This window comes from Gopherus flavomarginatus, chromosome 12 (genome assembly GCF_025201925.1).
Source record: "Gopherus flavomarginatus isolate rGopFla2 chromosome 12, rGopFla2.mat.asm, whole genome shotgun sequence".
In the NCBI taxonomy this organism is placed as follows: domain Eukaryota; kingdom Metazoa; phylum Chordata; order Testudines; family Testudinidae; genus Gopherus; species Gopherus flavomarginatus.
In genome coordinates, this window is record NC_066628.1 from 30,594,505 (window position 1) to 30,657,849 (window position 63,345).

At 51.7% G+C, this 63,345-nt stretch overlaps 1 protein-coding gene across 6 annotated transcripts; it reads right to left on the reverse strand.

The window, feature by feature from the left end:
- Positions 1-2,305: 2,305 nt before the first annotated feature.
- Positions 2,306-59,824, reverse strand: ARHGAP44 (Rho GTPase activating protein 44). 6 transcript variants are annotated; one of them, XM_050919269.1, is made up of 17 exons: positions 59,711-59,824; positions 50,192-50,260; positions 49,940-50,021; positions 46,573-46,700; positions 33,103-33,214; positions 31,115-31,196; positions 30,091-30,171; positions 27,069-27,182; positions 25,856-25,947; positions 24,773-24,953; positions 22,069-22,086; positions 20,739-20,960; positions 17,483-17,923; positions 16,207-16,355; positions 12,398-12,775; positions 10,918-10,969; positions 5,783-5,876 (listed from the first exon to the last, which is right to left on the reverse strand). In XM_050919269.1, exons 1-16 carry the CDS (start codon positions 59,744-59,746, stop codon positions 10,962-10,964), a joined length of 2,193 nt encoding a protein of 730 aa, XP_050775226.1. In that variant the 5' UTR covers positions 59,747-59,824; the 3' UTR covers positions 5,783-5,876; positions 10,918-10,961. The 6 variants fall into 6 exon arrangements, with proteins under 6 accessions (XP_050775227.1, XP_050775224.1, XP_050775225.1 ...); XM_050919270.1 differs by lacking the exon at positions 10,918-10,969 and having other exon boundaries at positions 2,306-5,876; positions 12,722-12,775; XM_050919267.1 differs by lacking the exon at positions 10,918-10,969 and having other exon boundaries at positions 2,306-5,876.
- Between the last annotated feature and the right edge of the window lie 3,521 nt (positions 59,825-63,345).

Consider the following 63,345-nt stretch of genomic DNA (forward strand, 5'->3'; position numbering starts at 1 on the left):
GTGGTGGTGGTATGGGCCACTGGGCTCAAAGGACTTGCCTTTGGCGAAGCTCAAATACCGCCAGGGCTTAGCTCTCCCCCTCTGGTTTTCAGTTCCATGAATGGGGTGGGGCGACAAGGTGGTTGTATCTCCCAAACTCCCAGTGACACCAAAGGAGACCATGCAGATCTGTAACTCTCCCTCTTCTTCCTTACATGCAATGAAATAGTTAACAATGCTGCCATTCAAATGAGCATCATGGGGCATCTAGGTTAACTCCCCACACCACTGCAGGGGGCAGTTCAGGCTCTCAGCAGATCCTGGAAGACATCACTGCATCAGAGACCTTTGGTGTGGCCTGATCCCCATTTAACAGGTGGGAAAGTGAGACACAGAGATGGCAGAGGGACTCCCCAAGGTTAGGGAGATGGGTAGAGCCTGGAAGGGAACCCAGCTCTTTTAACTAAGTCTCAGTCCAGTGCCTTATGCACTAGCCCAGACTTCTCGGGGTTCTTGTCTGTGCAACATTTGTCAGAAAAACACAGGAGTTCCCCTTCCAATAAACTGTACAGAACGTGGACCGTTTTCATTCTGTATTTGTAGAGCACCGAGCTCAGTGGGGCCCTGGTCCATGACCAGGCTCTGAGGAGCAACCAGAGTACAGATAATAAACAGTAATAATAATTTAGCTCTTACTAAGGATCCAGATCAGATATAAAATCCCTACCGCCCTGTAACACTGCCAGCCCAGATAGTATTTCTTTACATTGCAGGCTCTGGAAAATAAATGGAGAACTTTGAACAACAAAGTATTGGGTCTGGAAGAGAGATCAGAGATAGAGAACGTTCATTGTTTTACCTGGTTTTATTATTGGGAGACGGTTTCAAAGTGAAGTCTGACCCACTTTTGCTAACAGAAGAGGCCATTTGTCTAGGGCTAAAGCATCATTGAGCCAGCCAGGCAATGAAGAGAGAGATGGCAGACAGGCTGGGTTGTGTTTCACTCCAGGACTGATTGGGATCGGATTAAAAACCAGGCGAGAGTCCGTGCCCTAAATCAGCAGATCAAACGCTCACAGGTTTGGTGAAGGAAACACACGAGAGTTTGCCTTTGAGAGGAGCAATTTGGGAGCTAAACAGCTTCATTTCTTTGTTTCTGGGTCAATTTTGGGTGCTGTTAGAAGTTACTGGTTAGGATGAAGAAGAAATGTGTTTGTGTCTAAGGCACTGATCCTGCAAACATTTATGGATGCGCTTAACTTTGGAATCCCTGGGACGACTCAGCTGAGCAAAGTTATGCCTCCCTGCAAGTATCTGGAGGCCTGGAGCCTGAAGCCGTGGTCTCCTTCTGCACCCGCCGAGCTTAGCTACACAATTCATGCCCTGATTCAGGAACGCATGTAAGGCTTAAACCAAGTGAATGATTTATCTGCTGACCTTAGTGAGTGTGGACATGAGTGTGCTCCACTGAAACCAAGGGGGCGGGGGTTTCCATTGAATTGCATGGGGGCAAATCAGACCCTGAAATAAGCCTGTGCTGCTTTTGACCCCATTAGCCCTCCAGAACCAGCTCAGTTACAGGAAAGGAGGCTGGGGCCAGATTCTCCATGTACATCAGCAAAACTGAGTTTCAATCGGTTCCATCTGTGCAAACCCACACAAGGCAGGGTCCTCCCCCGAGCCCAGGTCCCAGCTCAAGCTTCTACACCATAATTGTATTGCCCTGCAACTCAAGTCAGCTGACCCGGGCCTTGCAGTGCCTGAGGATCTAATTTGACTTTGCAGGGCTTTTACTACTGGGGATGATTCACAGATTTCAAGGCCAGAAGGGACTACTGTGCCAGGGAGTCTGACCTCCATTGGACTGTGTTAGAAGAGCGAAGCACCAAGGGCCGGCGCTACCATTTAGGCAGCCTAGGCAATCACCTAGGGCACCAGAATCAATGGTGGGCGCTGTTTTGCTGGAGGGGGCGGCAGGCGGCTCCGGTGGAGCTGCCGCAGGGATGCCTGCGGAGGGTCCGGTGCTCTGCGGCTCCGGTGGAGCTGCTGCAGTCGTGCCTGTGGACGGTCGGCTGCTCGCGCGGCTCCAGTGGACCTCCCGCAGGCACGACTGCGGCAGCTCCACCGGAGCCACGGAGCACCGGACCCTCTGCAGGCACCACTGCGGCAGCTCCACCGGAGCCGCGGGACCAGCGCGCGGGGCGGCGAAATTGCCATCTGCTTAGGGCGCTCAAACCCCTAGCGCTGGTCCTGGAAGCACCCACTATTAGATATTTGTTCCCCATGTAGATACTTATAGACTGTAATCAAGTCACCCCTTACCTTTCTCTTTGTTAAGCTAAATAGATCAAGCTCCTTAGTCTATCACTATAAGGCAGGTTTTCTAGTCCTTTAGTCATTCTCATGGCTCCTCTCTGATCTCTCTCCAACTTAAGAACATCCTTCCTGAATTGTGGGCACCAGAACTGGACACAGGATTCCCGCAGCGGTCGCACTAGCGTCAAATACAGAGGTGAAATAACCTCTCTACTCCTATGTGAGACACTCTTAGGGTGACCAGATGTCCCAATTTTATCAGGACACTCCTGATTTTGGGGTCTTTTTCTTATATAGGCTCCTATTACCCCCCCATTCCCATCCTGATTTTTCACACTTGCTGTCCAGTAACCCTAGACACTCTTGTTTATGCATCCTAGGATCACAGTAGCTCTTCTGGTCACAGCATCATACTAGCTCAGCTGATTATCTACCATGACCCCCAAATCTTTTTCAGAGTCCCGGCTTCCCAGGACAGAGTCCCCCATCCTGTTGGTATGGCCTCCATTCTTTGTTCCTAGATGAACACATTTACATTTAGAGGTATTAAAACACACATTGTTTGCTTAAGCTCAGCCTATCAAATGATCCTCATTGCTTTGGATCAATGACCTGTCCTCTTCATTACTGACCACTCCCCCAATTTTTGTCACAACTGCAAACTTTATTAGTTATGATTTTAAGTTTTCTTCCAGGTCATTCATAAAAATACTACAGGGCCAAGAACAAAGCCCTGCAAGACCCCACTGGAAACAGACGCACTCAGAGCTAACTCTGCTTATACTTACATTTTGGGACCTATCACTTAGCCAACTTTTAATGCAGTTAACGGGGGCCATGTAAATTTTATATCATTCTAGTTTTTAATCAAAAATGTCCTGTGGTACCCAGTCAAATGCCTCTCAGAAGAGTAAGTATAATACATCAACACTATTACCTTTATCAACCAAACTTGTAATCTCATTAACAAAAATAAATCAAAATAGTTTGAGAGGATTTGGTTTCCATGTTGTACAAGAAGGAAAGAGGCCAGCTTGACTTTCAGCTCTCAGGCTGAGTTTGCAGGGCTGGCTGGTAGGAAAGCCCAGCGTTTTACTTGCCAACTGCACAGATTTGCTCTAGGGAAACAGAAAAAAAAGTCACCCTGGACCCTCCATGCTGTTTTTGCAGTGTGGCCTTGCAAAGAAGTGCACATTTGGGGGGGAGGGAAGGGGGTGTTTCTCCACTTCTCTATTTGAAGTGGAACAGGCCTAATGGATGTCATCTTTCTTTTCTGTAAGCGTTTGCTCAGATTAAGCTCTGCCCTGGCCAATGTTCTTGTGAGAACTCCCCACCAAAGACATCCAGCTGAGCCACCAACACAAGCCTGGGTGTCCTCTTGACAGGTGCTGGAGTCTCCATGAATTCCACTACAGACTTCGCTATCACGACTGATTTTACAGAGAAGACACCCAGACACCATGGTGATGGGCTGCAGCATAAACCCCTGAGAATGGCAAGGTTTTTTCACTGATGAATCTTCACCACTGACCCTTCTACAACCTCACCTCCCCCTCTCCTTGGCAAAGAGGCACAGCGAGACCTGGATTGGAGGCTACATATACGGGTTCAGCAAACATCATCAGTTGATTCTATTTTAATGAGAACACCCTTCAAGGAGAGTTGGGGGCAGGGTGGTGTGGGGAGTCAAGCGTGCGGCTTCTTTCAAGAAGCTGCTCGGGGTGTTGATATTTCAGGTCAGAGTGTGAGACACAAACCAGCAAGTCCTTCTGGAGGAACTGCTGCAAATACATGACATTCACTGTGTTTGAGGAGAAGAACCCCCGTTTTACCAACAATTTGACAGCAATTTGCACATTTATTTCAGGTGATTTAGCACTACATCCCTGCCCCTCCCTCCCCCCTGTGTCCCCATTACAGTCTGGGTGATGAGTTGCACTTATGACCTGTGCAGAAAGCTGTAACATCTTAACTTGCAAATACGGCTGTGAGAGAATATTTCTTTATACATTTATACTTATCCGGGGACGCTAAGCATTTCAATTTACATTGTACATTGGTACACCAGTTCAGATGGAATGGCTCAAATAAAACAAATATATATAGATCTATTTTATATATACAAATATATAATATATATATATATCTATGCAGACAGATATATATATATATATATCTTTCAAAAGGATAAAAGGTTAAATTTGTCTTTGCATGCACCACCAAAACCTCTGCTCCACACCACCCAAACAAAAGAGCTAACTAAGGCTCAGCGCTGAGTAAACTCTTATCAGGTGCCTGGTAACATGTCCCTGTAGTCAGTTTTGCCCTCTCCTTGCAGACTGTGATGCAGGAATATGTGACTCTTGGTGGGGAGAGATGAGGGAGTTGCGCTGGTGAGCAGTGAGCTGGAAAGGCAAGGTCACCCGGGCCACATCTCACTTTCTAAAGCACAGGTAGGGGGACACAACATGAGCACATTATTGCTATTCAAAGCATGGCCTTGCTCTCCAGCACAAAGTGGCGCCGTTCACGCCGACGGGGCCCACGCCTCCCTTGCCAATCGCAGGCGTGTCCATGCCGCTCCCAACTGCCTGCCGTGGTCCCAAGAGGAACAGTCACACCTGGTTCCTCGCCAAATCCCCAGCTGCGGCTCAGACAGGGAGTCATTTCCGGCCAATAACAAGGAGTCAAGCCAACAAAGAAACAAGGGAAGGAGAAAAAGCCAGGGTGAGGTATTTGGGAATGATGAGACATGGTTCAGATCCCATTGGGGCAAACACTCTCCTGGAGACCACCCTGCAGGTGTTACCCTAAAGCAGTCAGTTTGGCAGACAGTCTGGAAAACAACAGGCTTATAAGGGTTAGAGACAACATCTCTCCTATAACAGCCTTCCTGCAGGGGACGGAGACAGCATGGGCATTGACAGCACAGCAGTGCAGCTGGAAAAGCAATGGGCCACCGGGCAAGGATTTCACCAGCTGCCAGGCAAGGGGACGCTGGTGGAACCCAACGAGCGGAACCCTTGCCTGGCAGCCTGGTGCCACTGGGCACCGTTACTGCAGTGACCACCCTGCTGAAGAGCAATGGGGAATGTGTGTTTACGGTGTGGGGAGGGGGGTTGGGGTTATTTTTGGAACAGGGCTGAAAGCTTGAAAGGGGGATACTTAGGCACCAAGTCAAAAGGCAAAGTTTGGATAAGGCGAAACAAACCGATGGAAATAAGTAACCAAAACTGCCCCAGAAATGCATTTTGCCATGGAGATAGGCTGTCCCTGTTTGCTACAAGTCACACATGTCCATCCAGCCAGCTCACACTGGTAGCTGGAGAATGGAGCCCCCACTGAGAGCAAGCCCTGCCAGGGCAAGGTCTCCGGACCGTAGTGGTTATGGGATCACATGTATGTACAAGAGAGTCAATGGGGGAAGGGGACACTATGTCATAGGGCGGTGCTTTCCGATTCTTCCTCTTCCGAATCGACTTTCCCTGCCGCAGAATGTCTCTGGGTTTGTTCCAGCGGATCTTGGTGGAGTGCAGGATCAACCTCGACGTGTATAGAAGGGACATCAAAGGGGACGAGATCTGCAATCGGGCACAGAAAGGCAGAGGTAAGAGGCTGCTCCGGGCGAACCCGCGCTAAGACGGACAGATGAGATCAGCAAAAAGCAACTTGGGAGGCGCTGCTTTTTCCTAGCGGCAAAAACGTTTCTCAGGCTAATACGTTGTTAATGTCAGAGCACAGGGATGTCATAATAAAGTCTAGGTTTGCACCTTCTATCGTTTTCACTTCCTCTCCTGAAGCTTGAGTGTCTCCGTTGCAGCAGCCAGCCTCTCTCTTATTCTTGTCACTATCCCCATGGGCCTGCTAGGACTCAGCACAAATGCCGAGCCCAGAGTCTTTCCAAAACACGGGGCAGAAACTGGCACCTTCTACTGACCCCTTTTGTTTCGGGCCCTTACACTTTGCAGACTCGCCTTAGCCCCTTTCAATCTTTCCCCATCGCAGATAGCAGAGTGGAAAACGCTATGGAGCCATCTAGCCTACCCCCCGTATGGGAATACAGGATTGGTCCCGAGAGGATACTCTCTGTTGCTTAGTCTAGTTGTGAATGTCTCCAGAGCAGGGACTTTGACAGTAGATCTCACACTCAAAGAGCTACTACCTCTCATGTACTCACGGCTATTTCCTAAACTCCACTTCATTTTCCTTTTCAAACCTGCCAGTATTCAGCCCCCTCCATCTTTTCTCCTAGAGCACGAGAGATTGCTTGGCGGACGGGGGGGAAGACATGAAAGGATATTAAACTCACTCGCCCAAATACGCAGCTACCTCATTAGCTGGGTCCTTTCCAGCTGCCAAGTGCAAATGCCACAATTACCACACTAGCCAGGGTTGCTAGGTTTCTAATTAGCCGCCAAGGCCAGCCCCACCCATGCATTCTCCCTTTTCCTGAATCATAGGGAAATGAGTGACATATGAGGCCTGTGTCTCATTTGAGGGCGGGACGCGCGTAGGCGAGTGGCCGGACAGGTACATGGACTGCCCACAGCGTGCAGCATTGGACTGGCCTTTGGGGCAAGGTCAAGGGCCAACAATTCAGGTTTCAAATATAGTAAGTTACTCTGCCTTGGCGGGAGGGTCTTCTGGGACTTCCCCCTCCCCATTTTCCCCCTTTGCCCCCTCAAGCAGCCTGTGTTGAGCCAATCTGCTCTTCTAGCTGCACCGATGGAAGAAGCAGCTAGGGAGATATGGGTGGGGAGGGTGCTGCATCCACGGCACTGCAGCTCCTTGCAGCCCAGGGAACGAGGAGCACAGCTCAGGCCTCCACACTGCTCCCACCCCTAGATGGGCAGAGCGAGCTGGCTGCATCATGCCACATGGATTTCCACAGATCGGCAGCAGGCCCAGAGCCCGGTGGGTTCCAGCTCTGGACACTTGTGTGGTGGCTGTGTCTGTCTCTCTCACACACACACACACACTCTCTCTCTCTCTCAAACACAGACCTTCACACTCACTTCCCAACACAGACTTGTATTATTGTGGTTGTTACTTCTTTCCAAGTGTGTTATTTTAGCTTTTTGACTGGTCTGTGCATTTCATCGTTTTATTTCTCTCTTACGCTTACATTGAATTCTTTGAGTAGTGAGTTCTAAAATGCCCACGCTCTCCTGGCTGGAGTAATTATCCTTACGGTAACTTTTTGAAAATATACATCCTAGCTAGGTTTTTTGTTTCTACTGGTGGTGCACATGCGCACGTACCTCAATATTGGTGCACATAACAAAATTAAGCCTGCACATGGATGGAAAAAATTAGAGGGAACATTGCTAGTAACCCTTCGAATGCTGGCCAGGTGGGCGGCACTTCATACCTTCAGGAGAGGGTTGGGAGGGGCGGGGGGTTGAGGTCAGAAGAAGGCAGAGCTGGACAAGGGCCTCCTGGGTACAGTCAGTCCTGGTCCAACTTGCCTCTCCATGGCTGGCAATTCTCCCCCTGCGCTCGGGCTCTGTGCTGCTCTGAGTCCCACTTCATACCAAGAGGAAGGCAAGGTGAGTCACCTCAGTGGAAACAGCCAGGGACAGGCACAGCCTGCCATGGCTCTGGGCTGATGGTGAATCAGGCAGGCAAATGGGGGGCAGGCGGCTCTTCACCTGTGCATGGGAGGGACGCTTTTGGACCTAGGAGCGGCTTATGCTCCAATAAGTCTGTTCGTCTATAAGGTGCCACAGGACTCTATCGCTTATTGGAGAAACAGGCACTGGGTTTTCTGAGCTCCTGCCCCTCAGCCTGGAGCCCTGAGGAGCAAACTCAAGTCCTGGAGTTAGAAGGTTAAAAAAGAAACCCTACGCAATACATAGGCCTGGGTGCAGCTGGAGATCCGTTGGACAGAGCACTCCCAGCCCTGCGAAAGCACCTGCCTGGGGAAGAGCAGAGTACCCCAGCTGAGATTTGCTGTGTGGGCCTGAGAGCAGAGTTTGGCCTACGGGGGGTATGACTGGCAGATGTCATGGGCACAGTCTGTGCTCTCACACCCGTACAGCTTGCTTCGGAGATGTGTGGCCTAGAGAGACGGGACGGTGGGACAGCGCCCGCACCCCCTCTCGCCTCCTCCAACACTTTATATGAAGGTTTAGGCTCATTTTACACCAGGGGTAAAATTCTGCTCTTGCCTACACCAGGGCAACACTGCTGACTTCCCTGAGCTTGCACCACCAGAAATTTGCCTCCAGATTTTTATATTCCTTTTCCACCGTCACTGATCCATTATTCCTAATGACCACACAAGTGCCCCTTCCCAACTGGAACAAGCTTGCCTCTCGCAGCCTTAAACATGAGAGTGGGCTCACATTTTCAGGAGCGCAGCTAACGCCTCTTGTGGGCATCAGCATTCTCCAAAACCTGCAGCGTGGATGTGTAAACCAGGTAGACGTGTTTAGAACCACAGAGCTGTAAGGCTAGCAGGAACCTCGAGAGGTCACCTACCCAGCCCCCTGCGCTAAGGCTGGGTCATTTGCCCATGGGTGTCTGAGATGATCTCCCCTGATGCCAAACGAGCAGCTGCAGATATTGGACCATTTTGCATCTGGCCAGTGGGACTAGGTGTACAGCTGGCTCACACGGTGTGAGGGGCTCTATATTTTAGCTGCTCTGGATAGGGTTACCAGGTGTCCGGTTTTCAACTGGAAAGGGGACCTGGCAGTGTCCGGTCAGATGAACTGACCTGACACCAAAAGTCTGGTTACCGCGGTGGCGGGGGGAAGGTGCTGGGTCATCAACCTGTGCCAGCCGCTGCTCGGCCGGGGCTGCCTCCTTCCTGTATCTCTTGGGCAGGCTCTGCATCACGCTGCAGCTCCTGTTCTAGCCCCAGAACAGAGGGAGCCCACCTGCGGGGTGAGGGTGGGGGGAGGAAGGTGGAAAGGATTGCAATGAGGAAGGGGAAGGGGAATGAGTGGGGGCGGGGTCTCAAGGGAAGAGGCAGAGCAAGGGTGGGGCCTGGGAGAAGAGGTGGAGCAGGGCAGCGCCTCAGGGGGTAGGGAAGGGGGCTCCAGTTTTCAGACATGAAGCAGTTTTAGTTTTTGAAATAAGGAGGCCTAACTGTCATGTGTATTTGAAACAAGCTCACTGCTAGCCAGCGTTGTGAGACTGTTTCTATCGGATAACGTTTTGCAGCATGTAATGGAAGATACTGAGGAAACCCCTGCTGGAAAAAAAACCAGGGAAGATCATAGCAAACCAGGGTGTGCTGTCATAACGACAGTCTGTGAAGTGGCTAGTTAGGGTTTTTGTGCCCGTTTCCATTTAAGTTAGCTAACAGCCATGCAAATGTCAGTCCAGAGATGCTCTAGTAATGCTTGGGCTTGCCCATGGCTGGACCCTGGGGCAAACTACTAATATCTGAGCCCTGGAACAAGTGTTTGTAGAGGGACTGGACTAGTATTCACAAACCTGTTCGCAGACTTGAGCAAAATAGTGATCACTTTACTAGTGTGGAGACAGGAACAAAAATTCCAGCCTTGACAGCCCCTTAGGGCTTGTGTTCAGAGCAGCGTCGGCTATACTCAAGTTGGCTTAGCTCTAGTGAGAGCAGCCACACCCTGGAGCTGCCCCGGGTGGCTGGACTAGTAGCATAGAATAGTTTTGTTCCCTCTGCGTTACTAGCTCGAGCATCTCCGCATCCCCCGACAGGCCAGCTAGCTTGAGTCCAAAGCACGCCTAGGTGGAGCGAGAGATTTTTGGCCAGTTAGATTTAACACTCGAGTTACAGCTGGTGCTAACACCGCAGCGGAGAACAGCCTGTGGATGCACACTCGTCCAGTTCACACGCCATCAGAACGTGTAGTGCATCTGCTGGTGCACCGCGGAGGCCCACCGACGTGCTGGTCCTGTGGGTTCCACTGCAGGGCAGGTGGAGTTCCACTGGTGTGGCACTGCAGTGACATGCAGTGGCTGTTTTTATCAACTGGGCTGCTCAGCCTAACAGTCCCATACCACATGCCTAGCATGCAGGCCTCATTTGTCACCTGTGACATTAGGCTCTTAACGCTACAGTGCATTTGCATGATGCTATTCGTTCATTTTATCGGCGCGCATTTCCAGAGTGCTCCTGGTCAGAGTAAATAAGCACCACCTAGTGATGCTAAATATCCCCAGAAAACATACCAACGGCATCAATACCCAATCAAGGCAATTAAGAACGGCAATATCATGACATCCCTTCTGAAAAACAATACATGAAATGGAAGAGGGAGAAATTATTCATACAGGTCAGTTCTAAGCCATGGTTGGGAGGGGAAGAAAGGGAAGGGGAAGGTCAGGAGCTAGTCATGGGATTGTTTTCATTGACTGATTTCAATATACAAAGGGGGCGGGAACAAAGGCCAGCGGTTCCAGGAAGCAAAAGAAACAAGTTTACTAATAAGGTAATTATTGGTGAACTTGTGATACGGTCACAGGCCCAAGAAGCCATGCAATTCCGGTTCAGCGAGCCCCATGCAAAGGCCAAAGAGAGCGAGATGGAATTAGTAGTGAATCTGACGCAACAGCCAGCCACTGGTGGCCAGTCTAGTGGGTTAGCTTTTCAAGTGCCAGAGAGAGGAGGTTTGCATGGGAACTCCAGCTTACCCTGAGAATCCCCCTCACACCTATCCAATATTGCATCACTCGCCTCAAACAGCTGCAAGGACACAATCATAGGATTGGGAGAAAGGAAACAAAAATAAGCAGCAACAAGGAGACAAGAACACAACAGAAATACAGTTCAGAGAATTGTGGCTGTCAAGTCGTAAAATAGAACATAGAATACATTACAGTATAAACAGACTAGTTTTCAAAACCTGCATGGAGAGAGAAACCAATCTGCCATTCCTATTTACCATTGCCTGCTCTGCAATCCTGGAGTACTAGGGGGACATTTGTATAATTTCCCTTGTGAATCCTTCCAGCACAACCCAGCAGATCAGGACTGGACCGGCTGGGTCTCAGATGCTGTTCTACAAGTAAAGGAGTCAACAGACATGCAAGTGTATAACTGAAATAGTATCTATCTCATGAACTGTCAAGAGTAGAAAGATCCACTATACATCAGTGGAAAGCCAGGATTCCCAAGTTTCCAACCATGTATAGTATCTGTTTCTAGTCATCATGGGCCACGACATATACCACAAAATGATGACCAGTCCCTCAGAGCGGGCAAAAGGACACCAGATAGGCCTACCTGTTGTCACCGTCCTAAAGTCCCTGGGCCAGTTTGCATTCCACTATATGCTATATTTCCATATCAACACCCTCACCTATTGGAGGTCTCAGGGGACACCTCAAAACATCTGCTAGAGCTGGCGGGGAGGACAGCCCTAAAAAACCAAGGGAACCAATTGTAAGACTTACCAAAGGCTGTTGCGAGGGCTCAATCTGCAGTATGGAGAAGATCCCACCAGATGGGTTATGACAAAAGCCTGCGTGGCTTTGAAATCTATGCTGCAGCCTCAGTGAACAGAATGCCTGAGCCAGCTTTGCAGGCCAGCTAGCACAGGGCCTTTAAATCCAGTTGGTGTCCTGTCTGCTGCACTCCAGGGCAGCACCAAGGGTTCACCAAGGAACCTCAGCTTGAGGGGTGGCTGCCGACACAGCACATGGTAGAAGAGAGCTGTGTTTTCATGCACAGGCGTTTGACTATTTTAATTCTGCCTCATTGCCAGGGCAGGTTTTACCCTCAGTTATTTGCCTTCTAAGCAATCACTCCGCTAAGGAGGCCCAGATTCAGAGGGGGATGCAGAGATTTATGAGTCAAAACTTGTCCCCACCACTCCTTAAAATAAAAGCACCTTAAAGACCGTGCATCTTGGCCCTGGATCCAAACACCCAGGAGCACGTTTCCGTTTGCCCAGCGGTGTCCGATTTTGCACTGACTCCCTCCGCAGTGCCTGCTGCACAGTGGACTCTGGCATCCCCACGCTCATCCCATGATAACACCGACTAATCAGAAAACTGATGCCACCGAGCCTCGTCGGCGTGGCGACAAACTAGCTGACCGTATTCGCCTCTCTCCTTGCCGTACCCTGCAAGGGATCTGATCAAAGCTCTAGGGAGCGAACGGCTTGGTTACCTGTGGACATGCTTTCCCCGGGGGACATGTCATCTAGCAGGGTGTGGTCCATGGACTGCGGGCTAGCGCCGGTCAGGCTGGCTGTGGGAGGCTGTGGCGGTGGCAGCGTGGGCCTCTGCCTTGGCTTAGGGGTGGGTCGAGACTTGGTTAAAGTGCTCGTCAGGGAAGGAGGAGAAGACAGGGAAGGAGCAGCAGCTGGGGAGAGCTGGCCTGAGGCCAGTGAGTAGCCGTGTGGGTAATTCAGTCCATAGGGTGAAGGGGTGCTCGGAGGGGTGGGAGACAGGCTGACGGGGGATGGCTGTCCCGTGGACTGGTCGGACATACCGCCTGACGGGCCGTAGGGCACCTTGGGTGTGATTGGAGCCAGCTTCTTGGAAACTGTGGAAGACAAAGAGAGACAGAGACACCATAAAATGAAGTACAGGTTCAGAGGATCCTTAGCACTTCTTATAACTATTTGATGTCACAACTCCTGCAAGTGAGAAGCTGGGCTCTCTTGCACCCAGGTGCTGTGTACGATTACTCTGCAAATCACACACACAGGGAACCTGGACTAGAACACTCATCCTACAGCGCCAACCCTTCTGGCTGCTCCTAGCCAAGCTAAAGGCATGCACCATCAGCTAGCAGCAGTAGCAGATCCCTTATCTTCTCCATGGATCAGATTGTAGCACCCCTCTTTATTCACACACACAAAGACAGCCTGTTACACTAGAGAAAGATCTCCAAGGGCCAGGCTGGACGCCAGTTACAAAGAATGGTATCTGCTAAAGGTTGCATGCAAAACAGATCCTTACATGTGCAAAGGCACCTGTCCTCCCATAAGCATTCTCAGGAAAACACTTCCCTCGCTATATGAACCAGGGATCCGAGTGGAGAGCTTTGCCCTTCATATCTACTGAGATTTGTGGCTGTCAGAATATTCTTGATTATTTCAAGATGGCACCTGCCTCTCAGATATGGGAGGAGCATAAGGGGCTTGCAGTTAAACAGCCCCTGTGAGATGGAAACTAGCATGTAACAGGGACTGTGGTGGACGTGCCAAACATGGTAGAAGAAGGGATCTCATACAGCCCCCAGTAGGTCTGGATACTCATGAACGTTGAATTAAAGCCCACTCAGGAGCAAAGGGATGCGAACTCCAGCCTGTCTCCCATGCCCCACGGCTACATTTCCCAGCAAAATGACTTTGTGAGGCAGGCCTTGCCAGTGTCTTGCAGGGACTCCTCACTTAATCAAGCAGGCGACATCAGCAGCTCCGAACCATGAACCAACTCCTTGGGTCTCTCCAGTGAGAACTGTGCATCCGCGGACTCACTCCTGCCCTCCATCCAGTCAGCTAGGAGCTTCCTGCACAAGTGTGCAGCCTCCTCAGCTGGTTTCCGAGGTCTGTGGAGATGTGTTTTGGAAGACGGAGGGAAAGTGCGGGATTCACATGGCAGCACTGAGTGCGTTTTCACATGAGGCCACTCTGCCTCTATGTGGCAATGGATGATGCAGGAGAGGGCAGAACTCCAGGAGCTGAAAGCTCCATTGACCAGAGTACAGAGAGTGCTTTTGTTAAGACATATTGGGCAAAATGTTCAAAAGCGCCTAAGTGACTCAGGAGTCTAAGTCCCATTTTCAAAAGTGATTTAGGCACTTTGGCACCCTAGTCTCATTGGAAGGCTCATCACTCCCTGAGTCCGTTTGGAATATCCCACCAGGCACCTAGCTACATCTTTAAGCAGCTAAATACCCTTTAAAACCTGGCCCTCGGGTGCTTTTGAAAATTTTACCTGTTGTCTAATAACCAAAGGTTCAGAGGGGTGGTTTGCACGAGCACTCAGACGTTTGGAGGCTTCTCTGACCCACATTGTAATTATCCCAGTGTCTGGGGTCTGCCCAGACAGGGCACACTGTGGATTTGATGAGAACTGGTGAGATGTCCAGTAATTCCTGCTTCTGGGTCGGAATTCTCAGCAGCTCCTGAGGAGCATCTGTAGCTTTCATTTGAGCAAACAAACGAAGAAGTCTGTGGTTGCAATGAAAACCTTCCACATACAAAGCAAGTGTAACCAACCTAGCCACGTCTTCCTCAGCTCCAGCCGTCAGTGGCGAGCTCATTTCCCTGACATAAAGATGGGGATGATGGGAGATCTCTACAGCATGTAATTTAGCAACAGTCTTCATCAAATCAAGACCCAACATAGTTTTCATATGAGTCTTATCACGGGCCAGATCCCCAGCTGGTGTAAATCAGTGTAACCCTGTTGACTAAATAGAGCTAAACTGATTGACAACAGCTCAGGATCTGTCCCAGACCGAATTATAATTGTCCTTCTGACAGGAGTCTTCAGCCTAGCCAATGCACAAACTTTTGCTGGCATAGCGCTATCAGCTGGTGCATGAGGTGTACGATCCCTGACCAACCGAGCTGTGCCACGCAGTTGCACCAACACAACTGCACTTTTACCCGCAAAACGTGCATGTGTGCGCGTGTGCATGCGTGTTACAGTGTATCCACACTCGGAGTGCTTTCCCTGTATAAATATACTGGCAAAGGGCTTTGTCATAAACAGAGTGTTAAGGGTTAATGTCTCTTATACCTGTAAAGGGTTACAAGCAGGAAACTGGACACTTGATCAGAAGACCAATCAGAAGACAAGATACTTTCAAGTTTGGGTGTGAGTTCTTTGTCCTTTGTTCTTCTCTCAGAGGGTCTGAGAGAGACCAGACATGACTACAGGCTCTCTAAGTTTCTTTTCATATAGTAAGTAAAACAGGTGGTTTAGGCTTTTTAATTGTTTTTACTCTATTTGCAGTTGTGGATCTGGCTGGTTAACTTTTATATGTGTAGTTGCTGGGAATATTTTGATTTGTATTGGTACTGGGGGGAAGTCTCCTTCTGGTATCTGTAAGCTATAGGACCCTGTATATTTACATCTTGAAGTTACAGAGATAATTCTTTACTTTTTCCTTTCTTTTATTAAAAGATTTTTTTTTTTAAGAGAACCTGATTGTTTTTTTCTTCCTTGTTTCCCTTGTGTTATTCCAGGGGATTGGGATAACTCACCAGGACGGGTGGGGGGGAGACGGGAGGGGGAGAGATAGAATCTCTCTTTGTTTTCCTTGAATCTGTTTGCCTCTTTGTGGAAGGGAAGGGAGATGGTTCTCTGTATGGTGATTTAGAGGTTAGATCAGTATCTCTCGGGATAGCCCAGGGAGGGAAATTCTGAGAGGGGGAAAGGTGAAGGGGAATGGTTTATTTCTCCTTGTTTTAAGAACTCAAGGGATCTGGGTTCTTGGGGTCCCCAGGGAAGGTTGGGGAGGTCAGAGTGCCCCAAAACACTATATTTTTGGGTGGTGGCAGCCTATCAGATCTAAGCTGGTAATTAAGCTTAGGGAAATTCATGCTAGTATCTCATTCCTGAACTCAGGTTCAGATTTGAGAAAGAATGCTATGACAGGCTTCTACCGGAGAGCTGGCATTCCTCACCTCCATGCAGGGCCATCACTGGAAGAAATCCAGCACGAGGCAAGCACGGTCCATGCAAATACCAGATGGTCATGCGATTAGTCCTTCTGTGAGCAGGACAGCATGGAGATCCAGGCACATGAAAGCCCACCTTCTCAGGCACCAAGAAAACATACCTTCAAATCCCTGAGTTGGTAATGGCCCCGACGGACAATCTGCACCCATGCACATTCAGAATGCTGTGCTAGAGAGCATGACCCACACCTGGCTGAGTGTTCACAAGGCTTACTACTTTATTACACTCATCACCTTGCACTGGTTACATTAGCCTGCCCTGGGAAGGCACAAATACCTTTGCGCAGTGTGTGAGGGCTTTGCTCCATGGACAGCTGCTGAGTGGGACTGGCCACCTGCTGCACGCTCCCACATGGGGCCACGTGACTGGAGCTTGGGCTGCCTTTCTGCCCAGACACGGGCGACAGCTCCTTGGTTTTTAAAGTACTGCAAAGAAACAAACAGGAACACGTAGGAAAACATGTAAGTCCCTTTGTTTTGAAGCCACCCCATGAACCTCCCTCTGCCCCACAGCCCAGAGTCACTTGGCTTACGCCCCTCGCACTCTGGCCTGTTCTCTGGCATGCAGGCCTCGCTAAGAGCAGGCATTTGCACTGGCAAAGCCAACCCCCCTCCTGATTCTTTGCCTGACAGAAGCTGCTTCTGGAGACGCGCTACACACTGGACTCAAGATGTGCATACGTCTTTTCAAGCAGGCGGAGCACAATGAGAGCATGAAGTGATGCTGCAGCCCTCCTAGCTGCATGGCGTACAGCAGAGACAGAGCAGAACAAAACCCCTTCCCTACCCCCCAAACGGCTCCTCCTCCAGAGGGAGCTCTGTTTGTTAAGAAGTGCTTTAGGAATTATTTGGGGCAGTTCTCTGGCCTATGTGATACCGGAGGCCGGAGAAGCTGATCCCAAAGGACTCTGCTGGTCCTGGAGTCAATGCATCTAAGAACCTGTCATGGGGACTGGTTTGGGTTTTGTTTTGTTTTTTAAAGCTTCCTCCCCAAGTCCATTTCTTAATCCCCAGATATGCCGCTCACTTGCAATGGCCAAGAATTGGACAGAGGGGTCCAGGCCACCCAGCAGCAAAGACCCTTTGGACAAGGCAGCACAGCAAGCGATGTAATGGCTCATCAGGATTCCTTGGGTGAGCAATGGCAAGTCGGCTGGGCCGGGCAGCAGCCATTTACAGCCTGCACTGCAGAGGCGGCTAACTCCACCAGCTCACGAGGGCACCGCTGGGTCAAGGGAGCTGCTCTGAATCAACCTGGTCTGTGACGCTCATTTCACTCTGATTCCTTGCTTTGTAGCTCTGTCACGGGTGGGAGAAGGGCTGGCCCTGCACCCCTGCTCCCTGGGATACGACGGGAAGGTCGCAGCGCCTGGAAGAGCGCTCCGTCCGCCCCCTTCACGAGCTGCCCAGTGCCGACCCATGCAAAGGCAGCTTCCGGGGGCAAGAAGGCTCGGCCTGGGCCACAGGGCCTGTCCCCAGCGGCGGCTGTCACCGCGGTGCACGGTGAGCCGACGGCTCTGAACCCTTTCACCCTCAAACACACAGGTATTTACCTAGTCAGGCTGGCTCCTCTGTCGCTGGCGCAGCCGACCCAGGGGGGAGAGGCTGACATAAGGGAGGGGTAGGGAGCGCCAGGTGGGTCTGGTTTGGCTAAGACAAGTGGGGGTTTGATGGAGGGGATGAAGAGATTAGTTTCGAGAGCATGCGATTCGGTGAGGGAGCTCTGCTTGGGGAGGTGAAGGAAACACGGCTTCGGGTTCGAATTAATGTCAAGCAGCTGAGGGCTGGGAGAGGAGGAGGAGGAGAACGAGGAGCGGGGAGGCAGAGTTTGGCTGTGCCCTGACCACCGGTAGGGTGGTGAGGGGGCCTCGGGCCGAGCCTGGGGGTGGTAATGGCGGAGGTGCTGATAGCAAGGGTAAGGGTGGGGCCTGTCGTCCTCAGGGGAAGGGTAGTGGTAACAGGAGTCCAACCAACTAGACGACACATCATCCGTGCTGCAAAATGTCCAAACAGACAGACAGACAAAAACAAGAGCAGAAGTGTTGGTACAGGGAGGAACCAACCCCGAGCGGCGAGGCTGGCAGAGAAGCAAAGAGGTGTAACAACAACAAGAAAACACTGAGCCCAGAGCCCGCCGCGGGGGTGGGAGGTGGGGAGGGTGGCACTGGGGGGCGGGGGGGCAGAGCAGTGGATCCCAGCCTCCCGGGGTGATGGCATGGGGCTGGGGGCTGAGCTCGCTCACATGGCTCAATGGACTCATCGCGTCACTGAAACCCGCAGAGTCTCTGGCTTTACTCTGGGGAAGTGGAAACCAGAGTCTGGCCCTAAGACTGCAACCTGTGCCTGCCATCACCCTCCGGTGGCCCTAGGGGCTCTGCCACACAAGCCACCTGAGGGCCACAGAAGGCCAGAGTGCTCACAGCTGAATGGAAGGTGGGCCGAGGTGCTTCACGAGGGCATAGCTCTGTGGGGCATCATAACAGGAGGGAAGGGTGGCCCAGGGTGCCAGTCACAAAGCCTGAAGCACCAAGGGCACTGCCTGGGGCTGGGAGCCACTGATCTAGAGAACGGCAAGGCAGGAGTGGCAGAGAGAGGGCCCAAGCCAGAGAGTATAGGTAGAACAACAGGGCACTGTGCCAAAATGCAAGGCCAGGCAAGTGTAAAAGGGTCTGCAGTGGTGACGCCCTGAAGGTTGACACCTAAAACCCCTTTCCAAACTCCTGGACATGCATTCGCCAGGTGAGGGAGAGCCCTCCGCCGGGGTGGGGGGCGGGCGGGCGGGGGAAGAATGGAACATTTTCTAATGACATTGCATGTTTTTCATATTATAGGGGTCTGCTTCTCAGCCCTGCTCCTCACCCTCCACCTGGCCCCTGGATCCACATCCCTCATTTGATCTCCTTGTAGCACAACGCCAGTCTATAACGAAAGGGCATCAGGAGGGAGGCAGGATGTGATGGAAATGGAAAGAGAGCACACAGCAAGATCTCCCACCCACTGGGATGGAAGTGCCCTCCGTGTGCCTCCGGCAGAGGATGGCTCTCAGGGAGGGGAGGGAATAGACTTACATAGTCTTGGGAACTGAGGCTAATGCTGTAACATCTGCATAAAGTTAGGCAGAAAGGACACTGACATGTGAGAAGGGTGTCTAAGCAGGGTCAGGAATAAGAAAACGAACACATTCAGATGATGACAGGATCGGGTGCAATGCACCAGCTGGGAGATACACTGTGACCCAAGACAGGTGAACGCAGATGGTGGAACTGGGGGACGTGGAGCTTGTGAGTCGCGGCTATTCGACACAATGAGAGGAGGTAATGAGCGAGCTGTGGCAGACTCTCGTCTCTGTTACAGCAGTGTACATCCAGAGTAACTCCACTGCAGTGAACGAGGCTGCTCCAGATTTAGATGGGTGTAACGGAGATCAGGCTCTGGTCCTTCACGTGTAAGTGTTAAATAATGTACCAAATAACTGATCGGGGAGAAATGCTGTCAACAGGTGCACAGATCTCAGAGCAAAATCCAGGCCTGGAGTACATGAGCATCTGCACAAGGACAGTTGATTTTTTTGGTGCTTTCAGCCACGGAGTCAGGGTGGCTCATGTTAAAGGATGGGGTTTGTGTGTGCTCTCTACCTAATATCCAGGGCTCATCACAAATCTCTCTGGCACATATGCTGAGCTGGCAGGGCGCTGGGAAGCCCCCTGACATGCAGCACATGAGAAGCTAACTTCCATGCTTGCAGGAAGCACAGCTACGACGGAAGCACAGATCGGAAGAACGAAGGAGTCACATCGGCCCCACTCCCTGCGCACACGGGTAATTGCACCTGACAGCCTCATTTGTTTTCCGGCTGCCTGCCAGGAAGCAGTGTGAGAATCCACCAACACAAAATAAATCCATGGCCTTCTGAGAGATGTACTGGAAGTGAACGTTCATCCTCCCACGGGGAAGGTTCTCGTAAGGAATGGGCTCGGGGAATGACATTTCAGGGCTGGGCACATTTGCAAAGGAGGTTCTGAAACTGGCTGCAAAATTTGCTCATGCACCACAGTCACCCAGCTTTTTTCCAGGCGCACAATCTGCACCCAAGTGTGCAAAGCGGGGGTGGGGGGCAATGGCTAGAAAAGCACAAGTTGCTGGTGTAATTTAGAGTGTGCTTGTGCTTGGCCCACAGTCTAACAGACCCCAAAAGGAGTGCCTCCATCATCTTCCTTCCAGCCAGTGGAATGGGGAGACATGGGTGATTGGTCTGGCCAAGGAGTGCCCATTTATGAGAGACCAGCGGGAATGTCAGGAAGGTCTGAGAAAAATGAAAGGCAGGGCCAATGAAACAGCCAGCTAGGTAGCCCCAACGCTTAGCACTACCTGAAGCAACATGATAACCTGGAGCCTGTCTCCTGCTCTCTCGGCCATGGGAGTGTTCCAAAGGGGACTCCTAGCATCTCTGCACAGCGCCCTCTGTGGGTGAGGTGCATGCACTGCGAGCACAGAATCTTACTAAGATTTGCAGCATGGATAAGGGAGGATTTGCCCTGCACACCCATTCTCTGCTATTGCAAAAACGTCTGTCTTTCCAGCCAGTCTAGAAATGGCATTTTCCAGCACCGCTTTCCCCAACGCTGCTCGGGGATTTTCCTGTTTGCTGGGCAGTCACCATCTGGGATTATTTTGTGCCTGGATTCACACACACCAGAAAGCAGAAGCATGAAATCAAAAGGGCACATGCAGGTGAGCAGAAGCTAAGCGTGTTTACAAAGGCCATGTAAAGCAGCAGCAGCAGCAGCAGTCGCTGCCGCCCGGACTTACCTTGTCTGTTCGGCTCCTGGCTGGAAGCCAAAGCTAGTTGGAGTAGGGGAGGGAGTAGCTGAAATATCAAGAGATTGCTCAGGAATTGGTGACTGAGGAGTAGCAGCGAGATCGGAAGGTGGCGCGGGGGGCTGCATGGCAGGCGGGGTGGAGGACGCTTTTCGAACTACGGTGGTGCCTCTGCGGGCCACCCAAGATGTGTCCATCACCCTGACGCCCATGCTGAGGGGGGGAACAAAAAGACACTCCCTTACCATCTCGGAAGTAAGGTTCAGAGCAAAGAAATAAAGCACAGATTGCAGCAACGGGGTAGAAAAAACATTTCACTACATCCAGTTCAGTAAAGCTTATTCAGATCCTGGCAGCCTTCCTTCCAGAGAGCGCCAGTGCAGCCCACCGGCTACTCGTGAAACACTGGGACACAAGACTGGTGCAGGTCCCTCAGTAGAGGATTGGCCTAACCTGTTTCGGATGAGATCCAGTTCTGGCCCTTTAAAAACTCCTCTTATACTAGGGAACCCACTGTTCTTCGGTGGAATTCAACTTGCAGGACAGCAGGGGTTGTAGAGGGTCAGGACTGTCCCGGAAGAACTTTGTAGATAGGCTCTAAACACGCCTTCATTGCCAGTGGCATTGCCCAGAGGCTCCATTGGTTAGGATCAAAGTTAAGGTTTGGCTATTGGCTCAGGCCCCCTCCCAACTCTGCAGAGAGCAATAGTGTCACCAGAAGAGAGATTGCTACCAAAGTAACAACTCGCCTTAGATCTTGTTTGTTTTGCTCAGAAGCTGCTGTGGCCCATCACAACCTTTGGGGAGGTGAGACAGCTGTGCAAGCAGCACTGTTGTAGTTTGTGGCAAAAGTTTTCACCTACAAAGGTGGCAGCGGGAAATGGCCACCCTGCTGTGAGGTCTTTCCAAACAGCCACAAACTTGAGTGAGCCATTAGAAGCCAAAATGAATGGGAGAGCATTCTGGTAGTGACGCTGTTGCATTCCTCCCAACTGGAGAAGCTTCCTGTTAAATTAGTCCAAGAGAGGAAGTGAGCCCTTGTTTTTCCCCAAAGTTATGAAAGTGCAATGTTCTTTTGAGGCAATTGCACTGATTGGACCAAACTGGGTATGGGCTTACACCCCATCAAACCGATCCACCAGGGGAGAAACCAACTCAGAATTTGCCTCCCTGACATCACTAAATGTCAAAAAAAACCCAGCATTTTGGCTTGCTCAGCAGCAAAGGCTCTAACCTCACTGCCTATTGGAACAGCTCTGCCTTGGTGTTCAGAACACAGGTGGCCTGAAAAGTGTCCAGTGGCTACTAGAGGATACCGTACCTTTGGATTTTCCTAAGGCTGCATGGACAGAAACATACAAGTATTAGTGTAAAAGAAACTAAGGCTAAAAGCTTCCATTGGGTAAAGCGACTATTGTTTGGAAAGGAGTTTAGAGGGCCAAGGTAACACTGTAAGGAGGACAGGTCTTTGAATCCAGGTCATAGCAGGAGGAGGACAAACAGATTGTCAATAGGAAAGGAGGCGCTGGAAGAAACTTCAGAGGATTCTGCAAACACAAGTCGATTTTGCTCAGTGTATGGGAACTTTTGGTAAGTGCAATGTGTGCGGGAAGGAGACGGGGCTCTGTGCAAGTGGGGAGGGAGGGAGAGGAGTTGTTCTTTAAGATGTTTCAGGTTTGATTTTCGTCTCTGGTGGGCGAGACCCTGCACACTGCGGGGCCTGGAGAGCTGAGATTTAGGGATCCCAGACTGCCTGTGGCGGTGGAGAATCCTGACACGTAGGCTGCTGTCATCCAGGCAGACAACAGCCTGGCTGTCAGGTATGGCTGCTGCTAACTCACAACTCCAACGGGCAGCCCCTTGTGCACATTCACCCGCCTCCGTCTCGCTCCTTGAGGGTTCTGGGCCATATTCCCAATCTGATTCCGCATGCGTGCCCTTTCTGCTCCAATTCCACTCACTCTCCTGGGCTTGCGCTGCACCGTGTGCACAGGGAAATGCAAATGTTGCCCAGAGATTTGCAGAGGGACTGAGATGCATGCCAACGGAGCTGGCCTATTCAGCTGTCACACAACTGGGCTGTTTCCCTCACCAGATATGCTAAAGCTGGGATGGTGGCTTGCTAGTGGCTACACTGAGAGATTTGGGGGAGGAGTCGGGACTCCTGGGATCTCTTCCCAGCTCTGTCGCTGACTTGACATGTGACCATGGCCCAACTGACTTTGTGTCATTCATTCTTCTGTAAGGGGGGTGGAGGGGGAGTAAAACACTTGCCCATCCTCACTGGGGAATGTAAGAATTAATTAATTGTTAGGAAGTGCTTAGATATGATCAAGTGCAAAGAATCCCCATCATGGAACATTCACACTGTGATAGCCCCTGGAGACCTACCGGGGAGGTCCATGTACAGACCCATAGCTTCAGGGGGTGGCCCTGACATTTACTTAGTATTCACTATTCCCACACCCCCAGGGGCAATGCCCATCTCCTTCCCAAACCTGAGCCTGCAGTGATTCCCTCAGGCCAGACACGTGGTCTCAGGGCTTGTCTACATCAGAAAGTTGCAGCGCTGGTGAGGGAGTTACAGCGCTGCAACTTAGGAGGTGTACACATCTGCAGGGCACCACCAGCGCTGCAACTCCCTGTTTGCAGCGCTGGCCGTACTCCCGTTTTGTCTCGGGTGTAGAGGATCCAGCGCTGGTGATCCAGCGCTGGTAATCAAGTATAGACACTTACCAGCGCTTTTCTTGACCTCCGTGGAATAAGCAGGTATCCCAGCATACCTGAGGAAGCCTCTGGTAATCAAGCTGGTCTCCTTCCCCGGTTTGCTCTCGCGTTCCCTGAACCCCGAGCAAGCAGGTCTCCTTCCCTGAGGTTTGCTGGGTGGTTCCGGGAACGCGAGAGCAAACCGCGGCGAAGCTGGTCTCCTTTCCCGGTTTGCTCTCTCGTTCCCCGAACCCCCGAACAAGCAGGTCTCCTTCCCTGCGGTTTGCAGGGTGGTTCGGGGAACGCGAGAGCAAACCGCGGTGAAGCTGGTCTCCTTTCCCGGTTTGCTCTCTCGTTCCCCGAACCCCCGAGCAAGCAGGTCTCCTTCCCTGCGGTTTGCAGGGTGTTCGGGGAACGCGAGAGCAAACCGGGAAAGGAGACCAGCTTCGCCGCGGTTTGCTCTCGCGTTCCCCGAACAAGCAGGTCTCCTTCCCTGCGGTTTGCAGGGTGGTTCGGGGAACGCGAGAGCAAACCGCGGCGAAGCTGGTCTCCTTTCCCGGTTTGCTCTCGCGTTCCCCGAACCCCCCTTGAAGCCGCCCAACAGCGCTGCAGTGTGGCCACATCTAACACCACTTGCAGCGCTGGTTGCTGTAAGTGTGGCCACTCTGCAGCGCTGGCCCTATACAGCTGTACTAATACAGCTGTAACAACCAGCGCTGCAAAATTTTAGATGTAGACATGGCCTCAGTGTCACCAGGACGGCCTGGGGGGGGGCTAGGGGCCCTTTGAGGCATGGATTCGGTGTTTCTCTAGGGTTTGCACATCAGTGCATAACATCCTAACAATTCATGGCAGGTCTGCTTCCCTCTGGACCCCCTCTGTTCTCGCTCCAGTGCCTGCAAGCCAGCTCCTTGCAGGACGAGGGCTCGGGCGCACTGTCCATTTAGCTGGCTCGCCAGAGACTCCTTCCCCAACCCTTGGTCTCTGGGTGGAGCTTGTGTGTCCAACATGACTTACCTTAGACTGGGGGGGTGGGTAGGGGTGGGAGAGGGGAAATGGCTCTTCTCCCATCTAAAATGGCTCAAAGGCAGCTGATCGGAGACGGCGGAGGGGTCAGGAGCAGGGGAGGGTGGGAGTGACAAGGCAGCAAGGCATCTGAGCTCACCAGGGCGGAGGTTACATGATACGATGCCCTTGGGCCCCTGTCCCAAGCAGATCTCCCAGCCAAGGCTATGCCAGGCGCGGTCTCCTCTGGCTCACACAACCGTAACGGACTTACACCAAAACCAAACCCCGGCAACAAAGCGAAGAGGCCCTACCCATCCTTTTTGTAAAACTCCAGCATCATGTTGTCCGTGGCCACACTGAGGGGACGCCGGGCCTGGTCGTGCTGCTTGCGGTCCGAGTGGTCCATGTCAGGGGAGGGCATGGAGCTGTAGTTGGCATTGTGGTTGACGTGCATGGGGCTGCCGTAGTTCCCAGTCACATTGAATTCAATGTCTGGTCGGGGAAGTAAGATAGCACAGTGTTGTGCGGGGGCACCTCCTCACATCCAGACCAGGCAGAGCTCTGGGCAGCGAGGGATTACTGCTGTTATTTCTAGTCTGCATCGTGCCTAGGAGCACGGCCATGGGCCAGGACCCATTGTGCCAGGCTCTGTATGGACACAGAACCCTTCCCACTGCCAGCGGCACCAGAGAGCCCCAGGGGAACATGGACGAGGCTTGTGGGCAGCCAGCCACTGACTCCACGAGGGATAGGGACTATAACCCATCAGGTAAGGAGCTGGAGGGGAGAGACGGCTGGAGAGGGCTGGAGGAGCTCTAGCTCCATGGCCGCATCTCATTGGGGGCTGGGCTGGAGTGAAGCCGCCTTGTGCTTTGTCCCGGATTCAGTCTGAGGTAACTTGGCCTTCCGGGGCCACACAGCACAGGGAGGCTTGTGGAGCCAAGCAGGGAGAGTCCCCTCCTCAGCCACCAGAGCTGTGGAGTTGGAGGATGGAGCTGGGGCAGGTGCAGGCCTGGCGGCCCCGCAGCCCAAATCACAGAGTGGACCAGGCGCAGTGACAGTGCACGGCTCTCTGCAAGACCCCAGCATTACCCCGGGGTGAGAGAAGGCCAGCTGCAGGGCCCGCCCCACCCAGCTTCTGGCCCCTCTGCCCAGCAGTGCCAGTGGCCACAGCGGGTTTTATGGCATCAGTGCCTGGTCACCAGAAAGTGGATGTAGAACATCAAGGCCTTTTCCCATTCACAGGCCTCCAAGCTGGTTTGTGGAATGGCTGCTTGTGTCCCCTGCCTCCATTCCCGTCAGGCCCAGTGCTGGCGGGCCGGCTCAATTATGCTCCCTCTCAACGCCGACATCTGCGCAAGCACGCAGCGCCCGGCGGGAGACACACGGCCTACCTCCAGGGAAGAACCAGTCGGCATGCTGGATGAGGGGCTCGATGATCCCCACAATCTGCAGAGACACCGTTGTCATCATCTCCGTGATGTTTCTGCAACACATGGGAGGACAACAACTCAGCACCCGTGATGGCTGGGTGGTTAATAGCATTGATCGAAGCCAACATGTGCCAGGTCTGACGTGGTCCCTCTGCTCTTCTAACGCAGCTCTGCTAATACACCATAGTCCTGACTGGCAATTCCCTTGCTAGTTCAGTGGGACCCTCCAACCAACCTTGTATTACAGACCTGCGCCCTTCCACAGCTCTGCCCATGCCCCTCAGTTCTGCCCTGCAGCCACCTGCTGTTCTAGCCATGGGCTCACCCACAGTTCTGCCCATGCCCCTCAGTCCTGTGACAAGTCGAGGCCCTAACTCACCCATTACGACGATGTTCTCATGTCTATACGATCTTCCACCTCAAAGGAGATGGAATAACTTTCAGGGATCGATTGACACAGTAACTGTGATTCTGCTCCTTCCATTTCTCTCCTTTCACCTCCCTACTTCTGCTTCGGTCCATGCTGCCCCCGACACACGGGGCAGTCTGCTTGTCCTCACAGGCCCAGAACCCCCTCCTCTCCTCACCCCTGGAAACCCATCCCTTCATCCAACCCATGCTTCCTTCCTTCTCAGCATTAACTCTCCCCATTCACTCTCCCTCGGCTGGAATGGCCTCTCATGCCTCACGTTAGCATGTCTTGTCTTTAGACTGTTAAGCTCTATGGGGCAGGGGATGTGTTTTCATCTATGGTCCTAGGGAAGTTTAGAGAAAGCATTTTAAAAACACACCCTATCTAAGTGGCCTGATTTCCAGATGTGCTGAGAGCCCACAGCTCCCACTGACTTCAGCAGGAATTGTGGATGCTCCGCTAAGGAGCCGATGGGGCTGAAGGAGAACAGCAACAGAAGCAGTAACCACCAGTTCACCCGTCTCACCCACCCCCAGAAGCTGCTCTATCCTGCTTTCTCCAGTACTTGTGTGACAACCACCATCTCAGCCAACACGCTGGGGACTGAACTGGGGACCGCCAGAGCCAAAAGCCTGAGCTGCTACAGCTTGAGCTAAAATGTCAAGGGTCCCTAGCAGCGGCTGTAACAGACACGTATCCCCGTGGATTGGGCACTGAGGGGACCCTATTACACACACGCATGCACCAGTGGATTCCGCTTACCCTTCTGCTTGAGGCCAGAGGAGGTTGGGGCCCAGCACTATCGCCACGTTGCTCGGTGTCATTTTGTTAGCATCCTGGTATTCCGTCAGCTTTGCTAGGAATTTGATCAGGTACCTGGCAGAGGTAATCAAAAGGCAGAAGGTGAGGCTGAAGTGTCACCTGGGCCTGTGGGCTGCAGCGCATGTTCCCCACAACTGCTTTCCTCTGCACCCGACATTCACAGCGAAGCCACGCACTGAATGCAGGTTTTTCCCCAAGCCCCAAGCCTCAGGCACCTCAGCCTCTCTCTTTTAAGGCAGCTTACAGGTCAATACTCCAGTGAGTGCCGCACACCACCCTGAGATCAACATCCTTGCACTGCCTACCATCCAGCATCCTCCTTCTGAGAGGCTCAAAACGGCTCTCAGAGAATGCTTCACAATCCAGCTGTGACTTGCCCCAGGTCATCCCTTGAGTCTGGGGCAGAGCTGGGGAGAGAATCCAGGGTCCCAGCTCCCAGCCTCCCTCTCTAACCACCACCAGTTCCCTTGTGTAAGGCTGGGAGACAGTGCTGTGGTTAGCCACAAAGCCAGATTGATTTTCATTGCTAAGACTGTAAAGGGCGACGATCAGATCACGCCAGGGGTCTCAGCACTTGGTAACACAAATGAAATCAAGCAGGAAATCCTATCCCATTCGGGGGCTAACCGCTAAATCCTAGAGTCCGATAAACCCACCCTGCCCAGACAGCAAGCCTCTGGAAGTGCCCTTCCCCCAAGCCTGGGTAACTGGCATGGTGCAACATGCCCCAAAGGCTGGCAGATTCACAGGATGGTGGCTCACAGGAGGGAACGCAAATTCCTGTGTCAAGGGCATGGACATGTCTACAGTCAACAGTCACCTTGTCCTGGCCCAACAACTGCCTGGAGCTCCAGTTTACAGGGTTTTCCCCATTACTCACTGTATCTCCTAGTGTACAGTAAGGCAGGGATTCTCAAAGGGGCCTAAGGGAGTTAGGTGCCCAAAGCCTATTGAAATCCAATGAGAGTTGGGTGCCAGACTCCCTGGAGTCCCCGGTGAAATATCTTACAGCACGGGAGAGAAGGGGCCTCTCTCGCTTTGTGGCAGGTGTCCCCAGTCCTGGTGCCCCTGTGACCTGCAAAGGGCTGCTTGGGCCTGCGGAGCTGGTCTGACCCCCGCATGTGCCGCTAGCTCCGTGGGTACTAGGAGAGGATGGCTCAACCAGTATTAGAGGGCAAGTGGCCCGAAGTGCAGGGTCTGCGGCCAGCGCAGGAGAGCTGGGTGAAGGAGGCCCTGGCATTGTGATCCTGGGCGGACTGAGAGATTGGGCTCCACTGCCCATCCTCCTTCTCCCACAGGCCAGGAAAGGTGAGAGGGGGGCAGGTTGGAGCTAGGCCCCACAGTGGCAAACTGCCTGCCATCCTCCCATGGAAAGTGAGTTTGGTGCTTTTCCACCATGACTAAGTTCAGTTCACAAGCAGGCTGGATGAGGGGGCCAGGGCGAAGAGCGGAACATACGATCCTCCCCCGCCACGGACCTTCGTGCTCATTACTGGGATGTGGCAGGACATGAGCCCTGAGCCCGCTCTGGGAGGGTTCAAGCTCTGACCTACATGGCCAACTTTACTTGAGCCCCACTCCCAACAACGTACAGCTCCACCTCCCTCAGCACCTGAGAGCACAGGGCCTGGAACAGAACCCCTGGGGACCAGACAGGCTGCCTGCCTACTGCAGCAGTGCTCGCTAGGGCAGGTGCTGAAAGCCCCAACTTCAAGGGGAGGTGAGAGCTCAGCCACCTGCAGGGTCGGGCCTGCATCGCTAAGCATGCAGAGATCCCACTGACATTAGTGGGCATTAGGCAGGCGTCTGAGGAGGGAAAAGCCTCCATCCTCCCACTAAGGCCTTGTCTACCCAAAAAAGTGTCACCAGTTTAACTGATGTTGGTTTTCAGAACAATTAGCTACAACAGTGTGAACGGTGGTGTAGATGGGCGACAGCCGCCAGCTTGGCCTGTGTGATGAACTAGGAATGTTCTTAATGTTTTCTCTGAATACTGTGTTGGTGCCTCAGTGTCCCCATGGCAGTTCTTAAGTATCTGGCAGAGCAAAAGGCCAGTGCACCTAAATGCCTGACCCTCTGTCTCCTAGCAACTGATGGCCTGGGCCCCTCCCCTGCAAAGGTGCCAGCTGAAGGTGTTGGAGACAAAGAGGTCAGGTGACCTCCTGGCCCGGGAAAGGGGCTGAGCAGAGAGGAGGGGTGGGGGGAGGTGGTTAGTCTGGAGCTGGCTGGGATTGAGGAGTGAAGTGCAGACGTGGGGGGTCTGGCTCACTGACCCCCAGAATGGACCCAGCTGAGGGGTCCGGTTCTCTGTATCTACAAGCTCTGTTTTAGACCCTGTTCCTGTCATCGAATAAACCTCTGTTTTACTGGCTGGCTGAGTCACGTCTGACTGCAAAGTGGGGGTACAGGACCCTGTGGCTTCCCCAGGACCCCGCTGGGGCAGGCTTGCTGTGGGAAGCGCACGGAGGGGCAGAGGATGCTGAATGCTCCAAGAAGAGACCCAGGAGGTGAAAACGTGTGAGCTTCTTGCCCTGAACAAGTCTGCTCCAAGGGAGAGGAGGCTCCCCAAAGTCCTGACTGGCTTGGTGGGGAGCAGTTCCAGAGCATCGCCCGGTGACTCCGTGACAGCCTGCACCCTGCGGAGTGAGCTGGTGACCTTCAGAGCTAAAAGCACAAGCTGCTACAGGCTGAACTAAAGCTCCCTTCCTGAGGCTGTAATAGACTCATATCCTCTGAGGACTGGGCACAGAGGGGGACCCAGATCACAGGCTCGCCAGTGGGCATGGGATGCTCTTATTAACTGACTTAAGTTAAACCAAAATAAGGCTGGTTTAAACCACACTGTGAGAGTCTCCACTCAGCCTTTGGGACCCGTTTAATGAAACTGGTTTAAAAATCACACCTGAAGTGAATTCACTAGCAACTCTGCATGTAGACACAGCTCTCTGCCCCCCACACTCACCTGATGTTGTTGTAGTTGGCCTTGGGCAGTTTTTCGCAGGCATTCCACAGGGCCTGCAGCCTCTTGTCTTGGTCCTGGATGCTAGGAAGGAAGCGAAGTTTGGGATTAGTTGGTCAGTTTGCCACACGGCCAGGCCGCTTGCTTCGCTGAGCGCTCAGCTGTTGAGAAGAGATGAGGCCCCAGATCTGAACGCCCTGACAACTGGGGCACAGCTGAAATCTGAACCGGGATCCCGAGTTTGCAAGTGGCTCTTGTCTTTGTAACAGTCTGAGCCAGTCCCTCCAGATTTAAACACCCCCAGCCTGGCCCTTCCAGAGCTAGACACGAATGCTGCATCTCCCAGCAGGAATTTCACCTTCCGAATGGGTTAAAGCACCTGTTTCTAGCCCTCCCGGGACACCAAATGCCGAGCTCTAAAGCCCTGACACTTTAAGCCGCTGCAGGACTCCATCTTGCCTGTCCTCATCTTTGAGCTGGGGACAATTTTGGGAAAGGTTCCACATTTGGGGGACAAAGGTGAAAACATCAGCAGTGATTTGAAACTGCTGAGGCATCTGGGATATGAGAGGAAGCCCGGGGGCTGCTTTAGCTAGAGGCAGATTTCTGGGAGAAGCTACACCGCTTTGCAGACTGGTCTACAGAGGTATGAAATGCAGTGAGCTCTAACATATAGTGCTTAAGTCTAACTGACCTCTGCAGACCATGCTGGTGAAATTCAAGGTACCTAGTTCATGCTGATGTTGTCCTGTTTCAAACAAGACTCTATAAATGCATACTAGGTACCTTTCAGTTTGCACCAGGAGGGTCTACACGGGACAGTTAGAGTGCTCTGCAATTCACACTCCCACAGACTGGTCTGTGACACGCCAGGGGGGCAGCACACTGATGTTTTGCCCAGGGCTTCAGATTGTCTTGAGCAGCCTCTGGATGAACCCTGGGGAGCTGGATTAGCAGAGGCAGAGAACGGGTGAGAGGTTGAAGGTGCATGAGGCCAAGGACAAAGGAAAATGCGTTTGGGACTCACTTGGAAGCTTGAATCCATTCGTCATAGAGTTCAAAGGTCATGAGAGGCTCTGGAAGCTCTCGGAGATAGGACTTCAGCGCCCCTAGGAGACAGAAGGGAACACTGGCCAGTCAGTACCAAAGCAGGATGCTTTCCTAAGTTGGAGTGTAAGGATCTTGGCTGGTCCTTGGGCATGGGACTTTAGCCCCTTCAATGAAGCACAAAGGCCAAGCTGTATGTTCTGCCTAGCAGCCTCACTAATATGATTTCAACCAAAACCAAGAAAACGATTAACATCCTAATAATCTTGACAAATATTTGCCATTTCTCCTGTTCTCGTTGCTTTCTTTGTGGGCTCTGCCCTGTGACAATGGACTCCCTGGCTTCAACGGGAGCGAGATCAGACCCTCATTTCTTGAAGAACAAATCCTGCAAAGCACTGAGCAGCCTCCCCTGCGACTGACATTACTGCTGCCCAGGGTGCTCAGCACCTCCCAGGATCAAGTTCTGAAAGAGAAGGGAAACCATCTCGGATCAAGAAAGGAACATCATCTTAACACTGCGGAAATGTGCCATTGTCACAACACTTCATGGTATCTCAGCATATGGACCTATGCCATTTTCAAAAGTGGTAAATGGGATGCGTGTGCCCAGGTCTCCTTAAAACTGATAGGAATTTGGAGTCCATATCATCCAGGTGTCTGAAAAACTTGGCCTCAAAGCCCATGAGGGACGCAAATAAAAGAAGTTTTATCGAAACTAAATCAATATTTAGCAGGCCAGTAAGGAGCGGGCCTCATTTCCAACCTGGTTGTTACAAATTCTGTCGGTGAATAAACCCTCTTATTCACCGACAGAACTTGTAACAACCAGGTTGGAAACTCCATTACAAAAGAATAAAAAATGATCTAATTATCGATCCACCCATCCCACACTCATCGCCATGTTTTCGGAGCGTCTCATGGTTATTACAACTGCATTTGGGTTGCTTTAGCATGACCGGTAACTTGGCTAAATAGCATAAGCACAATGTGTGTCCTAACATTTATAGTTACTTTTTTAAATGTAACATTTATTGGCAAATCTGTTTATCACAATAAACCAGGGAAAGTCTGAACCCTGGGGTTCATCAGTGATTCTGATCAAAACTATTTTTTCGTCCTCAACTGCAATGACCAGGACTGTCGACAAGCACAGAAAATAGAGACGCTAGAATAGTTTGATGAACGTCTCCAGGGGAAATTGAAGATTTAGAAGCACTGACATTAGTAGGTATAATTTATATATATATATTTAGAGTTTAAGAAAGGACACATTTTATTTCCAAACTGGCATCAAACAAATCCACATTTGTTTCCATCCCTCCTTAATGCCCAATATGGTTATATTTATACTTCAAAGTTTGTTTTTCATACATTCGTTATACTTTTAAAGTTAAGAGATAATGAACCTAAATTTGTTCCTGCATTGCTGTAAATTGGATGCAGCTCCAGAATAGTTATTCCAGAATTTACAGGAGCAAAAGAGCACAATTTGGTCCATTCATTCAGTTAAAGCAGAACACAATTGTTTTACACTACCTACGTCTAGAGTTAAATCAGTACTTGATGTTAACAGACTGATAAGGCTTCTCAACAGTTCTAATTTTCTCCTCACACTTAGAACTGAACAGGGCAAGAGTTCAGACTCTTTGTTAACAACTTTCCTCTAGAGAATAGATTGCTTGAAAAACTGTACAACGAAACACCAAAAGAAGCTGTTTATGACTCCTTTCTAGCAGGCAGAGTTTTAACCCTTATGGGAGTCCCCTACAGAAGGGCCCAGTCTCTTTCCTTGTTGTCCAGAAATGACAGCAGCAGATCACATATGCACAGTTGCATGGGACAGTAATATAGCTTGGGGGGAAATGGGTTTTCCGTTTCAGGGGTAGTTCTCCCATTTCAAAATTGTTTCCATTCTAGAGTAGCACATAATCTTGTTACCAAAGTCAAGGTGGCAATGCCCTTTACCTGCAATGGCATGGGGGTCTGCTGAATATTCCTGCACATCCACCACGCAGCAGTCGAGAGCCGCCTTGAGCTTCTTTAACTTGGATGCAGAAGGAGCCACCCTGAAGAGACCCTTTGGGCAAAGGAGACAGGAGAGACATCAACCCCAGCAGGAAACTCCTAAAATCATGGCAACAGCAGAACACAGAGCCCCTAGGGCGCGAGCCCCAGAGTGACCCAGGTGCCAGCTTAATATCCAACCTAGGGGTCAGGCTCTGACCTAGTGGTGTCACGTTGGATGCGGTTTAGTAGGAAATCGCGGACGTAGGAAGCGTGGGAATCCCCGTAGCTCACCTGACTTACACACAGAACTGATGTGGGGTTGTAGGGTCAGATCCTCAGCTGGTGTAAATCAGTATCTATGGAGCAATTCCAGCTGGGGGCCTTGCCCATGGGGCCTAGAAACTACGGAACTGGGCAGATTAGACATGATGCGAGGAGTGTCTTTGCAGAACAGCCTTTTGTTTCTCCACATATCTGTGCCCTGGGCCGCTTCAAGTCACACCTGCTCCCTTTGCCAACACAAACAAGCTTGTACTCCTGGTAGCCCCAGCAAGGCGATGTTCAGCTGCCATCTTGGCCAGCACCAGGGCTCTCCGGCACTAAAGTCTCTACATCAAGAGCCAGGGTCTCTAGCTGACTCGCATTCCCTCAGGATCAGGCGCAGATGGGGACCCGTTACACACACTGACCAGTAGTTACACTGACAGTTACGGGGGAGCGAGGAGGTGTCTGTTCTGATGCCTGCATGACCAGCGGCAGCATCAGCCTCTTTGTTAATGGTGATGGTGCCAAAGGCAGCGACAGCTTAGCTGGTGTTTCAGATCCCAGGTGCCAGCCGGTAAAAGAGGCACCGTTTGAGCTGGAAGTCAAGCAGATGTGAGCTGTCACCCCTGGGGAAGGTCCTAAGCCAGGACAAAAGTACCACCCCGGGGGGCTGAGAGCCTCATGCTCCCCACTTACATCCCAGTGCTGCTGGGACCACTCTCCGCGTCTCCCTCCAAGCCAGCTCCCTGCCAGTTCTTTGCTGTGCCCTGCTTCCCAAGGAGAGTCAGTACCTGGCAGTGTAGAGACATGGGATTCTGCAGAGGGTGGGGCAGGGTGAACTAGGAGCCACTCCTACCACAAACCCCACTCCCACATGTGCTCAACCATGCGGTGAGCCTGCCAGCCCCCAGGGGATGCGCAGCTGGGAGGTAGCTCATATCTTAAGGGTGAAAAACATCAGGGTGAAAAAGTTGGGTGGGCGGCACTGAAGCTGCTTGCAGGGGAGAAGGGAGGGAAGTTTGTGGTTAAATGCAGCAGGAAAGGGGAGCTGCTTAATAACTCAGGAGCTCCCACGGTGGTAGCTTTGTCAATGGGGAACGCGGCTCCTGACCAAGAGGGCAGCATGGGAGAAAGCATGAAGGTTTGACTTTGACTCCCACTCCACATCTTTGAAGAGCTATGGGTCCTACATGCACCTATCACAACAGGTGGTGTACCTCATCCAGGGCACTAAGTGCCCCGATAACTATGGGGTGAAACCAGCCCATCACTACGCTCTCAAATGAACTCACACAAAAATATGGTAAAAGACAAAAACAGCCTGTTACCCCCTGTGGGCAAACACTTTTCCCCAAATGCTCATTCTATATCTGATCTCTCCGTTCTCATCCTCAAAGGAAACCTACACAACACCTTCAAAAGACGAGCCTGGCAGCTTAAATCTGGATCTTTGCTAGACAGTAAAAATCATGCTCTTAATAAAGACACTGGATTCATGGCTTATTACAGCAACCTGTGACCCACCCACCCCCCTTTTTGTCCTATGACTGCAGAGGGATTAACGGGCCACTTCACCTTGAAAGGTCTTTGAAAATATGAGTTAACTACTTGTGCTAAACAATCTGTTCCACCTTGTAGTTAACTGGAAGACCTTTCCTAGACGTGAAGAAGAGTTCTGTGTAGCATCTCTCTCACCTACAGAAGTTTATCCAATGAAAGATATTATCTCACCCACCTTCTCTCTGACTTTGACTGTCATCTAGAGCAGGGAGTCCTGAACCGTGGTCCGCACACCACTGGGGATATGAGACACATCTCTGGGCAGTACACAGGAGAAATTGTCTAATGGTGGATTTTACTTAGTATTTTATTTATTGCATTTTCATAATAGGCAACTCAGACGAAGCTTTAAAACTCCATGGGAATTTGTTACACACAATATGGTAGTTAATTTACTTCAAGGTGTACTAATGAGAGTACAGAGACGCAGATATACAGAGCCCTCATCTCCAATCACCGGACAGCACGGGTTCAGCTGCCCAGCAACTGTCCAGTCTCTACTTTGGTTGTATATGTCGCACTATAATTATATCTGTATATAACAGTGAAATATGCACAGATGGCTAAAGACAGGTTGTGTTAACAGGAACACACAACATATCAGTGATGGGAGGAGTAGAGGTATGGGAGCAGCTGGTAGATCTGGAAAGGAGGTATGCAATATGAAAAATTTGGGAACTTCTGATATATAGGGATGGATTAATTGCTCAAGAGAAAGGATGATGCAACCCAAAGTTTTGCCCTCAAATCAAACTACCCTGGAGATTACAAACAGGTTTGTAAAGGCTTTCTTATGTTTGCTTTTCAATTTTTCGGGGCTGGTCTTCACGTACAGTGAAAACGCTTCTGTGCCGATAGGAGAGCTTCTCCCATCAGTGTAGTTAATCCACCTCCCCGAGAGGCACTAGCTATGTTGACGGGAGAAACTCTCCTGCTGAAATAGCGCTGTCTACATGAGTTGCTGTGTCACTCAAGGGTGTGGATTGTAGGGCTGTAGTGTAGACCTGGCCCCAGTTGCATTTCTCGATCATGGCAAAGCCTGGAAGCACCAAAACACGGAGCAAAGCTGCTTCTTTGAATTTTTTTTCCAGCTAGGTGTGATGCAGTAGGGACTGTCTGTGTGGGGAGTGGGAGAGCAGGGGAGGACTTTAGGGGATGGACGATGCCAGGGCCTGTAACCTGAGCTAGGTAAGGGAGGGGAAAGGTCAACACCTTTGCCCGGGAAGGGAAACAAAGAAAGGAAGTGGCAGGAGGAAAGCAGTTTGAGTTTGGGCTTGGGGCTGGATGGGCGAAATTCAGGGTATCCTAGCTAGGATCCAAGCACCCTGAAAGCCCAGAAGGACTCGAGGGAGGGGTCCTGACTGTGCCTGCAAGCCCTGCTGTAACCTGTGTTCCTGTTGTCCAATAAACCTTCTGTTTTACTGGCTGGCCGAAAGTCACTGTGGGTCCCAGGAAGAGGGGTGCAGGGCCAGGCTCCCCCACACTCCGTGACAACTGGTGGCAGGGGTGGGATATACTGCACCCCGTGGACGGCGCTTCCTGCAGTAAGTGACTGGGGAGCAGTAAAACAAAGGGTTGGTTAACCCCTGGGAGTGTGTGCCCAGTGAGAAGGACTTTGCAGTAACAGGGTCCCCTGGGGGATTGCAGCAAGCGGTCCCAGGGGCGGAGGAGTCTGCATCTCGACCCTGGCAGAGAGGTGGTGACCTCACGAAGGGCTGGTGCACTAGGGGTCCCCCTGGAAACCGTGGGGAGCGGCGAGCACCCCGGCCTGTAAGTGGCCAGCGGAAAGATGTATGCCAAGCGGCGCAAGTGTGACCTGGTGGAGCTGTGCAAGCAGAGGGGGCTGCACCCAGGGAGGCTCAGCAAGGACCAGCTGATTGCCCAGCTGGAGCAGGGAGACCGCATGAATGAACGGAGCCCTGTCTCTGAGGGAAGCAGCCGGGCAGATGCAGCGCAGGCACCAGTGTCTGTCCCCGCTGGGAGTGGTCAGCCGGCAAACGAGGGCTTCCCGAGACCCCCCCTTCCTAGGCATAGAGGAAGGGCGGGGGGGAGCCCAGTGTATACCGAGGGCACCGTGACACCCCCGGCCAGCAGGGGAGCCTCACGGCGAAGCTCACCCCCCAGCAGGGGATCCTCCCGGCAACGCTCGGCATCCGTGGAGCGGAGGCGGCTGAAATATGAAAGGGAGCTAAGACGGAAAGAGCTCGAGTTAAAGAGGCGAGAGCTGAAAAAGAAGGCGAAACAGCGTGAACATGAGAAGAACCAGCGTAAACATGAGGAGAACCAGCGCCAGCGTAAGTGGGAGGAGAAGGAGAAACAGCGTAAACATAAGCTGGACCTGGCCCGGCTAAGGAGCTGTGAGGCTCCGGCTGCGGTGAGTGAGGGGGGACCCAAGCCTACAAAAAGCTTTGATAAGCACTTGCTGCCCCGGCGTAAGGAGGGGAAGGACATAAATACCTTCCTGACGGCCTTTGAGAATGCCTGCGAGCTGCACAGGGTTAACCCTGCAGACAGGATCGCAGTTCTCACCCCCTTACTGGACTCCACAGCCGTGGAGGTGTACAGCCGACTAAAAGGGGCGGAGGCAGGGGACTACAAACTGTTCAAACAGGCCCTGCTCCGCGAGTTTGGGCTGACTCCTGAGATGTACCGAAAAAAGTTCCGGAGCCAGCGTAAAACCCGTAAGGTCACATACCTACAACTGGTCAACCGGGCGCAGGGGTATGCCCGCAAGTGGACAGCTGGGGCCCAAACTAAAGAGGACCTGCTTGACCTATTCATACTGAAGCACCTGTACGAGCATTGCCCGTCCGACCTGAGGCTGTGGTTGATGGACCAGAAGCCGGAAAACCCGCAGCATGCAGGCCAGCTGGCCGACCAATTTGTGGACAGTCGGGCAGGGAATGGCAGGAAGAAGTCTCGAAGAAGCAGGCCTGCCTCAACGCAGAGAGAAAGTCATCATGGGACCTCCCAAAGGGGGCCTATGAAGAACCCCTCCAAAAGGGGAACATCCAGCGGCAGGTCCCTCCGACCCACTCAAGGGGACCCACAAGATATGGGCTGCTATCGCTGTGGGACAAGGTCACATACGGGCCCAGTGCCCCAAGCTCAGGGACAGACCCAGCAGACCCAACCCGCAGAGGGTGGACTGGGTAAAAACCCAATCGGCGGAGGGGCTACATTCCCAGAAAAGGGGGGTTGGCAACATACCACCTGTGGATGCTCCCGGTTCCGGGTTTTTGGTTTACCGGATGGGCGCGGGGCTGCCCCTCCGGAAAGAGTGCATTGTTTCCCTGAAAGTGGATGGGAGAAAGGTCACTGGGTACTGGGACATGGGCGCAGAGGTGATGCTGGCCCGGCCCGAGGTGGTGGCCTCAAATCGGATGGTGCCCGACACCTACCTGATCCTGATGGGCGTGGGCGGAACCCCATTCAAGGTACCCGTGGCAAGAATACACCTAAAATGGGGGGCCAAGAAGGGCCCCAAGGATGTGGGGGTACACCAATATTTGCCCACTGATGTGTTAATGGAAGGGGACCTTAAGGACTGGCCTAGTAACACCCAGAGTGCCCTGGTCGTGACTCGTAGTCAGAGTCGGCAAATGGCACTGCTCCCTGACAACGAGAAAGGTACTCGACCTGAGGTGCAGGACCCTAACTCAGGGAGCGGGAAACGCCCAGGGGCATGGTGCAGAGAGGCTGCGGCCTCAGACCCAGCCAGCAAGAGAGAGCCGGTCCCCATTCCTGTCCCAGCTGCTGAGTTCCAGGCCGAGTTGCAAAAAGATCCCTCCTTGCGGAAGCACAGGGACCGGGCTGACCTTAGTGCGGTACAAACCATGAGGAGAGGTTGCAAGGAGAGGTTCCTGTGGAAAAAGGGGTTCCTGTACCAAGAATGGGCTCCCCCAGGGGAAGTAAAGTCATGGGGGATCAGGAGGCAGCTGGTGGTTCCCCAAAAGTTCCGTCACAAGCTGTTGTACCTGGCCCATGACATCCCTCTCGCAGGGCACCAGGAAATCCGGCGCACCAGGCAGAGGCTGCTACAAAACTTTTACTGGCCTGGGGTCTTTACCCATGTCCGACAGTACTGCCAATCCTGTGACCCCTGCCAGAGGGTGGGAAAGGCCCGGGACAAGGGAAAAGCGGCTTTGAGGCCTTTACCCATCATAAAAAAACCTTTCCAAAAGGTGGCCATGGACATAGTGGGACCCCTCAGCAAGACGACCCGGTCAGGGAAGAAATACATCCTGGTGGTGGTGGATTTTGCCACTCGCTACCCCGAGGCGGTGGCCTTGTCCTCTATCAAAGCAGACACAGTGGCAGATGCGCTGCTGACAATTTTCAGCCGGGTGGGGTTCCCCAAGAAGGTCTTAACGGACCAGGGGTCCAACTTCATGTCGACCCTGCTCCGGTCCTTATGGCAAAAATGTGGGGTCCAGCACAACTGGGCCTCAGCGTATCACCCCTAGTCCAACGGGCTGGTAGAAAGGTTCAACGGGACGCTGAAGATGATGCTAAAAACATTTATAAACCAGCACCCGCAGGACTGGGACAAGTACTTACCTCACCTGTTGTTCGCGTACAGGAAGGTGCCCCAGGAATCTACCGGGTTTTCACCTTTCGAACTGTTGTATGGAAGGCGGGTAAGGGGGCCCCTAGACCTAATGAGGGACAAATGGGAGGGGAAGGCCGCTCCCAAGGGAAAGTCAGTGGTGGAGTATGTCCTAACCTTCCGGAAAAGACTGGCCGAGCTCATGGGCCTGGCCAGGAAAAATCTGGCCCGAGCCCAGAGAAGGCAAAAGGTCTGGTATGACCACACAGCACGAGCCCGTGCCTTCGCCACCGGGGATCAGGTAATGGTTCTTATCCCCGTGAGGAGAAACAAACTCCAGGCCGCCTGGGAAGGGCCCTTCAAGGTTATTAAGCAACTAAATGAGGTAAACAATGTGGTGGAGCTGTCAAACCGGGCACATCACCGTCGGGTGTACCATGTAAACATAATAAAACCATACTATAACAGGGGGAATGTGGTGTTGGCCGTGTGTGGACATTGGGAGGGGCAGGAAAATGACCCCTTAGTAAATCTATTCCCTGGGACAAAAGCTGGTTCCCCCCTAAAAGCGATTCCCCTCTCTAAGCAACTGACCCCGGGCCAGCACGCTGGAATCAGAGGGGTGCTGCATCTGTACCGACAGCTGTTTTCCAACCAGCCTGGACGCACTAATTTGATTGTCCACCGGGTGGAGACCGGGTCACATCCCCCTATAAGATGCTCCCCTTTTCGGGTCACTGGTAAAACTGCCCAGAATCTTAAAAGAGAGGTCAGGAACATGCTGGCTTTGGGGGTAATCCAGCCGTCTTCCAGCCCTTGGGCCTCGCCAGTGGTGCTAGTCCCCAAAAAGGATGGGTCAATCCGGTTCTGTGTGAACTATCAAAAGCTCAATGCCATCACCGTATCTAATACCTACCCTATGCCCAGGCCTGACGAGCTCCTAGACAAGCTAGGAGGTGCTCGGTACCTCACCACTATGGATCTTACCAAAGGCTACTGGCAAGTGCCGCTGAACGCAAATGCCAGGCTGAAATCGGCCTTTATCACCCCTCTGGGGCTCTATAAGTTTCTGACCCTGCCCTTCGGCCTCAAGGGAGCGCCGGCCACCTTCCAGCGCCTGGTGGATCAGCTACTGAGGGGAATGGAGAGTTTTGCCGTGGCGTATATTGACAACACCTGCGTCTTCAGCCAGACCTGAAAGAACCACATGTCCCAGGTTAAACAAGTCCTAAACTGACTCCAAAAGGCTGGGTTAACAGTAAAGGCTAAGAAGTGCAAGGTGGGAATGGCTGAAGTATCTTACCTGGGCCATCGGGTGGGGAGCGGCTGCCTGAAGCCGGAACCAGCCAAGGTGGAGGCAATCAAAAACTGGCCTGCTCCCCAAACCAAAAAGCAGGTCCAGGCCTTTATTGGGATGGCGGGGTACTATCAAAGGTTCGTGCCCCACTTTAGTGCCATAGCCGGCCCCATCACTAAACTGTGCAAAAAGGAAAAGCCAAACAAGGTAATCTGAACTAAGCAGTGCCAGGAGGCTTTCCGGGCGCTGAAGAAGGCTCTGGTTAGTGGCCCAGTTCTGGCAAACCCAAATTATGACAAACCCTTTATGGTGTTCACTAATGCCTCAAAGACGAAACTGGGGGCAGTATTAATGCAAAAGAATAAAAAGGGGAAGAGACACCCCATCGTGTACCTAAGTAAAAAGCTGCTACCCCGGAAACAAAGCTACGCGGCCATCAAGAAGGAATGCCTGGCCATGGTGTGGGCCCTTAAAAAACTAAAGCCATATCTCTTTGGGCGACACTTCACCGTGTACACCGACCACTCTCCCCTGACCTGGCTGCACCAGATGAAAGGAGCCAACGCCAAGCTCCTGAGGTGGAGCCTGCTCCTGCAGGACTATGACATGGACGTGGTCCATGTGAAGGAAAGTGCCAACCTGACAGCGGATGCGTTGTCCCGAAGAGCGGGCCCTGAACTTCCCCAGGTCACTGGGCAAAGTGACCCCGCTCAGTTCAGTCTCAAAGGGGAAAGAGATGTGATGGAGTAGGGGCTGTCTGTGTGGGGAATGGGAGAGCAGGGGAGGACTTTAGGGGATGGACGATGCCAGGGCCTGTAACCTGAGCTAGGTAAGGGAGGGGAAAGGTCAACACCTTTGCCCGGGAAGGGAAACAAAGAAAGGAAGTGGCAGGAGGAAAGCAGTTTGAGTTTGGGCTTGGGGCTGGATGGGCGAAATTCAGGGTGTGATGCAGTAGGGACTGTCTGTATGGGGAGTGGGAGAGCAGGGGAGGACTTTAGGAGATGGACGATGCCAGAGCCTGTAACCTGAGCTAGGTAAGGGAGGGGAAAGGTCAACACCTTTGCCCGGGAAGGGGACAAAGGAAGGGAGTGGCAGGAGGGAAGCAGTTTGAGTTTGGGCTTGGGGCTGTGTGGGCGGAATTCAGGGTATCCTAGCTAGGATCCAAGCACCCTGAAAGCCCAGAAGGACTCGGTGGAGGGGTCCTGACTGTGCCTGCAAGCTCTGCTGTAACCTGTGTTCCTGTTGTCCAATAAACCTTCTGTTTTACTGGCTGGCCAAGAGTCACTGTGGGTCCCAGGAAGAGGGGTGCAGGGCCGGACTCCCCCACACTCCGTGTCAACTGGTGGCAGCGGTGGGATATACTGCACCCCGTGGACGGAGCTTCCTGCAGTAAGTGACTGGGGAGCAGTAAAACAAAGGGGTGGTTAACCCCTGGGAGTGTGTGCCCAGTGAGAAGGACTTTGCAGTAACAGGGTCCCCCGGGGGATTGCAGCGAGCGGTCCCAGGGGCGGAGGAGTCTGAAGCTCGACCCTGGCAGAGAGGTGGTGACCTCAAGAAGGGCTGGTGCACTAGGGGTCCCCCTGGAAACCGTGGGAAGCGGCGAGCACCCCGGCCTGTGAGTGGCCAGCAGGAAGATGTATGCCAAGCGGCGCAAGTGTGACCTGCTAGAGCTGTGCAAGCAGAGGGGGCTGCACCCAGGGAGACGCACCAAGGACCAGCTGATTGCCCAGCTGGAGCAGGGAGACCGCATGAATGAACAGAGCCCTGTCTCTGAGGGAAGCAGCCGGGTAGATGCAGCGCAGGCACCAGTGTCTGTCCCCGCTGGGAGTGGTCAGCTGGCGGACGAGGGCTTCCCGAGACCCCCCCCTTCCTAGGCGTAGAGGAAGGGCAGGGAGGAGCCCAGTGTATACCGAGGGCACCGTGACACCCCCGGCCGGCAGGGGATCCGCCCGGCGAAGCCCACCCCCCAGCAGGGGATCCTCCCGGCAACGCTCGGCATCCGTGGAGCGGATGTGGCTGGAATATGAAAGGGAGCTGAGACGGGAGGAGCTCGAGTTAAAGAGGCGAGAGCTGGAGGAGAAGGCGAAACAGCGTGAACATGAGGAGAACCAGCGCCAGCGTGAGTGGGAGGAGAAGGAGAAACAGCGTAAACATGAGGAGAACCAGCGCCAGCGTGAGTGGGAGGAGAAGGAGAAACAGCGTAAACATGAGCTGGACCTGGCCCAGCTGAGGAGCAGTGAGGCCCCGGCTGCGGTGAGTGAGGGGGGACCCAAGCCTACAAAGAGCTTTGATAAGCACTTGCTGCCCCGGCGTAAGGAGGGGGAGGACATAGATACCTTCCTGACGGCCTTTGAGAATGCCTGCGAGCTGCACAGGGTTGACCCTGCAGACAGGATCGCAGTTCTCACCCCCTTACTGGACTCCACAGCCGTGGAGGTGTACAGCCGACTGAAAGGGGCGGAGGCAGGGGACTACGAACTGTTCAAACAGGCCCTGCTCCGCGAGTTTGGGCTGACTCCTGAGATGTACCGGAAAAAGTTCCGGAGCCAGCGTAAAACCCGTGAGGTCACATACCTACAACTGGTCAACCGGGCGCAGGGGTATGCCCGCAAGTGGACAGCTGGGGCCCAAACTAAAGAGGACCTGCTTGACCTATTCATACTGGAGCACCTGTATGAGCAGTGCCCGTCCGACCTGAGGCTGTGGTTGATGGACCAGAAGCCGGAGAACCCGCAGCATGCAGATGCCAGGCTGAAATCGGCCTTTATCACCCCTCTGGGGCTCTATGAGTTTTTGACCCTGCCCTTCGGCCTCAAGGGAGCGCCGGCCACCTTCCAGCGCCTGGTGGATCAGCTACTGAGGGGGATGGAGAGTTTTGCCGTGGCATATATTGACGACATCTGCGTCTTCAGCCAGACCTGGGAGGACCACGTGTCCCAGGTTAAACAAGTCCTGGACCGACTCCGAAAGGCTGAGAAGTGCAAGGTGGGGATGGCTGAAGTATCTTACCTGGGCCATCGGGTGGGGAGCGGCTGCCTGAAGCCAGAACCAGCCAAGGTGGAGGTGATCAGAGACTGGCCTGTTCCCCAAACCAAAAAGCAGGTCCAGGCCTTTATTGGGATGGCGGGGTACTATCGAAGGTTCGTGCCCCACTTCAGTGCCATAGCCGGCCCCATCACTGAACTGTGCAAAAAGGGGAAGCCAGACAAGGTGATCTGGACTGAGCAGTGCCAGGAGGCTTTCCGGGCGCTGAAGGAGGCTCTGGTTAGCGACCCAGTTCTGGCAAACCCAGATTTTGACAAACCCTTTATGGTGTTCACCGATGCCTCAGACATGGGACTGGGGGCGGTGTTAATGCAGGAGGATGAAAAGGGGGAGAGACACCCCATCGTGTACCTGAGTAAGAAGCTGCTACCCCGGGAACAAAGCTACGCGGCCATCAAGAAGGAATGCCTGGCCATGGTGTGGGCCCTTAAGAAGCTAGAGCCATATCTCTTTGGGCGACACTTCACCGTGTACACCGACCACTCTCCCCTGACCTGGCTGCACCAGATGAAAGGAGCCAACGCCAAGTTCCTGAGGTGGAGCCTGCTCCTGCAGGACTATGACATGGACGTGGTCCATGTGAAGGGAAGTGCCAACCTGACAGCGGATGCGTTGTCCCGGAGAGGGGACCCTGAACTTCCCCAGGTCACTGGGCAGAGTGACCCCGCTCAGTTCAGTCTCGAAGGGGGGAGAGATGTGATGCAGTAGGGACTGTCTGTATGGGGAGTGGGAGAGCAGGGGAGGACTTTAGGAGATGGACGATGCCAGAGCCTGTAACCTGAGCTAGGTAAGGGAGGGGAAAGGTCAACACCTTTGCCCGGGAAGGGGACAAAGGAAGGGAGTGGCAGGAGGGAAGCAGTTTGAGTTTGGGCTTGGGGCTGTGTGGGCGGAATTCAGGGTATCCTAGCTAGGATCCAAGCACCCTGAAAGCCCAGAAGGACTCGGTGGAGGGGTCCTGACTGTGCCTGCAAGCTCTGCTGTAACCTGTGTTCCTGTTGTCCAATAAACCTTCTGTTTTACTGGCTGGCCGAGAGTCACTGTGGGTCCCAGGAAGAGGGGTGCAGGGCCGGACTCCCCCACACTCCGTGACACAGGGTATCCTAGCTAGGATCCAAGCACCCTGAAAGCCCAGAAGGACTCGAGGGAGGGGTCCTGACTGTGCCTGCAAGCCCTGCTGTAACCTGTGTTCCTGTTGTCCAATAAACCTTCTGTTTTACTGGCTGGCCGAAAGTCACTGTGGGTCCCAGGAAGAGGGGTGCAGGGCCAGGCTCCCCCACACTCCGTGACACTAGGATGGGAAGCATCAGAAAACAATCAGATGTGTGCGGTCTCAGGAGATTCCCAGCCCAACTTTATAGATCAAAGGGTCTGAATATTTCCAGCAATGTCTGAAGAAACATCTGAGCTCTTTGTTGCTTCTTTGAACCTGTAGGGGGTTGCCCATCATTTGTTATTTCCTAGTCTCTGCATAATGAAGAGGGATGGTTATCTCCATATTTATAAGCTCTGTCTCTACCATGTGAATGCAATAAAAAGGACTGCAACAGCGGCACGCACACGAGTCCCGCAGAGCACGCTCCAATCCCTGCTGTGTTTAAATCATCTTTCCTGCTTGTCTCCTCTCATTTCAAGGCAAGGAAAAAGAAAAGGTTACTTTGCCTATACAGTTCTGAACTGGGACACGCTTTCTTCAGGCAAGGGATTACTTAGGTCTCAAAGCCACTGATAAATAACTGAGACCAACTGCCCTAGGAACAATGCAGGACTGTGCTAACAGAGTGAGCTGGTCTAAGGAAGGCAGGTCAAAGGAAAGCAACAGACTCTAAACACAAACCGGGAGTTAGACGTGGCAGCAGCTCTATTCAGTCAGCCAGCTGCTCTCCTTACGCAACTGGATGCGGCTGTACGGAGCAGCAGGATGTGCCCTTACCTCCCCATATGAAAGGTGCTTCTCCAGGCAGCAGGCTTCCAAGCAAATGAAATCTCAAACAGCATGGGTTGGGCTCATCCCTGGTGTAGATCAGGAGTGACGCCACTGAATTCAGTGGACACGATCTCATCCAAGAGGAGAACTGGGTCCAAATAATTGTAAACTACACCACATTACCACATGCACTCCCAGTACTACTTACATCACTCTAAACAGTGCCTCTGAATTTGGACCAGAGGCTTCCATGGCAACTGCACCTCTTTAGAACATGATCGAATTTGGCCCATCTTGGGCTGTCTTAGGAATGCATGATCTATTTTAATAGCAGCCTTGCTTTGTACCAAAGGGACACAGCGAGGGACCCAGGACCCAATTCTGCCAGTGTATCTCCAGGGACCTCAGTGGAGCTGCTCCCCATTTACACCAGGTGTATCCAAGACCAGTCAAGACAGGATCTGGTTTCCAAGGAGACTCATTCACAGATTGAGAAGAGGCTGCAGTGTTTGCTCTCCCCACTGAACCAAAGGCTGGGCACAAGAGCTGAAGGAGGGGGCTTGCCTCAAAATTTCCAGGGCCTGCCCCAGGATTTTGCAGTGGGAGGGTTTGGAAATACCAGAGAGGCCAGAGCAGGGTTTCAATGGGGGAATAGAGGAGGGGGCTTTTCAGAGGGTCAGAGGTTTTAAGGGCAGCAGGGATCATTACCACAGTTGTGCTTGGGGGAGAAAGGCCGGAGATTATCTGTGTCTGGAATGAAGCCACTCAGTTGAGGGGCTCCTGACTCACCTCCTCCTGCATCCCGCACTCCAGCAGCATGGTGACACACGCCTCGATCGGGAAGGCGATCTCCCGCCCGCTGATGGCCAGGTGCTCCTCCAGCGGCTTCCCGAAGGAGGGCTTCTCGATCCAGGCTTCTGTTACATGGATCCGCAGAGCGAGCAGGAGGGAGAGGAAGCCGTGCTAGTTTAGGGGAGCGCGTACACCCGCTGGGAAAGCTGCGCAGGTTCCCGACCCCCGCCACCATTTCCTGCGACAGTCACGTCTCTGCCAGTTAGGAAGCTCCCTTGGCAGTGAGGTTGCAGGGCTGCGCATCCCCATGTCCCACATTACGTGTGCGCGCGTAGGGAGCTAATCCATGTCTGGGATGCATCTATATCCAGGTCTAGGTGAGCCAGGGCATGCAATCCCCCCAGCGTCCCCCCTCTTGTATTGCTTCTTCAGTGTCCCATGCTGATGCTTGACCCTCCCCCAGCACTGCTGCTGGGACCAGCCAGTGTGGGGTTGGCAATGGAACCACGGGCTAGCCCCTGCTCTTGGCACCAAGCAGGCTGCCCCTGAGCCCCTGCTGGCTCAAGGTGCAGATCTGAACGCCAAGCCCCCATGTGGCCACCAGGCCAGATCACACCCAGCCTCACCCACCTGAGGCCTGCCTGAAAGCCTCCCTAATGAAACCATCACTGCTATTGCTCTGGATCGCGTGGGGTCTAAGGACTGGGAGGGAGCGCCGTGAGGAGCCACACACGGCACAGCAGGCATGCATTGTGCATGGTGTCCCTCGCCCAGCTCCCTTAATGCCCCTCAATCTTGCCCTGGAGCATCCCCGGCTAATCCAGTCCTGGGCCTCCCTCAGCTCACCAGGGTCTGCCAGTTGTGCTCAGTGGTGGAGCGTGAAACCTGTCACACTCAATTCACTAGTGACCTGAGTTATTACTTCGACTCCAGCCTCCAGAGGCAAGAGAGCAAAATGCATCAACTCACTGCATGGCTAAACTTCAAACTGGGCTTCTACTGGCATAAACGCTGCCACGGCTCCTGGGGTGGGAAATCCCCAGGGGACAAGATTACCATAGTGCATCGTGGTTGCAATGTTCCTTAATCCAAAAATGAGGAGTGGATCTTTAAAGGCTGGTGCAGCCCTCCGAGCTCCCAGCCCTGACTGGGACGGGGGCCCACCTGCTATTCTAACTCTTTGCTTTTGTGTGTTCAATATACCAGGGGATACCAAACTGCGGATTGCTGGACCCCGCCCCCCACGACTCCCCATTCTCCACCCACCAGACTGGGAGGGGGGTCTCGGGGCTTCTGCCCTGCTGCGGGATGGTGGGGCTCGGGGCTTCTGCCTTGCAGCGAGATGGTAGGTCTAGGGGCTTCTGCCCCATGGGAGGCACCTGCCAAGGATTCAGCCTCACTCTTGCTGAAGCCCCATGCCCTGACAAGTGCCCCCCACAGGGCTGAAGCCCCTAGCCTCACCACTCTGCTGCAGGGCAGAAGCCCCGAGCCCTGGCAGGTGCACCCGGCTCTCGAACTTCTGAAGATTATCGTATGTGGCTCGGAGGGTCAGTAAGTTTGGCCACCCCTGCAATATACTTATGGGGGTGGCAGGAGTAATTTACAGGCAGCAGTTTCCCAAAAGAGAAATAAAGTTGCAACTGCATGGGGTTGCTCCTGGGAATGCAAGCACCACTAGAGCTGTTTGCATGACTGCTAGTGGGCATTGGCCTGATAGCTACAGGACCGTTGCTTTAAAATGGGGGAAAACAACGCTGCTTTAAAAGGTGGCAGGTTCTCAGGGCCCAGGAGATCTTGTAGGGTGGAACTGTAAAGTCCTGAGTATGCAGCCTGCGGCCACAAACAAAGCCCACAACTGCTTAGGACTGAGCATTCCAGGGTTTGTTTTCTTTAGCAGAGAGAGAGAGAGAGAGAGAGAAACTTCCCTGTATCTGTATTTCTGGGCTGGCTGAGGAATTCCTTTCCATTGCCAAGGCGGGCAGTTAGAAGCAATTCTAGCCTGGCTGATCAGCTGGTCCCAAGGGCCCCTTGAATTCTCTCCTACTTAATGTCCCGAAGCATGAGTGTGCGAGTGCGCGAGTTTGAGCATGTGTGTGTGTACACGCACGTGCAGAGCCAAACGTATGCTTACGAGGCTGTGTGCATAGAGATGGGGGCGTGTGTGCAAGAGGCTTTGCGTGCATGTGTCTGACTGAGTGTGCGTAACTGTGCATGGATGAATGCATCTGTGTCACTCAGTTCCCCAAGGGAAGAAATCCACCTCCTTTCGGGGGCGGACAGGAGTCTGCATGGTCTATGCACATGACACAAGGGAAAGGTTATTTCCCCCAAGGAAATCCAACAACAAGAGACTCCCCTCTTTAAATTCTAATAAGTGCTGCACCTTGTGCCATGTGTTAATTAAAAGAATGAGGGGAAAGCCTAATTTGTGACCCAGTTAGTCCAGGTTTCCTTCTGCTCCCCATGTCCTAGAGTCTAAGTTCCCCTTCATTCTGGCTCCATTTGATCTCAAGCCCATGGGGCTGATGGAGAGCCAGACCAGACCCAGCTGGCAGTGGGTGGGAGGAGATATCGACCGGGGTGGGTGCAGCCTGCCTGAAGGAGCAGGGACTCAGAAGAGTTTGCAAGCAGGAGAGAACTTGACAGGCCCAGGGTTAGAGAAGAGCTGAGCTCTGCGGAGGGAGGTGCAGGGCTGGCAAGCATGTGGGGGAGAAGATCTGGGTTTCGGTGGGGGCAATTGATCCCATGTGGGGGTGGGGAGGAGAGACGAGTCACTGTCCTGTGAGCGAGGGACAGCGGGGTTGTTGAAAAGCCACTGCAAGGCGAATGGATTGAAGGCGGGGCAGTGCGCAGGCCAGAGTCGCTGCCGGAGAGGGGGCTGTAGTGGCTGCAGGGCATTGATTGTGTTTGCTGGGGCCGGGGGGACTAACTCGGAAGATAGAGGAGGAACTGACAGAGGAGGAACTGACAGAGAACTGATTTCAACAGTTTAAGGGAAAGAGACCCTGCTGAGAAAGCTATGTCCAGGAGTAGGGTGACTTGGAAAATTGATGGAAAATTTCCTCCCCACTAAATCAGCTCTGTGCAGGGTGGTTGGAACTGCTTCTGACTGGGACGGGGGGCAACGGCATGTGAGATGGCTTCGCTACTGAGAACCCCTGCTCCACTTGCTCCAGAATCCTGCCTCTGGTGGTAAGCAAAAATTGATGATTCAGGGAAAGGGGACAGACAGTACCTATGGGTACAGTGCAGTGCTGGACATGAAGGGCTCTCTAATCATGCCCTCTGCTAATCAGCTGGGGCCCCAAGTTCCAGTCCATCTTAGCTTAGCATGCCGTCAATTAAGAAAACACTGTGCACTTACCCTGCTGTGCTTTTATCTGAGGCAACACGTTCTGTAAAAGTGCTAATGACTTCCTATGGTATTCTGCTTGCACTTCTATTAACTGGGGAAAAGACAAGGGAGAGATATTATATCCTGCCGTAGGAACCATGGGGCACTTGGGTAGGGGTTGGAGGAGGGGCTTCTGGGTGAGGGACTGGTTGTTAACACAACGAGACATCATTCACAAGGGAAGGACACAGACAGAAAAGCCCAATCCCCATTGGCACTTACTCTTTGAAAGTAGTTTGCATAGTCTATTTCTTTGGCCACGAAATTGTACATGTCAGCCGAGAGCTGGTCCTGTGGAGAGCACAGAATTAGCAAGCAGTAAATTAAACAAAATCAAACCACTCTGACCAGTAATTGCAATCATTTACAGGTGGATCAGGCTCGAAGGCCAGCACACAGGGTCAGAAATGCTTGCAGGCCGGTGTTGCACGCTGCTGGGATTGCATCACCTTTGCAGGCCACCTGAAAATGGCACTGACTTTATGGTGCATTTGATCCTGGCTGCTGGGAACATGGACAGTGAAACACAGATTGGGGGTGGGGGGAGGAGGAGGGAATAGATACAGATCTGACATTAGCAATCTGCGTGGCTCAGCTTTCGTTACCAGTCCAAGTACAAGACGGGAAGGCTGACGCTGCAGGATTTGCAGAAGAGAAATAAAACACCTCGTTCACAGCAAGAATCTCCCCCTTAGATCCATAAGGTGGATCTAAAATCCGATATTCTGCTCCACAAAGAATTTCACACACATCAAGAGAGCAGAATGTTGTGGGAACCCCACACATGTTGGGAGAGCAGGATATCAGAGCCTAGATGGATCTGAAAGGGATAATTGTTCCTTGAATGGCGATGCATCAAAGATCTGAGATGCTGGAAAGTTGGGAGGTTTCCTCCTGCCTTTGGTTTTGGAAAGAATCTTGCTAAATTCAGACCCAATGTAAATGGGTAGAACTCCACTGACTTCCATGGCTGGTTACACCCAGGTCTGAGTTTGACTCAGGGGTAGCAGACATGAGGACAAGGAGGGACTGGCCCACCTAAAACCCTCTGAGATCTCTGGTGGCTTTCCCCAATTTCTCATCCATTGATGGTCAAAATATGCCACGTTAGCATCTGCATGCCAACTGCAGAGCCCTCAGTACCTACGACACCCCAATCTGACTCTGCTCTCTGTAAATCTACACAAAGGGCTATGTTAAGTACTATTCTAGCCTAAGCACCAATGGAGCAGTCACTATGTTTGTGTGGGCATGTTCCAACCTCAGACGTGGATGTACATACATACATCTGCATGCACAGCTGCCCACTGGGCACACATCAAGGAGTAAAGGCTTTGCAGGTTCTGTTTAGTGCCCATTGCATTCAACAATGGTCCCACTATTACTGTGCAAGGGTCCTGCCTGTGGAGTTCCTGAAGCAGTTTTGTCCAGGAGGCTGGTCTACACACAAGTATCATAGAGGGGTTTCAGGAGTTTCATGGAGTAGGGAGGAAGGAAAACAGGGTTAGATAGCACAGCAGGTTAGGGCCAGCACCCAACTTTTTGCACATCTGGTTCAAATCCTGCTGGCATCCCAAGTAAAATATTTGGGTCTTTGCTGGGTCTCTGCAAAATTAGCACAGCTGGCAGCCTCTGCTCACAAGAAACTCAGGACTGTGGGAACATCAGGTGGAATGCGTGTGATTGTTTGCAGATCTAGATTATGTGACACAGCTGCACTTGTCAGAAGCATGCACAGTAGGTACTAGCTCTATTGGCACCTCATTTCCAGTGGTATATTCCTGCTCCCTGCCCCTCCATCCCTCCAATTCCCCCTCCCCCAAAGTCCAGTGGTAAACAGAACATGTGAGCCCAGGGAACGGAAACCCCCACCAAGGAGCTAAATGCTACCATCAGAAATATACCTTCAACAGCTCAGCATCTGAGCCTCTCCAATTGGCAATCTTAGGATGGTCAGTGGTGCCCTGTGTGTGGCCCCTGTTGGTCTTGTGGGAAGAGGAAGAAGAGCAATTTGGTTGTTTTATTGTCACATTATGAATTTTGTTAAACACGAATGTCAAACAGTTGAAGTGCAAACGCAAGAGAAAAGTGTGGGGGACACGCCCCTCTCGTTTCGCTGGGGACAGGAAAGTGTGATTTAAAAAAGGAGAAAATATCTGAAAGTTAACAAGGGGATATGGCAAAGGGGACTTTGTGCATATCTCTGTGTGTAAGCTCCATTGTCCTACAGGAACACGTAAGGACAGCATGGTCAGGACATGGGGAGATGGATGCAGGGCATGAGGGGAGCAGAGGTGCAGATGGAGTCAGAACCAACCACGGGGATGGAGAGTCAAGGCCTGGAGACAAGAATGGAGATGGGCTGATGACAGTGAAGGTCGAAACGGGGGTGGATGTGCAAGGAGAGGAGGAGATGGAGGTGGAGATGGAAACAGTCTTTTTCTGAGAAAAACTCATTCACTTCTCCTACCTGCAGAATAGCGGATATGGGCCATGTATTGATTGGGGGAAACCATGGGGAAACTTCCTTACCAAGGCTTACTCACTGTGGTGAATGGGTCAATGCCCTATAAAGAACAAAGTTCTGAGGATCTGCTGTCGATCGCAGAATGGGATAACTCTTCACCTCTGAAGATCTGGGTTCAAACCTTGCACTGATCATAGTTCACACATGGAGGTCTGGGGTTTTTTTTTTAGAAGGGCTCAGGGGGAATTGTCTCACCCCAACCTCTGCCTCCCTCTGTTCACATTATGAAGCCACTGCACAAACTGACATAATTCAGCACAGGTGCCGGTCTCGGCTCATGAGAGACCTTGACGCAAGTGTATTTACAGAGGTCCAGGATAGTGGGGGGAGGGACGGCTGCAGTGAACTAGCAGAGCAGTGCGGAAGCCCCCGGACTGGAATAGAAGAGGGGGGTGCAGGTTAGGATTCATGTGGGTGGGTGGGAAGTTTTAACAGCCCCTGCCCAGACTATACCAGGCTAGGACCAGTGGCATGATTCACTCCCACTTATTTGTGCTATACTTACTGACAGGTTTTTAAAAAGCAAGAAATTTCATGAATAAAAATTGCCCCCAACTCAGGAACGGCTATCACCACTAACCCTTTCCTGGACCCTATGCCCTTGCCATGTCAGGTCAACAGGAGGCTATTGGCTTGTGATTCAGCTGTAATGTATGGTTCTCCTTTTCACTACACGCATCCTTTGTCGTGTTATGACTGATCCCAAATGGAGAAGGCCAATCAACCAGGTTGATTTCAGATATTGTGGAGGATGCTTTTTTAATAAGCGCTAGGATAGTTATGCCAGCAACAAACTAAAACAGCAGTATAAGTAAATGACATTTCTCCCCAACCTATATTCGTAATAAACATTTCCTGGATGGGTTTGCCCACTCGTGGCTAAGTGGCAATGCGCCCAGCCTTCCAGCTTCAGGCCAGACACACAAAAGTCCCTAATGAAAATAAGGCAGACGTTCGGCCATAAACATGAGCTGGGGTGGTGGGGGGGAACAGGGCATGTGAGGGTACGCAAGGCTGTCAGGCTTTTATGGTTGTGTGATAGGGATGATCAGGAACAGCCCTCTGTGTCTTTACTTCACTACTGGAGCTCCTCCCGGACTCAAACAAAGCTCAGCACATGGATGGATAGATTAGACAGACAGACAGAAAAGTGTCATTCCACTATAGCAGACAAAGTATTGCAAAATTCATTGCTTTTGCATATTCAAACACGGGCACCCTGATCCTGCCACTATGCATGTGCTTAACTTTATAGTTCAGGGCCGGCTCCAGCTTTTTTGCTGTCCCAAGCGGTGAAGAACGAGAGAGAAAAAAAAGCTGCGATTGGCAGCTGCTCTACCACGTCGCTTCATTCTTCGGTGCCAATTCAGCGGCTGGTCCTTCTCTCCGAGAGGGACTAAGGGACCCGCCGCCGAAGACCTGGACGTGCCGCCCCTTTCCATGAGCCACCTCAAGCACCAGCTTTCTGCACTGGTGCCTGGAGCTGGCCCTACCTATCAATTCCAACGGCTACTCATCATAGTGAAGTTAAACATATGCACGAGTGTTTGCAGGATCGGGGCCAGGGTCATGTTAATGCAGAAAACCATGTTTAATTAACAATGCTACTAATTCAGCTTCCCTACTGGTGTAATTCTTAGGCTGAGAGAGGAGAAGCAGGTCACTTACTATTTCAAAACCTTTCAAGAGACATAAACTTTAGAATGACTCTAACCACACCCAGACACGACAAATCAGTGTTGAAAGGAGCATGGAAGTCTACGTCAACGTCAATTCTGATACTCAGCTCAAAAACTGGACTTTATATGGAATAAAATTAAGTTACTCTGCACAACAGGAGCTTTGGAGGAGAAGAAAAGAGAAATGGACCCATGCACAGAAACCCTGGATGCAAAGCTGTAAACACACTCTCTCTCCCCCTTTTCCCCCCCACATTCCCTCTCTTTTGAGATTATGATTAGCCATCAGTCTGCAACAAACTGTTCCTAAGCAGGTTGATATGAAGCAGCACCTGATTAGTCAAATGCCGTCTGTTCCCTAAGGGATGCACTGCACGCAACGTAAATGCTCTGCTTTTTTCAATCTCTGTTTGGCTATTTTTGTCTGAGTGGTTCATTAAATATACAGCCCATTATTGCTCAAACCAGTAATGGGCAGCACGTATTCAGTAAAGTACCTCTACGCTGGACTTGGAAGGTACAATTTCTAGCTCAAGCAGACATACCCACCCTACCTCTGACAGAGACAGTGCACTAAAAACAAAAGTGTAGCCGTGGCAGCACGAGATGCTAGCCACCCGAACAGGTACTAAAGGTCTCAGACAGGACTGTATCGGGGCAGCTAGACCCTCCTGCGTGTCGTGCAGCTGTGGCTCCATTTTATTTTTAGCATGCCATCTTCATCAGAGTTAGCATGGGTACGTCTCCTTGAGTTGGGAATTACACTTTCAGCTCAAAGCATGGACATACCTTAAGACTCTTTCATAGTTTGTAATATGCAGCGTTGTAGCCATGTTGGTCCCAGGAGTTTAGACAGGCAAGGTGGGGAGGCAATATCTTGTATTGGACCAACTTCTGTTGGGGAGAGAGACAAGCTTTCGAGCTTACAGAGCTCTTCAAGTCATCTGCGTAAGCTCGCAAACTTGTCTCTCTCCCCAGCAGAAGTTGGTCCAATAAAAGATATTACCTCACCCACCTTGTCTCTCAAGGTTTGAAGCCTTAGTACCAGGCGTGAAATACACTGACACAATCTTCAGTGTTTCATTAAGTAACTCAAGGGCTGGACAGGACAGGACAAGACAAAACCATTGGCCAATATTAAAAGATTTGTAACTTGACCTGTAGAGCTGTATGCGTATTTCACTTGGGTGCTTATTTCTCAATCTTCCATGTGTTTTCTACACATCTTTTAGAGATGGGAGAAAAGAAGTTGTGACATTCCCCCCACCTTTTTTTGTCAACATTTGAAATTGATGACATTTCTCATAAAAATGTTTAATACATTTTGACCAGCTGTAGTATATCAAATTAAATATACACCTAGTGAGTCACAAATTGCTTGCACTCGGAAAAGATATTTTAGAATTGGAAAAGGTACAGAGAAAGGCAACAAAAATGATTAGGGGTATGGAACAGCTGCCATATGAAGAGAGATTAAAAAGACTGGGACTTTTCAGCTTGGAAAAGAGACGACTAAGGGGGGATATGATCACAGAATCATAGAGGATTAAGGTTGGAAGAGACCTCAGGAGGTCATCTAGTCCCAACTCCCTGCTCAAAGCAGGATCAACCCCAACTAAATCACCCCAGCCAGAGCTTTGTCAAGATGAGCCTTAAAAACCTCTAAGGATGGAGATTCCATCACCTCCCTAGGTAACCCATTCCAGTGCTTCACCACTCTCCTAGTCAAATAGTTTTTCCTAATATCCAACCTAGACTTCCCCCACTGCAACTTGAGACCATTGCTCCTTGTTCTGTCATCTGCCACCACTGAGAACAGTCTAGATCCATCCTCTTTGGAACTCCCTTTAAGGTAGTTGAAGGCTATCAATTTCCCCCTCACTCTTCTCTTCTGCAGATTAAATAAGCCCAATTCCCTCAGTCTCTCCTCATAAGTCATGTGCCCCAACCCCCTAATCATTTTTGTTGCCCTCTGCTGGACTCTATTCAATTTGTTCACATTCTTTCTGTAGTAGGGGGGCCAAAACTGGATTCAATACTCTAGATGTGGCCTCACTAGTGCCGAATTGAGGGGAATAATCACTTCCCTCGATCTGCTGGCAATACTCCTAATGCAGCCAAATATGCCATTAGCCTGATTGGCAACAAGGGCACATTGTTGACTCATATCCCACTTCTTGTCCACTGTAATCCCCAGTTCTTTTCTGCAGAACTGCTGCTTAGCCAATCGGTCCCCATCCTGTAGCAATGCATGAGATTCTTCCATCCTAAGTGCAGGACTCTGCACTTGTCCTTGTTGAACCTCATCAGATTTCTTTTGGCTCCAATTTGTCTAGGTCACTCTGGACCCTATCCCTACCCTCCAGTGTATCTACCTCTCCCCTCAGATTAGTGTCATCCACAAACTTGCTGAGGGTGCAATCCATCCCATCATCCAGATCATTAATGAAGATGTTGAACAAAACTGGCCCCAGGACCAACCCCTGGGGCACTCCGCTTGATACTTGCTGCCAACTAGACACTGAGCTGTTGATCACTACCCATTGAGCCCGACGACATAGCCAACTTTCTATCCACCTTATAGTCCATTCATCCAATCCATACTTTTTTAACTTGCTGGCAAGAATATTGTGGGAGACAGTAGCAAAAGCTTTGCCAAAGTCAAGATATATCATGTCCACCATTTCCCCCAAATCCATAGAGACAGTTATCTCATCATACAAGGCTATCAGTTTGGTCAGGCATGACTTGCCCTTGGTGAATCCATGGTGACTGTTCCTGATCACCTTCCTCTCCTCCAAGTGCTTCCAAATGGATTCCTTGAGAACCTGCTCCATGATTTTGCTGGGGACTGAAGTGAGGCTGACCGGTCTGTAGTTCCCTGGGTTCTCTTTCTTCCCTTTTTTAAATATGGGCACTGTATTTGCCTTTTATCAATTGCCTGGGACCTCACCCATTTGCCATGAGTTTTCAAAGATAATGGCTAATGGCTCTGCAATCACATCAGCCAATTCCCTCAGCACCCTCAGATGCATTAGATCCAGCCCCATGGACTTGTGCACGTCCAGCTTTCCTAAATAGTCCTTAACCTGTTCTTTCGCCACTGAGGGCTGTACACCTCCTCCCCATACTGTGCTGCTCAGTGCAGCAGTCTGGGGGCTGACCTTGTCTGTGAAGACTCAGGCAAAAAAAACATTGAGTACTTCAGCTTTTTCCACATCAACTGTCACTAGGTTGCCTCCCCCATTCAGTAAGGCTCCCACACTTTCCCTGACCTTCTTCTTGTTGCTAACATACCTATAGAAACCCTTCTTGTTACCCTTCACATCCCATGCTAACTGCAACTTCAGTTGTGCTTTGGCCTTCCTGATTACACTCCTTCGTGCTCGAGCAATACTTTTTATACTCGTCCCTAGTCATCTGTCCAAGTTTCCACTTCTTGTAAGCTTCTTTTTTGTGTTTATGATAGAGGTCTATAAAATCATGACTGATGTGGAAAAAATGAAAAATGAAATGTTATTTACCACTTCACATAACACACGAACCAGGGGTCGCCTGAGCAGGTTTAAAAAAAACAAAAGGAAATACTTCTTCCTACAATGCTTAGTTTGCCTGTGGAACTTGTTGCCAGGGGAGGATATGAAGGCCAAAACTATACCTGGGTTCATGAATTTATCTAGTTCTTCTTTGGAGGATAGATCCATCAACGGTTATTAGCCAGGATGGGCAAGGATGCAACCCCATGCTCTGGGTGTGCCTAGCCTCTGTTTGCCAGAACTGGGACTAGATGACAGGGGATGGATCACTCAATAATTGCCCTGTTTTGTTCATTCCTTCTGAAGCACCTAGCAGCAGCCACTATCAGAAGACAGGATACAAGGCTAGATGGATCATTGGTCTGACTCAGTATGGCCGTTCTTAGTAGTTTGTTAGACTGGTTTGGAATTCCTGAATACATACAGTCACAGCCATAAAACCACGTGAGTTAGTGCACAAACAGGTAGGGGACAGATATTCAAGAAAGCTCAGTTTCCATTTAGGTGCTTAAATGGAATGGCCAGATTTTGGAAGTACTCACAAAATCTGGCTCCAGCTGTGGGAGCTAAGCACTTTTTAAAATCTAGCTCAGAATATACGTATTAATGCTTTGAAACCTTGAGCAGAAGGCAACAGAGAAGCACAAAGCGACCTACAATAGTAATAACACCTAGCTCTTACATAGCACCCTTAATCAATAGATCACAAAACAATTTACAAAGGAAGTCAGTATCATTATCCCCATTATACAGATGGGGTAACTGAGGCATAGAGTGGCAAAGTGACTTGTCCAAGGTCACCCAGCAGGCCCACAGCAGAGCCAGGAATAGAGCTCTAGTCTTCGGAGCTCCAGTCTAGTGCTCTCCCACTAGGCAACGCTATCTCCCTCTTCATGAAAGAAGTCCCACGTTATGCTGAGAGGCAAAAAGTCATTTATTTCTATTTAGTAGAAGATGTTTGGGTATCAGCATCCCTATTTTACAGATGGGGAAACTGAGGCACAGTCCCTCACAACCAGTCTGCAGCAGATCAGAGCCCACGACCCAGATCTGCTAACTCTTGGTCCTATGCTCTAACCACTAAACCATGCCTGCTCTTGCACGTCAGTATACCAAGGTTCAACATACTATTGGTGCTAAATTGTGCAACAGTTCCCTGCCATAGTCCCCTAGGATGGAGGATACTTGGAAGAGTTTGCCTTCCAGCCCCAAACACTGCCAGATGAAGCTGGGATGTTGGAGGGGAAAGGGAGGAGAGGACATCTTTCCTTCAGTCTCTGGTTTTCGTCCACACTGACTCTTATCAAAGGAACAAACTCTGGAGGAAAGTGTTGGTTACCTCTTGGGGCTCGGGCACTGCACATGCTGTGCCACTGTGGCTCACAATGCAATACCACACCCTGGTACCTGCTAATTACCTGAGCATGACATGGGAAGGCAGAAGCTGCTCATCAGCTCTGACAGTTGTTAGCCTACAGTTCTCCCCAACCCGAGGGAAGAGAGGGTCAGGGAGAGCCCATCCCAAGCTGTGTGAGATCAAGGCAGACAGGGTCAGGGCGCAGGCATGCCCTTAGGCTGAATGGGAGGCAGGGGGAAGGTGCTGGGAGTGAGGGGGGTCTATCCCCAAGCTGCAGAGGGTAGGTCTCACCTGGTGTAGCAGGAGGATGATTGAGGGGCTCTGAAGTGGTGAAGGAGACAAGTCTCCTCTCCCTGCACCAGCAACTACTCCTGGCAAAGGGTGAGGATTCCTGGCAGGGCTGTGGGAAGGAGCCTGAGACAAGGGCCGCTGACGCTGCCTGTTGGGCGGGCGGGGACTTCTGGGAACAGCAGGGCCTCCATTGGCATCACTCTCCCACACCTGTGACCTGCTTGCCAGCTTACGCCTGCAACTCCAAGCCCCAAATTCCCCGACTCATATAAACCTTCTCCCATTCCCTGGGCGAGATACCGGAGCGGTGATGGGCTGTGCAGCCGTGAGATAAGAGAGAGTGAGAGGTACCCTGCAAATCTCCACTCTGTTCGCCGCCTCCTCCATCTCTTCCCTGAGAGCGTCCGCTTTGGCACCTGACGGCTGCAGGTTGCTCGACAAACCTGACGACTTCGCCGACTGCTGCCACCTGAGAGGGGACACAATGGAACTGGCGTCAGCAATGAGTGGCAGAGCTGCCTGGGAAAGGGAACAGCCCAGGGAATGGCTTAACCACATAGGCTTAGGTGCACCCTGACCGTAACCACTTAGCTCAAGATGGCATGTGGCAGACAGGGACCTGTGGTCTCCATGGCCTGCCCCGCTACATTAAAAAGCCAGGTGGCACCTCTCTGCTCCAGTATGTGCCAGTTAGGCCTGGCATGAGGTCAATTAGACTGGCTATTCTCTGGCCCGCCAGCTATCAGGCCGAGTTACTTCTCAAAGGAGTTGAACAAGTGATGTGTCCCAGAGGTTGGGTTGACCCAGCCTGGAAATAATCTCCTAGAGGATACAGGAGACTGAAGCAATATTGAAAGGTTTATTTAAAAGAAAAAGGAGTTTCTAAAAGGCAAAAATCAGAGATTTCACAGCTAGAAAGGTCCATTCTGATCATCTAGTCTGACCTCCTGCATGAGACAGGCCATACAACTTCCCTGATGTAGATACTAATAGACTGTTTTCAAATCACCCCTGAACCTGCTCTTTGTTAGCAAAATAGACTGAGCTTGAGTCTATCACTATAAGGCCTGTTTTCTAATCCTTTAATCATTCTTGTAGTTCTTCTCTGAACCCTCTCCAATTTATCGACACCATCCTTGAATTGTGGGCACCAGAACTGGACATAATATTCCACTAGCAGCTACACTGGTACGAAATACGGAGGTGATATAACCTCCCTACTCCTACTCGAGAGTCTCCTGCATATATGTCCATGGATCACACTAGCCCTTTTGGCCACAGCGTTACAGTTCGGGCACATGTGCAGCTGACTATCCATCCTGACCCCTAAGTCTTTTTCAGAGTCCCTGCTTCCCAAGATAGAGTCCCCCATCCTGTACGTATGGCCTCCATTCTTTGTTCCTAAATATAGGACCTTATATTTGGCTCTACCACATTTATTTGCTTGCACTCGGTTTACCAAGAGATTCTGGTCTCCTCGTATCAGTGACCTCTCCTCTTCATTGTCTACCCTCCCCCAATCTGTGTGTCACCTGCAAACTGTATCATGACCAATTTTAGGTTTTCCTCCAGGTCATTAATAAAAATGTTAAATAGCACAAGGACAAGAACTGAGCCTTGTGGGACTCCAGTAGAAACGGAGTCACTTGATGATGATTCCCCATTTACAGTTACACGTTGAGACTTATCAGTTAACCAGTTTTTAATCCATTTAACGGGCGCCACGCACACGCTGGCTTCTTAATCAAGATGTCCAGCAGTACCACATCAAATGCCCCACAGAAGTCTGGGGCCATGTCTACATATGGGTGCTACAGTGGCACAGCTATGGCGTTGTCATTACGCTGCTGTTGCACTGTAGCGTAGACGTGTCTACGGTGACAGAAGGGCTTTTCTTCTCTCTGTAGGTAAGCCACCTCTCTGAGCAGTAGCAGCTAGGTTGACAGAAACATTCTTCCATTGATCCAGCACATCTACACCTGAGCTTACGTCGGCATAGCTACGGCGTGCCAGCAACACAGCTGTGCTGATCAAAATTTTAAAGGTAGACTAGTCCTAAGTATCAACACTCTTACTAAGGATTTGATTCTGTCATGGAGGTCACGAATCCTGAGACTTTCTGTGACCTCTTCTGCAGCAGCACGGCTGGAGCAACTGTCAGCTCTGGGCCCATCAAAGCAGCAGTCCCGAGGTTTAAGCAGAAGCTGGGGTTGGGTCAGCGCCCCTGGGGTTGGAGCAGCGGTGGTCAGCCCGCGCCGCATAAGCAGCTGTGGGGCGAGAGCAGCTGGCTGGAGGTTGGCAGTGGAGTCACCAGAACAGCAACCCCTGGGGCTGAAACAGCAGCAGGGGTTGGATCAGCCCCCTTGGGGCTTCCCTCCCTCCCCCGCTGCAGCGTATTGTTAGTAAAAGGCAGGGAGAGGTTACGGGCTTCCGTGAATTTTTGTTTATTGCCTGTGACCTGCCCCTGACTTTTACTAAAAATACTTGTGATAAAGGTGAAAGTTAAGGTTAAGATTCTATCAACCCAAGCTGTAATCCTATCCAAAAATGCTCTGAAGTTAGTCTGACAAGATCTATTTTCCATAAGCCTATATTGATCGGCATTAATTACATTCACTTCTTTCAATTCTTAATTAATCAAGTCCTGTATCAGCCATTCTATTATTTTGCCTCAGATCGACGTCTGGCTAACAGCCTCGCATCCCTCCGACCAGTTGCAATCTGAGCCACCATCTACATAGCCAAGGATGCAAAAGGAGCATCATCAAGAGATATTTGCGAAGATAGAGCTCTGGTAGGCCAGAATTTCCCCATCGATGGGCAGAAGAACAGAATGGGAGATGTACTGGCAGGCTACGCTTGGGACAAGGTCTCCGAAGTTGTCTGTCTATGGAGAGAGAGGCTGTACGCAGCCTCTCACCCTACAGTAACTCCTCACTTAATGTCGTCGTTGTTACACTGCTGATCAATGCTTGTTCAAAGTTGTGCAATGATCCCTTATAACGTTGTTTGGCAGCCACCTGCTTTGTCCACTGCTTGCAGGAAGAGCAGCCCGTTGGAGCTAGCTGGTGGGGGCTTGGAATCGGGGTGGGCCGGCAGCCCCCCTATCAGCTCCCCGCTCCCCTAAGTTCCCTGTGCTGCAGCTGTCCAGCAGGCTATTAATTGCCAGCAGTTCAGCTGTCCCTCCCCCGACTGCTATGTGCTGTTCCTGACCTCTGACTTGGAGCTGCTTCTGGGAGCCTCCTGCTTGCTGTGTGTGTATGTGGGGGGGAGGGAGGCCTAATGACAGAGTGTCCCCCATCCCCTGCTCCTTTACCTCATCTCCACAGAGCGGGGCGCGGGCAGGGGGGAACGGGTACATGATTGGGCTCAGAACGGAGGGAGCTTGCAGGCAGCAGCTGCTGTCTCAACTGACTGATCTACTTAAAAAGGCAATGTACTTAGAGTGGGGGTCAGTGTACTTAAAGGGGCAATGTGCTTCTCTCTCTCTCACACACACACACACACGCACGCACGCACGGTGTGTGTCTCTGTCTCTCTCTGCCATGCTGTCTCCCCTCCCTCCATTCGTGCTGCCTTGTAGAGTGTGAGGCTACATTAACAACAATGTGTTAATTCTTGAGGGCTCAACCGAGGGCTAGTTCATCATTTAGCAGCAAGGAAATGTCCCACCTTGAATTCGCTTAACATCGTTTCACTCAAAGTAGCATTTTTCAGGAACATAACTACAATGTTAAGCGAGGAGTTACTGTATTTCTATGCTGTTCAGGTTCTTCCAACACCCTCATCACCACAGCAGCTGAGCACCTTCCTGTGGTACATTAAGTGACGTGACTAATGCCTGTCACATGTGGCTCGTTCTCTCATCCTCCCCCCCGCAGGAGAATTGTGGGGCTTGGTTGTGGTGCGGTCTTGTTCTGAGGTTTGCCTGTTTATATGTACACACACTGCTCTGTCTTTACATTGCAGAAGGCAAGCAGAAGTGC

Excerpts from the sequence above, each read along its gene's own strand:
- ARHGAP44 (XM_050919267.1), bottom strand. The coding sequence starts at position 59,746 with ATGGAGGAGGCGGCGAACAGAGTGGAGATTTGCAGG. Across the intron at positions 46,701-49,939 it reads TCAGATAAAAGCACAGCAGG|AAGCCTGGATCGAGAAGCCC; the intron begins GTAAGTGCACAG and ends TCCATGTAACAG. Across the intron at positions 5,877-12,397 it reads CGGGGAAAGCATGTCCACAG|ATCTCGTCCCCTTTGATGTC; the intron begins GTAACCAAGCCG and ends GCCCGATTGCAG.